Source organism: Prosopis cineraria, unplaced genomic scaffold, assembly GCF_029017545.1.
Source record: "Prosopis cineraria cultivar Desert tree isolate PC_DT_omini unplaced genomic scaffold, ASM2901754v1 PC8, whole genome shotgun sequence".
Taxonomy (NCBI): domain Eukaryota; kingdom Viridiplantae; phylum Streptophyta; class Magnoliopsida; order Fabales; family Fabaceae; genus Prosopis; species Prosopis cineraria.
In genome coordinates, this window is record NW_026555339.1 from 28,458,034 (window position 1) to 28,527,701 (window position 69,668).

The window sequence follows — 69,668 nt, forward strand, 5'->3', positions numbered from 1 at the left end:
TGACCAAATCAATCTAAGTGAAAAATAATATAGGATATTGGATCAAAAGCAAATTGAAACAAGATATTTTCCTTGATAGATGTAGAAAGAAATATATTCTTGAGTACTAAAAAGGGTTAAGGTTCATGGCACCTTATATTAATAAGCGGGGTATTGTTTCCTTTAAATCATTTTTTGAGGAGTAAAAAATCTCTTCCATTAGTCATCTATTAAGTTTGTCATTTTCTACTGACATGGCATGTGCGTGAGGCTAACTTAAAGTCATGTTAAAATAAAATTTAATAAATAATATCAAAAAATTAAATATTTTAAATATTTAATAATTTAAATATTATTAATTATAAATATTCATCCAAAATTTATAAATTACTTTTTAAATATTACCAACTCAAACTAATTTTTTAAAAATTTATAGATGACTTGTAAATTGTGTGTGAAAATTTGTAAATAATAATAATAATTATTATAAATAATTAAATTACAGAAAATGATCTTATAAGAAAATTAATATTGAACAAGTTCCTTAAATTTCTTAGGCCATTCTCTTTAAAATTTTTTTAGTCATCTAACAGTCTTCTTCCAAAATATCATCCAAATTTAATATTTTGCAACTTTTGTATTAAAAATGGAAAGAATAAACCTCCAAATTAATAGATAAAATTAATATTGTCTCATTAAATTTGTAACTTATTTTTTCAATTTTAAAATTTGGACCATATTACATTATATGAAAATACTAATCAAGAATTTAAGGGACTTGCTTTGCGTTTTAAAACTTGTTGGGACTTTACTTGAATAAAATGATTTCTTAAGTGTTATTTATTGTGATGAGTACGAGTTGCTCTAAATATACTATGATTAATATATTTTTAGCCTAGTTGGAAAGTTGAGAAAGTGAGACTTCAATTCTAAATATCCATTAATTTGACAATTAGATAAATAAAAAAAATTACAAAGAATGATCTAGAAAACTTAAGATACTTAATCAATATTAATTTTCTTATATAATCATTTTCTATAATTTATATGTAAATATTATTATTATTATTTACAAATCTTCAAGTACAATTAGCAAGTTATCGATAAATTTCTGTAAAACTAGTTTGAGCTATTAATATTTTAAAAATAATTTATAAATATTAGATGAATATTTATACAATATAACACTTAAATTCTTAAATATTAAATTATTTAATATTTTAATAATATCTATTAGATTTTATTTAACAAGACTTCAAGATGGCAAGTGTAATGCTCTTCTCCTAGACATTACTAACTTATGCACACTACATAGTGGTAATTAGAGTCCTTTACTCTAAATTTCCATAATCAAAATTTAAAAATAAAAAAATTAATGTAGAAAATCAAGATCCCAAGAATTTTATTTAAACACACCAAAAATCATTCAAGACTATGTATTTATGTACAACAAAAGCATTTAAAAAAGTATAAATACTATATGTTGAAAAATAGGGAAAAATAGTTATTTCTGCCCAAAATGGTTGACAAAACATTCTCACACATATGACCATCCTAGTTTATCCATCCTCTATACTCCCTTGACTGAATTTGTAGGCAACCCTGACCATTTCCTGAAAGATTTAGTCCCTGCCCAACCTTACGCAAGTGAACCTACTAGGCTAAGGTGTTCTATCCTAGTTCAAGACTAAGAATTACCCTTTCACACGCGCTAAGGGTATTGTTGACTCCTATTCGCATCCTCACAAACACTAGGAAGTTGCCAGATTGTTTGAATTTTTCATGGTATAGTCCCTTAATATGTTGCACTATGAGTCTCCTAATGTCAGCTAATCCATATAGATTATTTATGCTTATTCCTCTTTAATGTGGTAAACTCCCATCATTTTAGTGCAAGTGATGAGAATACAAGCTTGTCCAAATTTTCACACATATATGTACTAATAAATTACTTCTAAATTCATTTTTTGAAACTAAATTCATTTTTAATACAAACTATGCAAGTTCACAGCTCATGACAATGATTAAAATCGCACACACATCATATACAATTTACGCATAAACATTTAAACTAACTGACAGACAGAATAAATTATCTAGTTACCTTAACCTTTTTGCTACTAGAAAGGATTACTTATGGTATTCTTCACACAACTAGCTTCCTCTTGCTCAATTCCACACATCAATCACCTCAATCTACACAATTTAGCACTAGAAGTCAATTATTAATTAACTTGACCAAAAGTACTAATTAACACATTTAATAACAATTAACTACCTAATCCCTTTCACTTGACAATCTTAGGTCCTAACTATTATTCATAAGTCTCTTACACTCCTATTAGCTTCTTTGCAACTCACACAAACATTTCCACCCTTTCAAACATCACAATTCAGCTTAAATTAGGTTTATAGCTTCAAAGCTCAACTGTTAACCTTTAAACTAGTTGCAAAATTTTAGTTTATTATCCAAGAACCTTTTTAATACTAAAGGGTAAGAAATCAACCCTTTAAAACTCCTTGATCTAATTTATCCCTACCCCAAACCAAAAGAAATTAGAGTAGAATAGGAGCTTAGGGATGCACGACACTTACACGACAAGCAACTAGTTGAAACTATCACCCAGTACTCTATAAAGCCTTGCCCTAGTAGAGCTAACTCTCTCTCCCTTTCTATCTCTTGTTTATTCCCCTTATTTCCTCTATTTTCATGGACGAACTCATTTATTATTAATTAGAATTCTGTGTCATGTGTCGTGGCGCACGCAACATATGCCGTGGCATATGGCATAGCGAGGAGAATCTCACTGATTCTCGCATGTTTCACATTGAATTGTTTTTCCTTCACTCGATCCTAATCATTAAATATCCCAACACATCAAAACATTACTCTACCATCAAAAATCTAGATTATTCAATTAACCCACTAATTATCTAATTTATCCTCAATTATCAATTACATTTTGTATTATGAATGAGGGATGTTACAACCGGGCTTCTATAAAAGAGTTCAGGGATGAATTAGTATTGAAGGAAATAGTTAGAGTCATACTTGTCAATGCTCATGGGCCCCATGCACATACCATGTCAGAAAAAAAAAATGACAAAGTTAATGGTTTACTAATGGAAGAATTTTTTTTATCCCTAAAAAAATGGTTTAAGGAAAAAATTGCCTCATTTATCAATACAAAATAAAAACACTTCTTGAAAAAAGTTCAAAGGGAAAAATAAACCTTAACCCTACTAAAAAAACTTTAAATATCTATTTATTGTGTAAACTTGAAAACATATCTGGTCATGGTTATCTAAATTATTTTTCTTATAAAAACAAATACCTTTATACTTAATTACAGAATTAAAGACCATTTTTCTCCCTGAATTTTTTTAATGAGCTTTCGATACCATGAAATCTTATTAAAATAAAATTTAATAAATATTTATTTAAATAAAATATTAAATATCTTAATATTTAATAATTTAAATATTATTACTTATAATTACTCATCCAAGATTTATAAATTATCTATTAAATATTAACAGCTCAACTAGTGTTTCATCAATTTATAGGTGATATGTAAAATAAATAATATACTATATTATAAATATTCCTCTAAAATAATGTACCTCTAAAATTTAATATTTTGATATTTTGCAACTTTATATTAAATGCGAAGGGAATGAATATTCAAATTAATGGAAAAATTAAAATTGTCTTGTTAAATTTACAACTCATTTTTTCAATTTTAAAATGGGTTATAAAGTAAATTTTCTTAAAACTTTTTCATGAGAAGCACCTAGCATCCTAAATTTTTTAGCAATGTTATCCTAAAACTTTTTAAAAAAAGTGTAATATGTTGTTGACTGTTAAATCACCTTTGATTAAGAAATTTACATGTGGCAAGTCATGTGACCCAAACTCCGTATGTCTTTTTCCTTTCATCTTTTCCTCCTCACTCTTCATCCAAATTCACCCTCCATCACCAACACCATGCTTAACCTTATATCCTCAATGGAGGAAGTATTGAGATGACCCCAATATCCAAAAGCATAACTACAAATACTAAAACAATTGGATTCAACATCTAGAAGCTTAAAAATAAAAACAGAGCCAAATACACCTAGTTATATTTTTTACCAAAGCAATAAGAACAAAGTTGAAAATTTAGGGATTTAAGGTTAACCCTAGTTCTTCCATGCAATCTAAAATTTCTAATGCTAAATTGAACTTACCTAGTCGAATAAAAAAATCAAGGAGAACCTTGGACACTTGAAAATCAATAATGAGCAAATTATATTTCTCTTGCCTCTTTTTCTCTTCTTTTCACTTTAACAGCTTCTCGGCTTTCCTTTCCTTTTCTCTCGCTTTCTGTTATCCTCTGTTCATCTATCTACTTTAACATTGGTATCAAAGTCCGATGTTCCTATAGTTGATAGTACTCACTTGATTTAGGAGCTCTATCTTCCTCTTGAGTCCATTCTTCTATTGAAGGTGTCAGTGGTTGGTGGAAATAGCTTGATGGGTATAAGTCATTTTGCAACCTTACGTGGGTAACCATTGTAGTGGCTTTTAAGTGTGATGTTTTGTTGCTACCATTAGCTAGTTGTGATGTGGTCATTAGCATGCAATGGTTGAGTAAATTGGGCATTATTAAAGGAGACTATAAGAATCTCACTATGGAATTTGATCAGTGTGGTACTTCTATAAAGTAGATAATAGTTTTTGCGCTAAAGAATAGGGTGGTTAGTGAAGTCAAAATGATGAAGTTGTTGCATTCAAGAAAGGACATGTGGGGCCTATACTTGTTCACATTTTCTTCTTCGCATTGTTATACAATAGAAGCTGGGGATACCCATTCAGTAACACAGGTCATTGATTAGTTTCTTGACTCATTTAATAGTTTCTTACAAGAACCCACCTCATTGACTTTGAAATGTCATGGAATAATCCTTAAGGATTAAGGAAGGGACTAGTTCCATAAACCTTCAACCTTATAGATATTTAGCTATATAGAAGGATGCTATAGAAAATATCATTAATGAGATGCATGAGTAGGGCATTATTTAGCATAGTAGCTTTCTGTTTGCCTCTCTGATAGTGCTAATAAATAAAAAAGATGGAAGTTGGTGCATGTGTGTCCACTATCAAGCATTAAATTGGGCCATTGAATGAGATTGCTTACAAATTATATTGATTTAGGATATATTGAATGAATTAGTAGATGCAAAGGTTTTTTTAAAGCTAGAGCTAGTTACCACTCGATAAGAATGAAAGACAAAGAGATTTACAATACCGCTTTTCAAATGCATGCCGAGCACTATGAATATCTAGTTGTGCCCTTTCATCTCATTAATGCTCCTTTGACATTCTAGGCTATTATGAACACTATTTTTAATGGGCTCTTACACAAACATATTCTTGTGTTTTTTAACGATATCTTAGTTTATAGCCTAAATTTGCAATCTCATGTAGACCATCTTCATTTTGTTTTTTTTCATTTTACAAAAGCATCAATTTTTTGTTAAGCTATCAAAATATGCATTTGCTACCTCTCAAATAGAGTATCTGTGTAATATCTTGAATTTTAATTTAAGAAGCTAGTTATTAATTAGGAGTGAATTAGTAATTCGTGGATTAATTATGGTTTTGGATGATGGATTGATGTTTTTTTGTTTTTTGGTTGGTATGTTAACGAGATCAAATGATAAAACTGTGATTCAAAACATAACACGTGAGCACCAATGAGATTTGTCTCACTGTGCCATACGCTGCAACATGTGTTTCATATACCGCGATACATGACATAGAATTTAGATAAAGCTGATGTGCTTAGCTTGTGAAATCAAAAGGGAAAAGTGAAAAAATGCACTAGGGAGTAAGGAAAAGGCTCATCTTTGCTAGGGCTTCAATTATCAAGAGTTTAGGAGTTTATTTTGACCAGTGACTTGCCAGGTAAGTTTTGTGCTACCCTGTACTACATTTCTTTCCTTATTTCTTTAAGTTTGGTTAAGAGAGAAATTTAATAAGGGAGTTTTAAGGATTTAAAATCTAAGAAAAAGGTTTAAAAAGGGGTCTAGAGTATGAAACTAAGGTTTTATGACTAGTATGGGGTTTGATAGTTAAACCTTGAGGATATAGGCTTAAATTAGCCTAAATAACTAGGTTGAGAAAAGTAGAAATTGATAAACAGGTGAGTTAGAAGGGTATATAGGTCATTTATGTATCTTAAGGGCTAATGACTATAGAGAATAAATTATGTGAACTTAAAAGGTATTAGTTGAATTCTGTCATGTGCTAAGGGATTTGGCTTAGCTAAATTAGTATCCTATATGAAATGTTGAAAACTAAGTAAGGAATGTTCATTATGTAGATTGAGCATATGAGGGTTGTTCGTGAAAGTTGGATCAGTTTGAGAAGTTTAGCGAGAAATGGTAACCCTTGGTAATAAAGGTAAAAGGTAACTGGAGTAATCATTTTATTTGTTAGCTCTAAAATGATTTACAAGTATTTTATGTAAATTATATACATTGTATTTTATGAAATGATAGAGTAGCAAAAGTTGTGAAAGAATGATGCAAGGGGTATGTGTGAGTGGTGCTTGAAATGTATGCCAAGAGATGTGAGGGTACCCTATACTAGGGTAGGGGATCATGGCCTTACTCTGTGTAAGGCTAGGAAGTCCTGAAGGTTATAAGCATAGAGCTTGCTCTACTAAGAAGGACCTAGGAATATATCCACGAGTGTACCCTAGACTAAGGTAAGGGGTCATGGCCCTACTCTATGCAAGGCTAAAAAGTCTTAATAATCCAAGCATTGAGTATGCTCCATTAGTGAGAACTCAGGATGCCATCCATATGTATGATACTTAGTCTAAGATAGTAGTTTGGTGGGCCCTATTCCATGTAAGGTTGGAAGTCCTAGTTCGAGCTTTGAACTTGCTTCGCTAGTGGGAAAAGGAATGCATGAGCATAGTGGATGATTGAATATGGTATCATGTGTATGCTTATCAATATTGTTTTATTGAAAATGATGCCACTTTACCTCTTGTTTATGATTTTACTTACTAACTGGTATTTAGGGTTTATCTAAGTTACTGGGATGTATGTCTCACTCCATTACCTTTTGTGCATAGGTGAAGAGAGCTCTAGAAGGTCGAGAAAAGAAGCCAAGGAAGAGTAGCCAAGAAATAGTGGTATAAAACTACCCTATAGTGTAATGAATGTATATAATTGTATTTAAGGATTTGGTTGCCAACTAGGATGCATATTTGTGTGATTATATTTTTTAAGAACTTGCTTGTGTATTTGGTAATGCATTTTGCTGAGTGTATCACAGTGGTGAATATGTAGGTTAGCCTAGATGCTATCCAAGCAAGTGTCCGTTATTGTGCAACTTGTTCTATTCATAATGAATGTGAATTTGGTGTGAAACTGTATATATATGTGAAAATTGACTAAATGGTGAGGCTTAGTCCCATTTGTGTGTAAGTCAAGTGAATTGTGATTCCCAACTATATGGTGAGCCTTAGCTCCATATGTGGAAATCGGATAGTTGAAATTAAACAGAATAAGTTTGTTTGTATTTATGTGGTTATGTTGTGCCTCATATAAGACTACAAGTGCATAATATGACATTAAGAGGTCAAATTGTATATATGATGTGATATATATGATATAATATGCTAACCAAGTGTGTATGATCCTTTTAGACTTGGTTCAAAGCTCAAAGTAGTCTAATGAGGCAAGGGGTGAGAATTGAACACTTAGAGTGCCAAATTTTGAAATAAAAGTAGCTTTTTACACTTGAGTGTTCAATTTGAGATTGGACTATTAGATCGTGTCCAAGCTTATCTCATTAGATATATTATGTTATAAGCTTTGTGTGGGTGCTTGAATCACTCCAATCAAATATCAAATGTGAAAATAGCATGCGGTGGAATTTTGTTTTAAAAATCTATCATGATAACATAATATAATATATGTGTCGTGGTGCATGGTATGTAAACCATAACGTATGACACAGAACCAAGTCACGTTGCTTTGTGCCACATGACACGCCGCTTGTGGTTTAAGCCATAACGTATGACATGTTTTTCAAAAAGAAAATAATTGTTGATTCTTTGAGTCATACGAATGGCATTTACACTTCCGTTAGCCCTTCTTATTGAACATATTTTCTATGCATTTTAAAAACAAATTAAGGGCTTATTTATGTTTCTTGCACTGTAATTGTATTGTGATATGTGTATAGATTAGTAAAGTCTAGACAAAATGTGGGACTTTTTAGTTTGGTATCAGTTTCCTTTGTTTTTGATCTCTTCTGCATTACATCCCCATTAGTTGGATATTTTTATACATTCATTACTCTCTTAACCTTTAATCCCTTATTTCTTTATATTTCCTAACTTTGCTCCATAGGAGGGAAGAAAGGCACATAGAGCTATAATAGCACTATAGTAGCCATGAGGGGGCATGGTAGGAATCTATGGCGCCCACGAGGTCAAGATGTGCAAAGTTTAAAGGTGCCACCAGAACAACCTCAGGGGAATGACCCAATAATGGCACGGATGCTAGAGGTGATGTATGATATTCAACAGAGTTTAGCTAGTCGTGTTGCCCTGAACCATAGTAGGGATCACGAGGAGCCAAGGCCAGAGCAAGAGATAAGGCCTGAGGACAAAGTGAGAGTGGACCTGAGCAGTAACCTAAGGGACAATTGAATAAGCCAGCAACCTCCTATGTTTTAGGGAGTAGACCAGTGACTGGTAAGGAAGATCAAGGGATTCCCATAGATCGATTCTAGAGAACCTTCTCACAATTAAATCCGCCAACCTTCAATCGAAGTATAAAGGAGGGAGATACATAGAATTGGATAGAGAGAATAGAGATTATTTTCTAGGTCACTCTATGTTTATCCAAGCAAAAGGTGGTGTTGGCCATAGTGTAGTTGATAGAAGATGCCAAGCATTAGTGGCATTCTTTAAGGCCTTTTGATACAAGCTTAGTTGGGAGCAGTTTAAGGAAAGATTCTTTAACTACCATTTCCCTGCGGCCTTTTGAGATGAGAAGGAAGCTAAATTCTATGCTTTTCAGTAGGAAGATATGGATGAGGAATCATTTATAAAGAGATTCAATCAGCTTTCTAAATTTGTGAGTTATCTACATGAGTAAGATGACAGTAAGTAGAAGGCAAAAAAGTTGATCGAGAAAATGCGACTAGAGTATAGAAGACAAATTGCCTTATTAGGTGAGGCTACTTATGAAGAAACATGTAACAGGCTCTGCATAGCTGCTAGATAAGGTTGAGAGGCAGAGTTTGAGAAGAGATAGCTTTAGTAAGTTTTCATCTCCTTTAGGTACGTCAGGAGTAATATTAAAGAAGAGCAGTTCTGGTGCTAGCAATTCTAGATTTTTAATAGGAGGATTTTTAGTAGAAGACTGCAGTCTTGAGGAGTGATTGGCTAGAGTAAAAGGACTAAGGGGCTAGGGACTCTAGGGCTCCATAACAGTCAAGTCAGATTGCTACTACCCCTATGTCTCGTCGCTCCCCTATGTGTGATATTTATGACCGAAATCATGATAGGAGATGTTGGGCTTATTATATTTATAGTGATATGGCCATTTTTTTTAAGGATTTCCTAAAGAATTGAGAAGGAGCTTTTAAGCAGCGATCAATAGTGCCAAGTCAAGTTTACACAATTTCTTGGGAGGAGGCTCAAACAGCGCCAAATTTGATCACAAGTAAAAATTCTATCTACAAGCAAGAAGTTAAGGCTTCATTTGATTCTAGAGCCACTCATTCATTCATGTTGCATGAGTGTGTGAGGAAACTAAACCTTTTATTATTAAGTTGTCTACACCATCTAGGTTATTGGATAAGACTAGTAGAGTATGTAAGGGAGTGGAGTTGTGCTTTGAGGGCAGGACTTCTATAGTAGATCTAATATTGATCCCTATGTAAGGGTTAGTTGTAATCCTTAAGATGGACTAGTTGATAGTCAACAATGCTATATTAGACTGTTTTAGAAAGATGGTGTTATTACCAGTTCATGTAACTCCTACTGTAACTTTTACAGTAGATATTAGTTAGCCAAGATAACTCTTGGTAGTACAGGCTGAAAGATTAGTTTCCAAAGCTTATGTAGTTTTCTTTATAATAGAAGGTAGTAGTGCTAGCAATGTTGGTGAAATTTGAGTTGTGAATGAGTTTCTTGAGGTATTCTTATATGAGATCTCAAGTTTGCCACCATAATGGGAAGTGGAGTTTTTCATCGATTTGGTACTTAGTACCGAGCCTATTTCAACAGCTTCATATGGAATGGCTCCTTTTGAATTGGTGGAACTTAAGAAGCAGCTTGAGGAGTTGCTAGAGAAGAGCTTTATATGCCTTAGTGTATTACCTTGGGGTTGGCCAGTCTTATTTTTAAAAGAAGAAGGATGACAGCTTGATTTTGTGTATAGACTACAGATAATTAAACAAAGTGACTATAAAGAACAAATACTTGCTTTTGAGGATTGATGATTTACTGGATTAACTGATGGCAGCTTTAGTATTTTCTAAGATAGACTTGCAATCTGGGTGTTATCAGTTAAGGGTGAACATTAAGGATGTGCTTAAGACAGCATTTCCTACTTGATATGGCCATCTTAAGTTCTTAGTGATGTCATTTGGGTTGATGAATGCACCTGCAATTTTTATAGACTATATGAACTGCATCTTCCATCCTTTCTTAGATGGATTTGTTGTCGTGTTCTTAGATGACATATTGATATATTCTAAGGATGAAGAAGAGCATGTGAAGCATTTAAGAACTATACTAAAGATTTTAAGAGATAATCATTTATATGCCAAGTTCAGTAAATGCAAATTTTTGCAGTAAGAGGTATGATTTCTTAGACACATGGTGTCAACTGAGGGAATTTCAGTGGATCCTCATAAATTGGACGCAATATTATAGCGGGAACAGTTAGGTTTAGTAATTGAAGTAAGGATTTTTTTTTTGGGTTTGGATGGTTATTATTGAAGATTTAGTCAAGGATTTTCACATATTGGTATTCCTTTAACTCGGTTAATGAGAAAGGATCAACCTTTCCTTTGGGATAATAAGTGTGAAACAACTTTCGTAAAGATTAAAGAAAAGTTAACCATGATGTCGATGTTGATTATTCTTGATCCACGGTCACCTTATGAGATTTATATGGATGCTTCTTTGAAAGGCTTAGGATGCGTGTTGATGCAGGGAGATTGAGTAGTAGCACATGCATCCAAGAAATTATGACCTCATAAGGAGAGTTATCCAAAACATGACCTGGAGTTAGCAACTGTGGTATTTGCTCTTAAGATTTGACAACATTATCTCTATAGAGTAGAATTTAATGTGCGCAATGATCGCAAGAGTTTAAAATATCTTGTGGATTAGAAAGAGCTTAACACGTGGCAGAAATGATAGATGGAATTCTTAAAGGATTACAATTTTAAATTTAAGAACCATCCAAGAAAAGCTAACGTAGTGGTCGATGCTTTGAGTTATAAATCACTACATGTGGCTGGGTTGATGATTAAAGAGTACCAGTTGTTGTATCTTTATTAAAAGTATAGCTTGAAGCATCAGATTATTATCTGAATGCAATCTACTCTACAGTGATTTCCAATGAGTTTTGGAAAGAGATACAAGAAGCATAAATGAAGGATAAGTTCTTGCTAAGTATCCGAGAGGATATAGAAGAGGTTTATACCACTCTATTATGGTTTATTGATGATAGGTTCATCTTGTATAAGAACAAAATATATATACTTGCAGATAAGAGAATTAGAAGGAGACTTTTAGAAGAAACTCATAGAAGCATATATGCGATTCATCTTAATATTACCAAGATGTCTCATGATATGAAGAAGCATTAGTGGTGGCAAGGTATGAAGCGAGATATTACCAAGTTTATGAGCCAGTGTCTCACATGTTAGAAGGCAAAGATTAAGCATAAAAAATCGACCAGTATGCTTCAACCTTTAGACATTCCCCAATAGAAGTAGGACAGCATATCAATAGACTTTATGTTTGGTTTACCAAGAACTTAATCTAGATATAATTTTGTATGGGTTGTTGTGGATCGTTTAATGAAGTTGGTGCTCTTTTTGCTAGTTAAGACCACCTATGATATAGGAAAGTATGCAGAAATGTATGTAAATAAGGTTGTGAGATTGCACGGTGCGCCAAAAAACATTGTTTTAGATTGAGACCCTACATTTACCTTACGGTTTAGGGGAGTGCTATAGGTACTGAATTAAGATTCAATATTTCCTATCATCCATAGACCGATGGACAGATTAAGCACATGAAATAGACATTAGAAGATATGCTTCGATCATGTGCCCTTAAATGGAAAGGCAATTGGGATAGCTATATGCCTTTGGCTGAATTTTCCTAAAATAACAGTTTCCATTTGAGTATTCAGATGGCACTATACGAGGCATTGTACAGGAAAAATTGTAGATCTCCTTTGTGCTGGGTTGAATTAAGTGAGAGAAGTATGATTGGTTTAGACATTGTGGATCAAACCACAAAGAATATTAGAGTTATTTAGCAAAAACTTCTTACTGTCTAGAGCGGTCAAAAGAGTTATGCTGATAGGCAACTTCGATCATTAGAATTTAAGGTCAGGGACTATGTGATTCTCAAAGTTTCTCCACTTACTAGTATTGGTAGGTCCATATGGGCTAAGAATTTGTTACCTCGTTATAGGACCATATCATATTATGAATAAAGTAGATCTTGTGGCATATCGAATTGCTTTACCTTTGCAATTATTTAGGGTATATGACGTGTTTCACATGTCACAATTGAAAATGTACCAATCGGATCTATCACATATTATTGCACCAGAGGAACTAGAGCTTCAAGAGAAGTTCACCTACTAGGTTAAGCCATATCGGATAGTAGATGTCAAGGAGAAGCACCAACATAACAAGACTATCCAATTAGTAAAAGTATTTTGGTGAGAAATGGCTCCTAGTGACATAATGTGGGAGACGAAGGAAAGGATGAGGAAGTAGTATCCCCATTAGTTTCTATGAGGTGAGTTTGTAGTTGTATTTAAATTTTGGGGACAAAATTCCCTTAAAGGAGGGGAGAATTGTAATATCCTGAATTTCAATCCAAGAAGCTAGTTGCTAATTAGGGGTAAATTAATAATTAGTGGATTGATTATGGTTTTGGATGATGGATTGATGTTTTGTGTCGTTTGGCTAGTATGTTAATAGGATTGAATGGTAGAGCTGCAATTCAAAACATAACACGCGAGCACTAGTGAGATTTGTCTTATTATGCCATGTGTTGCATGTGTTGTGGCACATGATAGAGAATTTGGATAAAGCTAACTTGCTTAGTTCATCAAATTAGAAGAGAAAAGTGAGAAAACGCACTAAGGAGTAAGGAGAAGTCTCATCTTTGCTAGGGCTTCAATTATTGAGAGTTTTAGAGTTTGCTTTGGCCCATGACTTATTGGGCAAGTTTCATGTTACCCTATACTACATTTCTATCCTAATTACTTTAAGATTGATTAGGAGAGAAATTCAATAAGGGAGTTTTAAGGATTTAAAATCTAAGGAAAAGGTTTAAAAAAGGGTCTTGAGTGTGAAACTAAGGATTTATGACTAGTCTGGAATTTGATGGTTAAACCTTAAGGATATAGGCTTAAATTAGCCTAAATCACTAGGTTGAGAAAGGTGGAAATTGATAAACAGGTGAGTTAGAAGGGTGTCTAGGTCATTTGAGTAGCCTAAGGGTAAATGATTATATAGAATGAATTATGTGAACTTAAAAGGTATTAGTTGAACTGTTTTATGTGCTAAGGGATTTGGCTTAGCCAAATTAGTATTCTATATGAAATGTTGAAAACTAAGTAAGGAATGTTCATTGTGTAGACTGAGCATTCATGGGTTGCTCGTAAAAGTTAGATTAGTTTAAGAAGTTTAACAAGAAATGGTAACCCTTAGTAATAAGGATAAAAGGTAACTAAAGTAACCCTTTTATTTGTTAACTTTTAAAATGATTTACAAGTATTTTATATAAATTCTATGCATTGTGTTTTATGTAATGATAAAGTAGCAAAAGTTAAAGAATGATGTATGGGTGTGTGTGAGTGGTGCTTGAAATGTATGCTAAGAGGTATGTACATTGTATCTGTAAGTGTACCCAAACTAGGGTAGTAGGTCATGGCCCTACTCTATATAAGGGTAGGAAGTCCTAAAGGTCTTGAGTGTAGAGCTTACTCCATCAGGAAGGACCTAGGAATATGTCCACAAGTGTACCTTAAATTAGGGTAGCGGGTCATGGCCTTGCTTTGTACAATGTTAGAAAGTCATGATAATATAAGCGTTTTGTATACTCCACTAGTGAGGACTCAAGATGCCACCCATATGTATGATACCTAGTTTGAGACAATAGTTTGGTAGACCCTATTTTATATAAGGTTGAAAGTCCTGGTTTGAGCGTTGAGCTTGCTCCACTACTGGGAACAAGGAATGCATGAGCATAGTGGATGATTGAATATGGTAGTATGTGTATGCTTACTAATACTATTTTATTGAAAATGATGCTACTTTACCTCTTGTTTATAATTTTACTTACTAACAGGTGTCTGGGATTTATCTAAGTTACTGGGACGTATGTCTCACTCTATTACCTTTTGTTCACAAGTGAAGAGAGCTCTATAAGGCTAGGAAAGGAAGCCAAGAAAGAGTATCCTTGCTTTTAGTAGTGGTATAAAACTACCCTATAGTGTAATGAATGTATATGATTGTATTTAAGGATTTGGTTGCCAACTAGGATGTATATATATGTGATTATGTTGTTTGAGAACTTGCTTGTGTATTTGGTGATGCATCTCACTGAGTGTATCACAATGGTAAATATGTAGGTATGCCTAGATGCTATCCAAGCAAGTATGCATTATTGTGTAAGTTCCATTAGTAATGAATGTGAATTTGGTGTGAAAATGTGTATATATGTGAAACTTGACTAAATGGCAAGGATTAGTCACATTTGTGTGTAAGTCAAGTGAATTGTGATTCCTGATTATATAGTGAGGCTTAACCCTATATGTGGAAGTTGGATGGTTGAAAGTGGAAAAAATGTTTTTGTATTTGTATGGTTATGTTATGTCTCATATAGGACCAAAAGTATATAATTTGGCATTAAGAGGTCAAATTGTCTATATGATATGAGATATGTGATACAATGTGCTAATAATGTGTATATAGTCCTTTTGAACTTGATTCAAGGCCCAAAGTGGTCTAATAAGGCAAGGGGTGAGAATTAAACACTTAGAGTGCTAAATTTTGAAAGAAAAGCAGCTTTTTGCACTAAGGTGTCCAATTTAAGATTGGACCATTGGATCTTGTCTAAACTTCTCTCATTAGATAGATTATGTTATAAACTTCATATAGGCACTTGAATCACTCTAATCGGATATTGAATGTAAAAATGGCGCACAGTGAAAATTCATATCGAAAATCTGCCATGATAGCAAAATTTGATATATGCACTGCGGCACATGGTATGTAAGTTACAGTGCATGACACAAAACTAAGGCATATTGCTCTGTGTCACATACTGTGGCACATAGCACTTTTTTTAAAAATAATTTTTGATTCTTTGAGTCATGGGAATGGCGTTTATGTTTTCGTTAGCCCTTCTTATTAAACACATTTTCTATGAAGTTTGAATCCTGCATTTTAAAAACAAATTAAGGGCTTATTTATGTTTCCTGTGCTGTAATTGTATCATGATATGTGTATGGATTGGTAAAAGTCTAGACGAAATAAGGGACTTTATAATCTGGGTCATGCTATTTTTGATGGCAAAGTGGCTGCTAATTCTTCAAAGCTATCAGCTATGCAAGACTAATCTATTCCTAAGTCAATCAAAGAACTATGTGGTTTTCTTGGGGCTTTCCAATTATTACTAATGTTTTATTCATTCTTACAATACCATAACTCACCTATTGACTATGTTGCTTAAGAAAGACAATTTCAAGTGGCCTACAAAGGTTGGGCAAGCTTTCATAATCTTGAAAGAAGCATTAGTGAGTGCCCTTATTTTAATTTATCCTGATATGTAAAAGCCATTCATGGTGGATATGAACTCTTTTAATGTGGGTATTGGTGTTATCTTATTACAATGGGGCCATCCAATTGCATATGTCGGCAAAATCTTTTGTAATGTTTACCTTGACATTACCATGAATTACCACACAACTATAACATATAATGGTAATTATGAACTATAAGTCTCCTATGCTTACTGTATGCAAAGAAGGATTAAATCAAATACATATTTGAAACCAATTTGAAAATAATTTGAGATCCTTAAAACCCTTCAAAAAGGTAGTTTGAATTCAAACTTAATGATATTTAGAAGCATGGAAACAAAAGAAACCAAAACACCAAAAAATAGGGTAAAAATGTCACTTTTATACACTAGCACAGATGCCACAACATATGGTCCATCTGCCATAGTATGTGGCACAGAGAGGACAACTTTAGATGCTATCATGACTGCTTTTCAAGACAACTTTGGATGTGCACCAATTTTTCATTTGATGTTCAATTGGAGTGATTTAAGCGCCCACACAAAACTTAATCAATAATCTAACTAATGGTAAAATTTGTTACAATCCAATATCGGTTGTGAAATTTGGACACCCGAATGCAAAAGTTAAATTTTCAAACCAAGATAAGGCACAAGCACTCAAATCTCAAAACTTATACCACTAACTCAACTCGAGACTTGAATCAAGTTCAATATACTAATATATGCCTAATTGAAGATTTAAAAGCATGATAGGGTCCTTGTCACAAATTCTTAAGCAAACCTTAATTGTTCTCATCATAGCCACATAACATATATATATATATATATATATATTAAATCCATACTATCACCACATATATAAAACATTCCTTGTACTTGTAATTGTATTATAGCCTTTCACCACATAAACCAACTCATATTCACTACATAGGCAATAATAAGCTAAAATACAATATAACATGTTATAATACAAGTGTAACTAATAAAATAACATGCACTCCTAGTTAGAAACTTATAATATCACAATTTAACTTTTATTACACAACTCAAGCAAAATCAGACATTACAATTTGCAAGTAGCTAGTGCACTAGTCCTTGCCTTCCCTTGCTCAAATTTAACAGCAGAACTTAGTAACCATGACGTAATAAGATAAAAATCCAAGTAACTAAAATAACCAACATTATTAATTAACATACCCAGTTACAAACAAGAATTAAAACATGCACAAAACACACACAAATATTATCACCATAATATAATGCATAATCGCTACTCATCAGATCCTCTAATACTCTTGACTAAACTAGCAAGTTATTTCATAGGGCCAAACCGCGTGTTTAAACCTAAGCTCACCATCCATGGTAAAACATCCTAACTAAGGCATCCTAAATCATTTTTGGACTACAGGTTTCCCCTATTACAAGTAATTAGGGTGCCATTGCTCTAACACCGTATTCTATGGATGCTAAGAAGTATAGTCTCTAACTTCGTGCCCTTTCGACCATTAAGGAGAGTAATTCTTCAACACCACATCCTTTCAGGTACTAAGGAGAAATGTAAGCTACACCTTGTTGGATTAGGGGGCACAGTGGAAAAATTAAAATCAAAATCTAGAAACCCAGTTGCGATCGCAGACCAATCAAATTTGTTTAAGTTAAGGTGGACAGAAGAAGTACCTTTTAAATGTTGAACTTCTCAAGCTTCCCTCAAGTGTTTAGACCTCAGGAATTGATAACACAAATTGAATCCCTCTACCAATATCTACACAAATAGCTTTCTAACACGAATAGCGTGCTAGCATTCCCAGTAACTAATATCCATCCGTATGTGCATAAGCCTTGGAAGATATGATCTTATGGCCTTAATCAGACGTTCCTTTTCTTTTATCTAGGGTATGTTTGTGGCTCTCAAAATATTTTTTCATCAAGAGTTTGTCTCTCTTAGGAAGCTCGTCCCTCTCTATACTATATAAGTTTAGGTTTTTATCTTCCCTTATGAATTTTAAAAAATAATCACAATTATTTTAAAAATAATATCTTATCAATTAATTCTTAATTAATTCATATTAGAATAAATTTAGTTTAATATTGAATATTTCTAACAGTTCAATTCAAATTATTTATTTTAATCTAGAAGAAGAGCCAACGAAATAAAATTTAATTTATCTCATAAATTAAATCTATGATATCATAACTTATTTGAATTTATCTCATAAATTTTAATTATAGAATTGATATGATATCCTCTCATATCATGCTAGTTATTAAATTTAATTTATTATATAAAATTAAATTTAAAACTAACACAGTAGTATAATGTAATGTAATATATACATAATATATATATATATATATATATTGAATATATATATACTCCCTTCATTTAAAAATGTAAGGTATTTTTAGTCTTTTGAAGTGTAATCATTGCCCTTTTTTCTAAAAGTGCCCCTATTGATGAATAACTTTATATTTATTGTAGGGTATTTAATAGGGATAAATATGAAAAGATATGGTTAGTTTAAAAGTAGGTAACTACTTTATTGGGAGGTGAGATTCAGTTAAAAATGACTTACATTTTTGAACGGAGGGAGTATAATATTATATTTTGAATTTTATATTTCACATATATATAAATATATTATATTTATCAAATAAATATTCAAATACAAATACATACATATATATATATATATATATAATTCATTCACCCTAGATAAAGTATTACATTCATTAAATTTAGACATATTTCAGATTCAATAAACTTGAACATTATAGCTTGAGTTGGACTATTCTTGTATGTGACCCTATAGGCCTATATGAAGTTGACAGTAAGTCAATAACATTATTAGCCCACAATTCACAAATGTCTCTAGCAAGACATTGCAATTACCCAATTCATATAGGGATCAATAATCCAATGTAATTTATCATATAACAGTATCACATTCCTTTTGTCACACGATATTTTGATCAAGTGTGAGACATGGAATTATTATTCTCCTTTACCTAACCATTACTTTTTCAATCTCTAAGTGGACTGACTATAATAATGAAAAAAACCCTTTCTATTGTAGTATGGCTATACATTTTCTTAGTCTTACTCATTGAGGGGCCCAGTAATATCTTTCAATTAATATGAGGGACAAATTTCATCTTAATCACTCACATTCCTTTACATGGATATTACTAAACTCAATCATAGCCTTTATAATCACTTGATTAAAGATGACTTTTAACTAGGTCAAAGTTCAGTGGTCATCAGGTAGGAACTTATGATGATCTTAGATCAAAAGGCTTAGTGATATAGTTACACATAAGATAAACTTATGACTTATACCATGCAGATTTCTCATAGCGGGTTAGTCCAGCACCTCATACCCTTTCAAGTGCCTATGACTTTGATTTATATCTCTATAATTAATTAAATTCATACTAGTCTTGCTTCATCTATAATCCCTTATGGATGACCGACTAGGTACATTTAGGGCAATCACTATAGTTTGTTTAATGATATAGTTATCATAGTAAATATACAATTAATATGGTAACAAAAGAGAAATTCATTAAATAACAATATTCATAGTATAATAATTGGTCCTAGGGCACAATTTCTAACACACCTGACATCTCGAGGTGATAGTAGTGATGCAACAAGTTGACACATGCACCATAGTACATACATCAAATTCTACTGTCAAAACAGCAATTTCTGGTATTAAATTTGGATGTACACTATTTTCGCATCTGATATCTGATTGGAGTAATTCAATCACCCATACAAATCTTGTTTCAAAATCTAACCAATAACACTGGTTTCATTTAAATCCGATATCTCATTCAAAAGTTAGACATCCAAGTGTATTTTGACCAATTTAAGTCAAAATTAACCACTTGAGCATCATCATTTGAAACCATATGCCATTAGCCATTTCTTGGGCCTTGACTACATCCAATGGGATAAATTACGCTTGATTGAATAATTATATACACAATATCACTCATATACACACATTTGGCCACCCGATTGCCCACTTCACACATTTGGGCATTACAATGATATTTCACATAGATCTACTCCATTGATCAACCTTTTCATTCATCACATATTCATTTTATCCACATACGCTTATAACCAATCTCTATCCTATAACAATAAAGTTCATCACATACACACATACATACATTCAATAGGGCAAGGACTTAAAATTTCACACATTCACATTCACAAGTTTATGCACAAATATTTGTTTGTATGGCAACTTATATACAAGTACACAACATTACAACACAAATTCATTACACCAATTCTTACAATGGGCTTTTATGAGAAATCTCTAATCTTGGCCCAAATCCTTCCCTTTCGCACCACTAATACTATAACCTGTAAAAATATAAATAACCACGAGTGAAATCAAAATCTTAGTAACCAAAGTAACTCATTAAATGCTTATTAACACATATAACCACATACAAGTAAATAAAACCAAAGCAATAGTTTATATATTAATAGTAAACATAGTTTTCCTCTTTCTAAACATTTTCACACAATCATAGTCATTAGCATGATCATCTATTGACCAATCCTTTAAAGCTCCCCGACTTGAAATTATAGGCTCTAATAGATCAATTGCATACTGACCTGAGCATACTTTTAATGGTAGAAACACTCAACCAAAGGTATTCTATCCCACTTTTGGACTATAATTTTTCCTTTACATACACTCGTGATAGGGGTGTCATTGACTCCTAAGTGCACTCTTACAAGCACTAGGGAGTTGCCAGACTACCTAGATGTCCTATGGTAACAATCCTAATATAGTACTACATTAGATGTCCCATAGTGCTAGCTTGACTATATGGATTTATTCACTCATATCTCTACACATACACATCCATATATACTTAGGGTGAATTCCCACCCCCTGTGATCATGCCTTTCACATATAAATTATCACTTGTCCACATTTTATGCACACACACATGTGTGTGTATCAATTTCATTCAAAATCTTTAACAATCAATAAAAATTTCTAAAATACTTTTAATGCTAAAGATAATGCACGTTGTAAATTCCACATTCAGAAATATCATAAACATCAAAATCATAATTCTCACATTTATTTCTACACAGTTATAATATTTAATAAACATAATCAACTATATGGTTACCTCAACCTTTCTATTTCAAAGAAAGGTTACTTGTGTTACACTCTTTTACTTCAAGTTCCTTCTTGCTATCTATACACGAAAATCTACATAGAATTGGCACTATCAATCATCACATTAACTAATAATACCAATTACTACAATTAAGCACCTAAATGCTATCACTTCCCTTACTCAAACCCATCTCCACCTTCTATACCCAATCACTACCTATCGCAAGCATGAACATACTTATCCTAAATTCTCATCTATTTTCCCTCCTTAAACTAGGTTAATTTGAGCCCACAATCTCAAAGCTTTATCGTTCAGGCTCAAACCAGTCACAAAGTCCTAGTTTAATCCCAGATAACCTTTTTATTACTATAAGGTAAGAAATTAACTCCTTAAAACTTTTAAATTTAATTTCTCAATAATTTAAACTAAAAGAAAATAGTGTAGAAATGAAGGTTAAGGAAGTACGTACCTGATAAGTAATAGGTTGAAAATGTCATCCTTGCCCCCAACATTCTATGCCCTTACAGAGCTCCCTTCTTCTTCCTCTCTTGCATGCTCTCTTTCTCTATTTCTTTCTATTTTTCATGAGCTAGACACGTTCTTATCCGCTAGATTTCTACACTATGCATTACGGCGCGTGGCACAATGAGGGAACTCATCACTATGCTCGCACGTTTCACTTTGCAATGAAATTCTTCCACTTTAATCTACCCATAAAACATCCCAAAGAGTCAAAATAACATTCCACCATCCAAAGCCCTAATCTTACATTAAATTACTAATTCACCCCTTAATTAACATTAATTCAAGAATCAAGAATTCAAGATGTTACAAACCACATGCACAATCAACTTGAAAATAACTTTTACAAGCTAATAAATAATGTAAATTATCTAGTTACCTCAATTCTTTTGTTTCTAAAAGGGTTTACCTATGGTATTAAAATCACTACAATCACACACCTTAATCTATAATAATAAGTACTATATGTTAATTTCCTACTAGCATAAGTAATATTCATTACATAAATCACCTTAAATTTTCTACTTTTCACTAACACTCTCAACAAAGGATCTAGTTTAAATCATAACTAACTCATATCATCCCCTCTAGCTTCATTCTACATCTATCATAACATATCACTCCATATCTTAACATTTCACACTTCAAAACTATATAATTTAGCTAGGGCTTGATCACCTCTCTTTCTATCTCACTTTTATCCTCAAAACCACTTGACCTTAGTCTAGAGAATATAGATTAAGCTACTAGAACCACATCCAACCCTTAGAACATGAATTCTTATCTTATGCAAAACAAGTCATCTCTCTCACTCTCTCTCTAAACTGTTGAAATTATGGATGTAAAAGTGGCAAGGAGAGAGGAAAGACTTATTGAAACATGTAATAGTCCAAAATAGCTTCTGGTATCTCAACTTGGATCAACCCTAGTTGGGCCTTCTTTTCTCTCTTCATAAGTTATAACCTAATTTAATGTGTAATACACTGTGATGCAACTTGCATATGTCACAGTGCATGGCACATAATGTACCATCACCCATTCTCCTTCAAACTTAACCCTGATATGCTCCTAACTCTTTCCTGACTTGACCTTAGAGCTACCTAAACATCCAAAACATCTATGAGTATTTCGGAAACACAATAAAGCAATTAAATCCACCTATTAACTAACTAAACCCTTAATTAATAATAAACCCAGATTAAAACCTAGGATGCTATATCTTTTACCTAAGAACTAGCTTTTATCAGTGTATGATAAAGAGCTTCTTGTAATTGTCCATGCCATTTTGAAGTGGCACCAGTACTTAAGTGTTTTGACCTTTCACTATATTAACTGATTAATGTAGCTTGAAATTTTTACTTAGACAATGACTATAAACTCCCTCCTAATACACATGAATTCTTAAACTCATGGGTCTTCAATATGAAATTAAACATAAGCCAGGTAAGGAGAATGGAGCTGCTAATACCTTGTCTTGTGTTTCTTATGGGGAGTTAATCCATCTCTCTATTTCTTCAATTTCAACTAAATTGTGGGATTGTATTAAGCTTCAATGGCAACATGACCTTGTTTTGTAAAAGTTGATTATGGAACTACAAGCCAATCCGTAGTTGCATATAAAGTATTTATGGCAGCATAGCATGTTGTTGCATAAACAACATATTGTGATTAGGCCTAGACAAGAAGAGTTTAAATTGTCCATCATTTAATTCCTACACATTGGACCCTAGGGTAGACATCCAGGAATTAAGGCTACCACACAATGAGTAAAGGCCATCTTTTATTAGAAAGGATTGACTAATGATGTTAAGTAATTTAGGAAAATGTGAGATGTACCTCTATTGTAAGTATGAAACTGTGGCATATCCTAGCCTACTCCAACCTTTGCACATGCCTCTGTAAGTTTGGCAAAGTATAACTATAGATTTAATTGAAAACTTCCCAAGTCAAAGGATAAGGACACCATATTGGTCATTATTGATCACTTGGGCAAATATGCTCACTTTATTTCTCTAACACACTCCTTCACAATAAGCTCTTTGTCCCAAATCTTTATTGATAATATTTACAAGTTACACGATACTCCTACTACTGTAATTAGTGATTGTAACCTGGTGTTTATTATAAGCAATTTTGGGCAAGAATTTCTTATACATTTGGCCATCAAATAGAGCATGACCATAACTTACCACCCTTAAATTGATAGCCAAAGTGAGGTTCCTAATTGTTGCTTAGAACACTATTTGCATTATTTCTCATGGCAACCACCTCATGATTGGGTCCACTTATTGAATGGTAGTACAATATTACTTACCATTCTGCTATGCATACCACTCCATTTGAGGTGATGCTTAGGCATCCACCTCCATTACATCTTCCTTATTTACCTCATAAGTCTTCTATTGACTTTATTGATAATTCATTTTTGGCTTGGGAGTTGCTATTGTCTTAGCTTAAGGAATATTTACAAGTTCCTATGTATCATATGAAGTATTATAATGATATGCACCATTCTGAATGTTAGTTTCAAGTTAGGGAATGGGTTTTCCTAAAGTTATTACCATATTATTAGATGATGGTTTCTCATCATTCTTCAGAAAAACTTTCTCCTAACTTTTATAGACCTTTTCAAATTGAGGCTTATATGGGATTTTTTACGTACACACTAGCCTTACCTCCTTTTGCTTGAGCACTTCCCACTTTCCATATTTCCTTGTTGAAACATTGCCCTGACTCTAATATACCAACGGTGCTATTGCTTATGGAAGTATTTGACTCTATTTCTATCAAGGTTCTATTTGTTGTTATGGATTGTAGTCTTGTTTAGAAGAATAATTCTACAATCACCCAAGTCCTTACTCATTGGGCAGACAAACTTCTTGAAGATGCTACATGGGTTACTTAGGTTGATCTGGAATGCTGCTTTCCTAAGTTTGTTCATGCTCTTCATCCTTGAGGATAAGGATGCTGCTGTAGCAAGAGTATTCTTAGGGTTCTTTTTGATTTTTTTCTCCAACATGTGATTCTGGTGCATAAGTTAGTTGTTTTTATTATATTTTCTCTTTTATTTGGAACTTGATGTTTGTTATAAGGGATTCATAATTGTAGTGACAAATTATTGAATGAGCAATTCATATTTCTCATGCCTCTTTTTCTCTTCTTTTCTGTCTAACAGCTTCTCATTTTCCTTTCCTTTTACTCTTGCTTTCAATTATCCTTTATTCATCTCTATACCTTAACAATCATCTTCCTTCAACAAGCGACAAAGAATCTAAAGACAATTCACACTCATTAGATGCTATCTAATCTAAACCCAAACAATGCAGTAAATATTTAATAATTTTGACATCTATCTCCTCTTCAATGGTTAAATCATACATGCAGGACCATATGATGTGCTTGCATTTGTAGCCAATAATTTTTTGCTTTAAAACATTTTATCTTGCCTAAATCATTCGTCTCGTAAATCTTGATGACCATGGATCCATCACCTGACATCGCTGAGAGCCAACTAACCTTCTTTTTGTGTCTATTAACAATCAATAATGATGGTGGCAAAGAAGAAGGGTTTGAATGGTACTAGGGTGAACAAAGAGAGGAAGACGAAGAGGAGAAGAAGAGAAAGTAGAAAGGTCTACTGGTGGGTCTAAATCGAGAATATGAAGAACAGGGTAAGAGAAATGGAGAACCAAAAACTTGCCATGTGTAAATATTTTGTCAAACAAAACCATTTAATAATCAACAATATTCAAGATTAACGGTAGGATGATATTGTTTTCTTTTTTAAATTTTTGAGGTGACATTGTTCTAAAAAAAGTTTAGGATACCAGACATTTTTCTTGAAAAAAGTTCCAAGACAAATTTTTCCTTTAACCCTTTTAATATTAGGAACATATTGCATTGTATAAAAATACAAATTAAGAACTTAGTGAGGGACTTATTTTGCATTTAAAATTTGTTGGGACTTTACTTGAATAAAATGATTTCTTAAGTGTTATTCCTCCTTATGAGTATGAATTACTCTACATATATTATAATTAATATATTTTTGGCTTATTTGAAAAGTTGAACAAATGACACTTAGGTTGTAATTTACCCTTCCTTCATGTATTAAAAATAGAGCAACACCACCCCTCCATTAAATATCTGTTAATTTAATTGTTAGTTGACCAAAAAAATTATATAGAACCCAACAAATTTAAGAAACTTAATTAATATTAATTTTCTTATGAGGTAATTTTTGTAATTTATTTGTAAATATTATTATTATTATTATTATTATTATTATTATTATTTACATATCTTCACACATATAATTTACATGTTTACCAATAAATTTTTGAAAAACTAGTTGAGCTGTCAATATTTAAAAGATTTTTTATAAATTTTGGATTAATATTTATAAATAATGATATATTTAAATTTAAATATTAAAACATTTAATGTTTTGACAAGATTTTATTAATATAAATATTTGTTAATTTTATTTTAATATGACTTCAGAGTACTCAGTGCTTTTGAAAAACATGGTCAAGGGAAAATTAAAATTAAGATTACAGTAATAAGTTAGATTTGATGGTCAATGGGGTCCACATGTAATAGACATAGGCAAATCATGGTGAAATTGACGGGTTCTTAAGGGAAGGATAAAATTGTTTTAAGGGAGAACATTGCTGTACTTATCAGTACATGATGCTCAATGATCCTCAAATTAGGAGAAAAAGTAGTCTTTAACCCTTAATTATAAGGCATGTGGACCAAATGTAAAACCACGTTCTTCATTCACATTCACTTTGTGGTTGATATCCAATTTTTCTGCTTATATGTGTCCACATGACGGTGGTGTCATTACCTAAAGAAGTGTGGTTTCTATTTGACTAATGGAAATTGTTGACGCAGAGAGTTAAATTCAACACAATTTAGTATATAAAAAGTCGGAGTTAGTTTAACAAGATTCATGTCTGAATAGATTTTAAAAAAAAAAAATCAACTAAAAAGTAAGACAGACCATATTTTATGAAAAGAAATTAATTGAAACTTGTTAAAAAGTTAAAAAGTAACTTTTAAAAATTAACCAAATCAGCTTTTTGATAAATGAATTTTTTGAAAATTTTACAAATGTATATTTGGTTTTTATTTTAGTAAAAAAAGTCTATTTATCAAAAATCAGCTCAGTAAAAATTAATCTGATCATGTGTCTCCCCATGCAGTGTCCAACAATCTTGTAATTCAAATCGATTCCAATTGCATCAAGTGGTCTTCAAGTTTTCGTTGAGAAACATGCCTCACCTAATTACACTTCAAAAGGGATAGATAATTTTTTTTTTCTTGATCTTTGGCATGCTCAAGTGCAAATTTAATAAATTTTTTAATTTCATCCCAATATTCTTGAGATGTACACCTAGCGGACATCCATCTCTTATCCATATTCATAATATCAATCTAGTGTTAATCATTTAGAAAGGAAATATAATTAGTGACTTAATGTGAATTAGGAGAGTTAAAGAAAGATATAACCAATACTTGAGTCACATGCTATCACACGTTATCCATATCTAATTGTAAGATCAACACTAGTATATTAGACATGATTTTATTCATGTTCCATATTTCACTTGAAAAAATCTTGACAATATAACAACTTAAAATTGTCATAGGTATAAAAAAAATTATAATTTAAAAAAATTGATTACACAATGGCATAAATATGATTTCTTTTCCTAAGCCAAAGGCCTCATTTTTCAAAACAAATACATTTGCCAATGTCACAACACTAATTTTAGATATCAAATTCACAGAAAGCAACCCATTATTTAGAACAATGGAGGAATAAAATAAAAACATCAATATTATTTAGAAAAAGCATTAACCCATTATTCAAACAACTAAATATAACAAAAAAAGTGAGAAAAAATTATTAACTCAGAGCAAGAAAAAACCCTACATTGTTCTATTAGATAAAGCAATGAACTTAACAAATAAAGAAACCAAAGCAACTATTCATGTTAATTGGGAAGAGTTTCATGAGGAAGGAGAGTAGATTTTGTGAAGGAAGAGAGAGTTCATGAAATTCGAGATGTTATAAATTTTGATTCTAGAGGCAACTAGAAAGTTTTAAAAAGTGATCATATGGTGATTATTTCAAAATAATTACTATACAATCTTGAGGTTATTTTAAAATAGAAGTTATATAGTCGCAAGGCTATATAACTATTATTTTGAAATAACTGCAATATAATCTCTAGGGTTGAAAAATTTGAAAATAATAAGTCTCTAACGGTTACTTAGCTGCTATATAGACCTAAGGACTATATAACAGTTATTTAATATAATCGCTATATAGTCTCTTAACCCCAATCCTATCTCAACTATATAACGGTTTTTCAAATAATAGTTATATAAAGGGCACCATGTATAAGTTATTTTTTAGTAGTGCCACTTATCCATAATTGGACTCGATAAAGCCTCTTGTACAAAACATGATTCCTCACTATATTTTAGAGTAACTATAAATGCTTCCTTTTTCATATGAAAACATTTATTAGGTACATTCTCTTTGTTACTGTTAAAGCTCCTACTCACATCGACATATGCTAGGATGATTGATCATGCGGCCTTTATCTTGTTTTGTACTACCTTATTTACGTGTCTCATGAAGAGGTACAATATCACTAATTTCTTTCCGATAGGGAATTCATTCTATAAGAAATGTGATGTCTCTCAATTCAATTTCAATCACAATTCTATCTTTATATTCTTTTTTGAAAAATAGTAACCTTTCAATTACTCATAATGTCTAATGATGATACATTTCTTCCTTCTTGGACTTAATTTTCATGTTTGTGGGAGTCATCATGGACATAAGATGCTGCCCCTATGGTTTAAGGATATTTAAATTATAAAGTATAGACGTGACTAACTTTAAGGGCACATCCTAGAAATCTAAACCTAAACAATTAAGCTTACTGAGGGTAATTAGTGAATTGAAGAGGTATGTGGCTAAAGGAGTCTAATGAGTGTATTTGATTTTGATTTTAGCCTTAAATATGGGTTTGAAGTGAAGTCGGGCTACCCGAGCATCAAAAGTTGAGAAAAAGTTAAGAAAGGTTCTTTGTGTCACATAACGCGGCATGGGGATTGTCTACCACGGCGCACAGAGGCACATCCATAAGGAAGGGCCTCTCTGTGCCATATGCTATGGTAGGAAACTGCGTCCTTCATGGTGCATGGCCAAAATCTTGGCTAAATTAGTGCATGTCTGTTTGAAAATTTAAAAGAGAAGAGAGGGAGGAAATGAAAGGCACAACTTTGGCTTTGCTAGGCCATAACATTAGAGACTATTAGTGATAACTTGAAGCCTTCTAACACCCAAGGTAAGTGTGTTGTACTCCTCTCTTCCCTTCTCTTCCATTTTTGTATAAAGTTAAGTTAGGATTTGAGTGTTAATGGTAATTTTCAGTCTATATGAGGTATGGGTCAAACCTATTGACTAAAATAGATACAATGAGAGTGGTTTAGAGTATTTAAACCTTACATTAATGGTTTTGTGAGTGGTTAGTTGGGGGAAGCCATTAATATCTGAAAATTGGTATTTATTGAGGCTGTTGGGAGTATTGATGATCATTAATGGTGGCTTAATGACTCATTAATAATAAGGTGGGTCATTGAAACCTAGTAAACTCATTGGGTATGATAGGTAGTGAAATTATGATTTTGGTAAAAATGGAGAATGTGGAGTATAATAGTAAAAATTATCAAAAGTGGAGTAATAATGTTATCCTTGTGGTATGATTCTAGAGTAACCTATTTGGCACCATTAAGCTAAATTGGAAGCTTTGGAAGTGGTTATATTGAGGAGTAAACCTTTGACCTCTCAAAGGTTTGAGGTAACCGGGGGAATCTAATTTGTATAGTTGTATGTTAATTAATAAATTGTTGAATAAGTTGTTTATAACTTGATTGATGTGTTGAAAACTCTGTGATGAAAATTTTAGCAACATAATGATAATTGTAAATGTGACACTATGTTGAGTTATCTAGAATGTTAATATGCATGTTATTTATATGAATCATGGTGATGATGTGAAAATATGATATGATATGATGAGAACGTGATATATGATATGTGGAGTATGTTGGAGTGAGGAAACGGTGCAAACGTGATATGAGGTTATAGATTTTTGTCACAATTGTGTAATATATGTAATATGTGTATAGCATGATCATTGGTGGGAGTTCACCTAGGGAGAGGAGTAGATTGGTAAATCCACGTGGTATTGGCAGCTTACTGTTGGAATCAAAAGCTTGCCTTGGCACTGACTGTTGGAATTAGGAGGTAGTCATTATTCCATGGTTGATTTGGACTATCCTACTTGTTCTACAAGAGACTTAAACCTAACTAGTCTCCACTAATTTATTAGAAGGCTAGATTAGGGGTACAACACCTCATGGTTGTTAATATTGGAAGAAACCGCAGTACACAAGTGAATGGGTTAACCTTGACCTATTAACTCCTCACAAGTAGAAGACTGGGTTAGTTCAAGTTATGGACATAGTCACTAGTTTCATGTCGAAGCTAACAGGAGGATATAAGGCTGGCATGATCATGCATTTAGCTCTGACCACATGGCTATTATTATTGTGGTCCAACATGTGTTAGGAGCACATAGTTGTTATTTTTGTAACTCCAAGTTGTGCATAATTGATATATACATAATGATATGTGTTTTATGCCTAGTCACATAGTTGTTAGTGTTGTAGTCATGGCTATAATTGTCGCATGTGCTTGATATATGTGAAATATTCATGTTTATTGTCATTTGTATTTATTTTTAATTGATATGCATCTGTATAGATTAGGTGGACCTTGATTACTGAGCGGTTGTACTCACCCCTCATTCTTCAATATTTTTAAGGTTTAGCTCATTGAATTCAAATCAGGAAAAATGTGCTGAGGCTTAGGATTATAGTGTAAATTAATCCTACTGTATGCCTCCTTGTGTTCACTTATGTGTATTAATGTTGTTAATTTACAAACTAGGACATGTATCATTATTTTGAGCTGCTTGCATTATTGTTGTGAAAATCTTGCATATTTTGTTCCCTCAGTGAGTGAGATGTGATTGTAAAACTTATATAAGGCTAAAATACTTGTGCAAGTAGTGTAATATGTTTTGGGATGTTTTGAAATGAATATTGATGAGTTGTGCAAAGATTTCTTCCCTCTTGTATTTTTATGAATTTAGGGGTTGAGTGGTGAATTTATGTTATATGAATATTCATATGGTTGTGATGTGTTGCACGAGTCCTAAATAGTCTATTGAGTGTGGTCTAATGGTTGGTGTAGGTTTTTGGCACATTGATTGGTGTTTGGACACCCTTGTTGTGTGTATTTGTGAAAATAGGTTTAGGTGTCTAACTTTTTATAGAAAATGAGTTTAGTTGTGAAATATGTGCCACTAGCAGGAGCTAGGAAAAAGCTCTTTGTAGACACCAAAATCACCTCAATCAGACGTTGGACGAAGATTTAAGATATGTCGAAAGTTTGTCCTTATGTTGTCATATGACAGCAAAAGTTTGCTATAAAAAATCATGCAATGCACTACAGTGCATGGTGCCTCGCGTCATGGTGCATGGCACAAATGCGGTGCACCTGCAATTAGCCATAATGCATGTGCCATTTTCTATAGTTTTCACTGTTTTAGAGTTCCTATGCAAATGCTTTATGTGTGTGTGTGTGGAGTTCCTATGCAAATGCTTTGTGTGTGTGTGTGTGTGTGTGTTGAAATCTTGGGATCCCATATATTATTATCAAGATTTGTATCCCATTTGTATAATTTGATTAAATTGATGAATACGTGAATTTTGGGAGATTGTGAAGGATTAGTAAGGGTAACCTTACTTGTCTAACTCAGAGTTTACAACTTGCTACCAAGGAGTTACACAAATTCTCCCAATACAAAATTGGTGAACCCCTCACAGCTATTATTGACTTAACCATGTCATAATGTATATAGTTTATTTTTCATTTCAAGAACTCAACTCTATTGTTGAGAGCATGGGACATTTAGTCATCTAGTTATCATTTTTCTCTTCACATAGCTAATTTGATTGATGGATTAAATAATTATTCACAACCTTGATTAGTTAACAATATTTTAATTTTACTATTCATTTGATTTTGCATACCTCATTTAGGTACTATCTAAAGCACTCAAATGCTTTAGATTTATATGAAATCAATATAGATGACCATATCGTGAATAATTATAAATAAATTATTAAACTCAATGATTGCTCTCACACTTATAATACCACATTTATTAAAATGGAAGAGTTGCAATGAATATTTTGTTTTAGTTCCCTTATTGGAAAGATTTTCCTGTTGCTTTATCAATTAGACAATTCTTCCACAAAGACATTTTCATATTAGAAATTGATCAGAGTATTTCTTATTTAGCTAGTTTTACTCATTCTTTTTTAATTTATATGTCCTAATTTAACATGTCAATTGCTCATATCAATATTAGATTTAAAACAATCAAAAAAATGATTTGCCACTAACAATATCCAAAAAACTTCCTTAAAAGAAAAATTGAACAAAAAATAAATTATTCCTTTTGTAATGTCTACAACTTTATAATAAAAGTAATAAATCCATAACATAGAAAATTAAAATAAAGTTCCGTTAGAATTTCAGTGCATAAAATACACCATTTAGAGAGTCAAGGTCTTTTTACATTGCAAAGCAAAATTCCTTGGTCTTTGCCTTGTTGCCAGTATAAAATTATTTTCTTTTAATTTGGCAATTGACAATACTATGTGAGAGAACCTCAATCCCTGCATGTGAATAGTACTAGTCACATTTAAAAATATGTAAATTATTTCAATTGATTAATACCTTACCTCATCACAATCCCTTACAAAATAACTCATTTTTTGACAGGTATAATTCCATTATGATCAGATCAGCTTTCTTCTCACTTCTTTGGCAGGTGTAACATAATTTTTTTTTTTTAGCATAAGAAATAGATTCCGTTTACAATAAAGATTATCTTTTTCAAAAATACTGAAGACAATGGATAAACTTTTCTCAACTGAACTACTACATACAAAAATATTGTTGTGAAAAGTCACACGGAATTTTGGGTAGATTGGGATTTCATGTAAAACAAGGGGTTTTATTTTTGGGGATAACAAAAATATTTGTATAGCTACAAATTACAATTATAATTTAGGAAAAATGACAGAAAAATTCATTTAAATTATATAAATAACAGATTGGTCTCATGAAATGACATAATTTCCCTGGAGTTCCAATAGATATTTCTATCATTAGAGAATTATAGGAAATGATTATTTTTCCCTTTATTTATATTAAAAAAATTTGCAACTTTTCATTCATAACTTTTGTTTTTATATTTATAACTTTTATTTTTAAATTCACAACAATTCAATAGTCATTTACAACTCTGCATCTGCAAGTCTTGATATATACATCAGGTGTTAAAAATTTACAACTTTTCATTTACAATTTTTTTTCCTATATTAATAACTTTTATTTTTAAATTTAAAATAATTCAATAGTCATTCACAACTTTGCATATGCAGGTCCTGATATATATCAAGTGTTGAAAATTCGTAACTTTTCATTCACAACTTTTATCCTATATTAATAACTTTTGTTTCTAAATTCATAATAATTCAATAGTCATTCGCAACTTCAGAGATTTTTGTTTTATTTGAAAATAATTTGGTTATTTTTCTAATTTTCTAATGATAAAAAAAAATCTCATAGGACTTCAGAAAAATTAATCATTTTATGAGATCAATCTATCATTTATATAATTTAAATAAATTTTTCTATCATTTTTTCTATAATTTATTCCCATAGGACAAGTCAACAACATTACTTGTCCATTATATAATTATTTATTCATCCTAATGTCCAATTCTTCTCGTCTCGAGTCAACTAATCTCTCCCTCTTCATCATATGTAAAAAATATTGAATAATTTTATTCATGATAAAGATAAAATTAAACATTTATGAAGTATATAGTTTTAGCAGTCCATGTGAACATTTAAAAAAATAATTTTAAAAAGGCTATCTCATCTCATGTGATTAGTGGAATATGAGTAATTTTTATCTAGAAAAGAGAAGTTTATATAAATAATATTAAATAATTATATTTAATATAATAAATTCATAATTACTTGTAACATTAAGAATATTGTATTTTAAAAATATAATATATTTAAATTAAAAATTATTTTATAAATATTCTTATTTAAAAAAAATAAATATTGTCGAAAATCTTCAAAAATTAAATTAAACAAAGACTTTTCGACTTTCTAGTGAAGAAGGAGAAAAGAAAATGTGAAAATGGGAGAGAAACAATATCTGTAGGGCCCACGTGACGACACCCACTCGTTCTTGATGCAAAAGCCGTGTATTCTGAGGATTCCATGAACGGTTATATAGCTATAGCTGGCTCTCTCTATATATAAAGAAGCGTGAAAGAATTGCCTCGTTCAGCTCACGCCTTGAACAGCATCTCTGTTCTAATACTGTTAGATTAATCCTCCGCTATCTCTCTCTCTCCCCTCCCTTTCTTCTCTCTTAGCTTCATCACAGACAGACACTGAATCAATTAAGAGCAGAGGAGGAAGAAGACGAGCAGTAAGATTAATTTTTCTACTACTGTTAGATCAATACTCCCCCTCTCTTCTCCCTTAGATTCATCATATACAGATACTGATTAATCAAGAGAAAAAGAGCGAGAATTTTTTCTGGAAACTACTCTTAGATTAATATTCAACCGATGACATCAGGCAGATACTGAATCAATTAAGAGCAGAGCGAGATTAATTAATTGTTGTCGGAAGCATGCATACAAGGAACCACTGGGGAGGATCGTTCGAGATAAGCAACGACATTAATGGAGGAGGATCTGGAGGATTGTACAATTCGGCGTCGACGGAGCAGTATGAGGCGACTGCGATGGAGTGGGAAGACAAAGGAGCGGCGTCGCGGAGGCACCATGTTCATCATCAGGAACTGGATGAGATGCAGCAGAGTTGGCTGTTAGGGCCGGAGGATCCGAAGAAGAAGAAGAAGGAGTATGTGGATTTAGGATGCATCGTGTGCAAAAGGAAGCTTTTGAAATGGAGCGTTGCTTCGATTCTGATCGCCTTCATTGTAATCGGTCTTCCGATCATCATCGCTAAGTCGTTGCCCGAACACAAGGCGAAACCTGCACCGCCCGATAATTACACTCTTGCCCTCAACAAGGCGCTTCTCTTCTTCGACGCTCAAAAATGTAAGTCGTCTTTCCCTCCTTCAACTCTCTCTCTCTCTCTCTCTCCATTTTCAATTTAATTTTTTATTTGTTGAATTATATAAATATCTAGTAAAATTTAACTAAAATGTCTTTAATTTTATTTTTTCATTAAATAATATTGTTATAAATATTAATTTATATAGTGTATTATGTATTATATTGTACAAATTCAGTTCAAATTAATTAAAAAAATATTAATCTGTAAAATGATTTTAATTTTTCTCACTTTTGAATTAGGTTCTTATAATTTATTTTATTCTAATCAAACTTTCAAAATTTGATTGATTAGATATCCTAATTCTTAAGGGATAAATTCCTTAAATTCTTTTAAATGAAATTAAGGACTTTTATATTTTTATTAAAATTTTATATAATTTTTCATTAAAAATCAATAAAAATTAAAAATTATAATAAATGAAATTTTATTTTTGATTTTTTAAGAAATTATTAAATCAATATTTCTATAAGTATAAAATTATTTTTATTTTGAAAAAGTTAATCATTCATTATTAATTTTAAATTTTAGCGACTAAAATATTTAATTAATCAAAATATAAGTTCTTGATTAAAATAAAATAAATTATAGAACCTAATTTAAAATTGATGAAAATAAGAAGGACCTGCAAATTAATTTTTTTAATTAAAAGCTCATAATATACTTAAAATAATAACTCGATTATTATCTAAAATTTAAAAGTGGTAATAAAAATATCATTTTAAATTTATAGCTGATATTTTAATGAAAATTTACATTAAAAGTACTATTTATATCAATTTTCTAGTTTGAATGGAGATCATGTTGTATATTTGTCTAAGCACACACATTTATACAATTTTAAAAGACTCACCTATATGTGTTGAAAATTTGGCTTTAACCATTATATGAGGCGTTAGATTTACACCTCATAACATGATACACGGGTTGATTTTATTTTTTTTAATATGGGATCGCTGATTCGCTGTGTGAAGAAAGAACTTACTTAAAAGTAAAGATGTCAAAAGTAAAATTCATATTCTTTAATATAAAGTAAGAGCGTTCACAAAACAAAATGGGATCAAGATACTTCTATCCCGTGTCCCATCCTAAAAAATGAACAAAATTGAATTTTTGTCATATATCTTGTCCTATTTTATTTGGAATTGGGATGGGATTGAAACATTTTGATAAAGTGAACAACATAAGAGAAAGATATGAATAGCAATACTTATTAAAAATATTAAATCATATAATTTGTTAAGTTTAAAACTAAAATAACTTTAAGTATATAAATTACAATGATTTAAAATTTATTATTGAATTACATCAGTTACGACTATAAATGTATAACTTAAAATCAAATATATATTAAACATAACATGTTAGTAATTATAAGTAACCTCCGGCTATAAGAGCAATAGCAAAAACTGTAAAGTGACAAGAAAAAAAATGTGTTTATTTTAACTCAATGTGACTATGTCACGTCTGATGTGGGACTTGATATTGCAAAAATACATCAATTATACGAATAAATTAAACCAGTTAAAACTGACGGCAATTTAAAACTTCTTAATTGATAGACACAACCAATTTAAAACTCTCACAATTTTTATGTCAATGATAAGACATAGTCTTAGTCATAAGAGTTTTTTTTTTGGTGAATTTAGTCATTAGAATTTAATTAAGAGATCAGATGTCGTGTAGTATTATCAAGTCATGTATTATAAATATACAGCTGTATTTAGGATGCCATTTGACTTGCATTTAACGCGATGTTATGCATAAATATATAGCTGTGTCCAAGTAAGATCTGACCAGCCAAAGTACTATATGAATTGTTATATATATATATATATATATATATTGATTTTCCTCATCACAAATGTGAGTCAATTTTTTATAGCAACGAGAAAAAATTTTAAAGTTCATGTCAAAATTATGAATTTTTTACTTTTAAAAAACACATGTTCTCTAAAATAAAAACTATTCAATGCCTTAGTGTAACTAAAATTTTATTATCATATCATTCATGAATTTTAATTTCATATTTTAAAAATTGTTTTTAATAATTTTTTAAAAACATTAAAATTTTTTTAATAATTTCAATATAATTTTTAAAAAAATCATTGCAACAAACATTTAATTATATACAAGCATATCGTCACCATGATTTTGTATTTAAATATTCTTGATGGGTTCTAGCCAAAAAAAATTTTGTTGAAGTTTATACTTAAATTATTATTATTCAATTTTTCCTTTCAGTTCATATAGCCACAATCATTTGACTCGCTCTATTTTTTTTTTTAAGTGAAGGGAAAAAATTAACTATGAGAGATGTTTTTTACTCTTGAAATCATTCCAATTGTTCCACGTCATTATCAAAACTCGCTTCCACTTAATTTTTTTAGAATTTATTTCAAAAGTCCACCAATGGTTGTTGACGATTAATTTGACATATTCAAATACACATAAAAATGAATGTTAATGCGCGTGATGACTCTATACTTTACTTTTTATAATATGTTGCTGGCTGAATCCGCCCAGCTACACGGTAATCTAGACTTTGAAAATTTGAAATTGATTGGTTGTCTTATTTGAAAAGTAACTATATATTGTCAAAGTAAATAGAAATTAATACTATAGGGTTTAAGCTTTATGAGAACACGAAAGCATATATAATTGTTAATATTACCATTCAATTTTCTCTGTCTTTATTAAGAAAAATAATTTATTAATTAAAATTTTTACAATCAAAAGTTTAAAAATTTTGAAATTTAAACATAGTTTTGGATTCTCAAGGGAATGTGAAATGATTTTTTGTAGAGAAAATAATACAATTTCATTTTTTGACAACCAAATTTTTCATTCACCTTAGCTACATATGAATTCAATTCAATTCTTTTTTTTTTTTAATTATTCTACAACCTAACACCGTTAGTAGTGTATCATTCATTAATTAGTAACAATATCTCCTGTGCGTAACACACGTTTATTAAAATATTAGGAAAATGTATAGATATGATGTCGAGGACAATACATTATTGGATCGAATCATGTGAAATATTCTGTTCAAAATCATCTTCTATCTTCCTATGAAATCTTCTTGAAAATCATATTCTATTTATGGAGATGAGCTTGATCCATCTACCTACAATCATATATATAGTCATTAAATCAAATTGATGGGTTAGATTATGTCATCTATTTGTCAAGGTATCCAACTAGAATCAAATCATTTTAAAACTTTCATTGAGCTGCTCGAGTCCGAAATAAATTTTGCACATATGTCTAAGCCATTTTTGATCCTTAGAGAGATGCTGTCCAGAATAGCTAATCGTCTAAATGACAGGGATATATATAAAGATGAAATATAGGTTGAGGTCTATATATAATTTAAACCTTTCTTAGTGACTAAAAATAATTATTGTGAGGCTAATAATTTTTTTCCAAATTGAGAGGCCAATAATTTTAATTTTGGTGCATTTAATGAATGAATGACTGAAGCTGGGAGATTACCAAAGGGCCATAAAATACCATGGAGGAGGAGTTCAGGGCTGGATGACGGGAGCGACGTTCCAGAGTTGAAAGGAGGACTAGTGGGAGGATACTATGATGCTGGGGACAACATCAAGTTCCACTTTCCGATGGCTTTCACAATGACGATGCTGAGTTGGAGTGTGATTGAGTATCACCACAAATACGAAGCCATTAATGAATACTCTCATACACGTGATCTCGTCAAGTGGGGTGTCGATTACCTCCTCTCAACCTTCAATTCTTCTGCCCCCAGAATTGACAGGATCGCTGCCCAGGTATTAATTCTTTCGTATACATACATATATTTATAAAGAAAAAGACAGAGAATCTGTCTGTCAGTAGAGAAAATGGCAGGTCTGAGCTACACTCATTTTTGATGATTAATTAATACTGGTTTCTGAGAATGAGTCCTTTCCTTCCATTTCTACCCTGGAATTTCACCTAAAGTGTACTTCTTGGACCACAATATAAGATATTTTCTAGATCACCATTTCATCAAAAATATAAGGCATTGGGTGAATTATATATGTATGTATGTATGTATGTATTTTCAATTACGTTCAAGTAATTGAGGGTGTTTTGGACAAGTCTACTATAATATTTATTCCACCCAATAAATGATTGGAAATATGTAAAAGTTTTTGGAAAATCAAGTTTTCAACTAGTTTTTTTAAAAATATAAATTAGTTAACAATGAGGTCTGGAGAGAGTCGTTCCAAAAAATTTAATTTCCATTATCCCAGCTGTTCAACACTCAAATCCTTGAAGGACAAGTTCCCTGAGCTGTACATTAATATTTTGGATTTGCATTCTTTTTTGTTAGAAATCTGTTTCTGTTTTCCCTCTTTGAAATATAATCTGTTGGATCGATGAAATGAGTTGAAAAGACGCCAGATTTAACGGATAACATATATAATATACTGCGTAGCTACTGTGGCGTAAACTCTTCTCTCCCAGCCATTAATTGAATCAAAAAGCAATTGAACTATATATTTTGAACATAATCAAATTAAGGATAGCATGGTTTTGGAAGATCTATTTCTTATTGTTATATTACGAGCACAAATTTAAAAGGAGAGACTATATATCCCAAAAGACTAGCATCTTTGATGGAAGATGGGGAGAATTCTTCACACTTATAAATCGCACCCTACTTACTATGAGAGCTTCAATGTGAGATTTATGATAATGCCACTTAATGAAAGCATTAATTGGTCCAAAGGAATAATCCATTCCAAAATATTAATCTGTTGTGGAAGAACTTCTCATGCTTATAAACCTATCTCTATTTGCAAGCTGATGGGTCTCATGATATATTAGTTATTATTCTCTTTATGTTCCCAGAAAGGGTTTAGATTCATATTTATCCTACCCCGCAATATTTTATGCTGTATTTCAGGTTGGTGGAGCCGACGTAAATGGAACAACACCTGACGATCACTACTGCTGGCAGAGACCAGAAGACATGGACTATCCACGTCCAACCCAAATGATAACTGCCGGCCCCGAACTGGCTGGCGAAATGGCGGCAGCATTAGCAGCAGCATCGATAGTGTTCCAGGACAACACTTCCTACTCTCAAACCCTCGTCAAGAACGCTGAGAAACTCTACGTCTTTGCCCGAGACAACGGCAAGAGATCCTCGTACAGTCGTGGGAATCCCAAAATAGAACAATTTTACAACTCTTCAGGCTACTTTGACGAGTACATGTGGAGTGGTGCATGGATGTTCTATGCCACTGGAAATTCTTCGTATCTTACTTTGGCAACACATCCTTCGGTGGCCAAGAATTCAAAGGCACTGTATATGATTCGAGATTTGATTGTTCCGAGCTGGGACAACAAGTTACCTGCAGCCATGTTGTTGTTGACGAGGCTAAGGATGTTTCTGAATCCTGGGTATCCTTACGAGCAAATGTTGGGCATGTACCACAATATCACTGGTCTTACCATGTGCTCTTATCTTCATCAGTTCAACATCTTCAACTTTACTAAAGGTAAGAATCCAGTTCAATCTTATATTTTTATCATAACATGTAATCAGTTGTCAAACTTAATCGACATGCATGCTACAATCATCGTTTGAAATTAAGGAATAATTTGCATTTTATTAATTGAAATAAACTGGAGTATATTACTTGAATAATTTATAGTAGGTTGGAACATTTAATTGAAATAAACTGGAGTATATTACTTGAATAATTTATAGTAGGTTGGAACATTTAATTTGACTATTTCAGTTTTTGAGTCAGTGATTCATCATAAATAAATGATTTTATAAATGACTAGACTAGACTAGAAACTCGTTTTGAAACCTTGGTCTCTTTTGCTCTCGAATTGTCCACGTGGCTTGTTGTTTGTTTCCTCTTCACCATCTGAGATTTTTACAAGCATAGATCCTTGCATATTTCTATACTGATTTGTTAATCATTCAATCTATGTTTCGGATCCTCTCTTTTTCCCTTAATTTTCATAATTTTAGCAATATATTTATTTTGCTATTATGTTAATTACTTCTGAGAGTTAATATGATGTTGAGACCTGTTGCAGGAGGATTAATCCAGTTGAACCATGGACAACCACAATCTCTTCAATATGCTGCAAATGCTGCTTTCTTGGCTTCATTATTTGCAGATTACAATGAAGCCGCTAGAGTGCCTGGATGGAACTGTGGCTCTGCTTTCTTTCCAAACAGAGTTCTGAAGGATTATGCTGCCTCTCAGGTAATGTGTTATATATTCCATATACTACTATTACAGTAAATTATTTAGGGAAAATAACAATAAAATCCTTTTAAATTATATAAATGACATTTTGGTCCCTCAAAATACCATGATGTCTCTAAAGTCCCTAGAAATATTTCTGTCATTAAGAAATTAATATAAATGACTAAATTGCCCTTAATTCAAATATCAATTGTTATTCACAAGTTTTGTTCTAAAATTTATAATTTTTCTTCTTAAAATAGCTAGAATTTAATAACAATTCACAAGTTTACATTTAAAATTCTAATATTTCATAAGTGTTGTAAATATTAATTGTTATTCACAAGTTTTGTTATGAGATTTACAACTTTTTTTTAAATCATAAGAATTCAACAGCAATTTACAAATTTAAATTAAGGGCAATTTGATCATTTATATTAATTTCTTAATAACAGAAAAGTCTCTAGAAACTTTAAGAAAATTATGGCATTTCGAGGGATCAAAATATTATTTACATAATTCAAAGGCATTTTATTATCATTTTCCCAATTATTTACATCTCTTGTGCTTTTTATTTTTAAAACTCATACTCCCTCCATTTAAAAATGTAAGGCATTTTTAACCAAATTTCACTTCCCAATAAAGTAGTTACTTGTCTTTAAACTAGCACTATCTTTTCATATTTATCCTTATTTAATAGGATTTTTCACTCTAAAATAAATATAAAGTAATTTATTTATTAGGATAGTTATTAGAAAAATAAAAAAAATTAAACCTTGAAACACTAAAAATATCTTATATTTTGTAATATTTAATTCTTTAAAAAATGTCTTATAATTTTGAACGGAGAGAGTATCTGTGTGTGTGTGTCTCCCCCTTAGAAACCGGAAAAATTAAAAACAAGAACAACTCCAATGACTACTCTTGATTTTTCTTGAGTTATTCCAACCTTTCTTTTATTTTAAAAACTATCCACAATCAACCCTTTAAAACAAAAAAAAAAAATACTGTAATTAGGTAGATATCTCTCATTTATTTTTAAGAAAATTTTGTGTATTTTATAAATAGAGAAGAAGTTTGCATGATTTCAACAAAAAATTAAAAAAATTATTTGAAATTTATTCTTGTTTTGGTAAGAAGCTAAATTTAAATAGATTTTAAAAAATTGAAAGAATGTATAGTTTGAGGAAAATTTTAAAGAAAGGCAGTGGTCTTAATAAATATATAAATTAAAGCCTAGAGCATAATCCTTGTAATTTCCAATTTTATGAATTAGAAACACTATTATTTTATATATTAACAATTTTTTAATAATACGATATATAAGCTGCCACCTTCCTTCAATTCTAAATATGAATTTTGTTTTTAGATCCCCAGCTAGAATAATATAAAATTAAGTCATGCCTGTATCATTAAATAGTTAAATAATTATTTTTTTATAATTATCCCTACTAATTATCATGTAATTGTTTACTTTGAGAATCAACAAGTAAAGAGAGAGAAACTTTAAATATCCCTGCTAATTAACTTTAACTATTTTTAAAATATGTATGAGATAGATAATTGTGACTTATATTTACGACTAGAGCTAGTATTACCATTGTAACAAGATATTGTAACCTCATGTTTTGAACATTATATATTTGACTTGAGCCCTACCGTTCATATTGTGAAATATTGCAATATGCCAAAAATTATAAGACGACATATCTACTATGCTTGTAATTATTAAGACATTTGAAACTTGCAGATTGATTACATCCTGGGAAAAAATCCCATAAAGATGAGCTACGTGGTGGGGTTCGGACAGAAATTCCCAAAACATGTGCATCACAGAGGAGCATCCATACCAAACGACCATAAGCGTTATTCATGCTCAGGGGGATGGAAGTGGCGTGACACTTCACACGCCAATCCAAACACCATCACCGGAGCCATGGTCGGAGGACCTGATAAGTTTGACCGATTTCGCGATGTGAGGAAGAATTATAGCTACACTGAACCCACTCTTGCCGGAAACGCTGGCCTTGTGGCTGCTTTGGCTTCCCTAACAGTCACCAACGCAAGTGATAACGGTGTTGACAAGAACACCATGTTCTCCGGTGTTCCACCGCTTGGACCACCAAGTCCGCCCCCGCCGGCACCATGGAGACCTTGAGATTGAAACTCAAATTGAGCGTTCAAAATTGTTTTTGGTTTTACGATTACTTTGGGCATGAGACAATGTGTTCTTTTCTACTCAATCTTTTCATATTCATATCTATGATTGAGTTATGAGTGTATCATATATATACCAGGGTAATAAAATTATTGTTTTTCCTTCCGCTTGTATAATTTGCCTCTGAGTCAAATGTTTATTTTAAAAAAAAATGAAATTTGATTGAGGATGCATAATTAAAAGAAAATTTGAGAACTCATAACACACACACACACACATTCAAGAGGGGAGTAATTTTTTTTTTTATTTTTGGGTAGAAAGAAGGGAGTAATTTTATTATTAACTTGTGGCTTTTTTGGGGTTTGCAGCTTTAGCCCATTGATATGGTTTCCAAAATAAAAACATAAAGATGGTATTTGCGCTAGCACAATTCTTTAGGAATTAGACCACAAAATTACCCACTTTAGAAATACAGCAACTACACCAGAATCATGCCCAGAAGTACATGGATAAGAAATAAATGATCCGAATCTTTGATGACTAGTATTTCAAGAGAGAAAGATTGACGAAGAGATCAAAATCCTCATTAGAATATATAATTGTTGGCGAGGAAAGAGGAAACAAAGAGGGCGAGACCTGGGTTTTCGGTGATTAAGGAAGACGATGACTAGAGGAATTGGCATCTTGTAACGCACCTTATTTCACTTGTGACACCATTTTTTAACTCTACTGTAGTAATTAAAGAATCAAACCAAAATTGAAGGTTACATAGTGGAGAAATTTAAATAGTTAAATATACTAACCATAGTAGAAAAAGAATAAAGGGTTAGAGGGCAAAAATGCTTCAAAAGTTTTCCAAACAAAACACTGGGTACCCTTAAGTTTCATAAGAAGCAATGTTCCCTTGAAGGTCTTGAAAATAGAGCAATCAACGGTGGAGCCAGGATTTTGAGTCAAGGGGTGCAGGACAATGTAATCTAAAAATTAACAATTAAAAATAATATTGAAATTTTTTAAAATTAATTACATTAGGCAAAAAATATAATAACATAAGTAAAATTATACATATTTTTATTTGGAAAAAATATATTGAGATTTTTTTGCCAAAAATATGTTGACAAAGTTGATATTGAATTTAAATTTGGACCCCTAAATATTTTTTATAGAATATACAGAGTTCAAAATAGTAAAGATATGGGGTGCAAGGTTGTAAATTTCTTCTATTATATATGTAATTTTTTCCATGTAACGGGGTGCGTTTGCCCCCTCTCACATCAACCTAGCTCTGCCATTGGGAGCAATGTTGTCCTAGAACTTTTAAAAATAGTGCAATTTTACTTTGCCATCAAAATTAACCGTTTGTTCTTTCTTATTTGCCACGTGGTAGACACATGGCATTTAAAAAGAAAAAACACTTGCAGCCTTCCACTTCATTGCAAAAAGTTATGTTTTAAAGGTGTTTCATTTAAGGTGTTTGTAAGAAATGCCTCAAAAGGCGTAAATTGAGGCATTTTCTAACCAAAACGCCCCCTTAAAGAGGCATTTATATTGAAACACCTTTATATGGGGAAGTTTCAATAAAAAAACACCCCCAAGGTTACTAGGGTGTTTCTGTACAAACACCCCCATGAGGGGGCATTTTAAGGACATTTGCAATTACAAATGCCTTAGGGGGCGTTTGTACAGTTACCAAATGCCACCTTAAGGGGTGTTCTTATCTAGACAAACGCACCCTGTAGCCCTATATAAAAGGCATGCAAACGAAATTTTTCATTTGCTCGCCTTCTCCTCTCGCCCAAGGTTGTCTACCTCCCTAAAATATTTTTTGATTTTTGTTTCATAAATTTTTATTCATTATTTGATTTATGATTATATTTATAAAAAATTTACAGGTTACTGAAATATTCTTCTCTTGATGTTTTTGAAGAAAGCTTGTGAGTCCAGGTTAGTAAAATTTTTATGATTAAATTTATTTTTTTTAGCCATTTTGTTAGTTATCTTAATTTGATTATGTACTTGCTCATAATAAAAATTTTGTTAATGCATGTGTATTTTTTATTTTGATGATATTCAATTCTGTTAATTTTAATTGGTTTTAGTTAAATGTTAATATTGAATTAAATTTAGGTAAAAATTTAAGTTATAAATCTTAAATTTTTAATGTGTAGAATTTATTGTTGTTAGGATATAAATCTTATAAAATTTAAATTTTTTTCAGTGATGGATAGATCATGGATTAATATGCCTCGAACTTCTAAAACATATCTAAATGGATTGGAAACACTGTTAGATTTTGCATTATCACATGGAGATGGAGTTGAACTCATTCTTTGTCCATGTCCAAAGTATAATTTAAAAAAAAATGGCATAAGAAAAATGATGTCCAAGAGCACTTGGTGTTAAAATAATTCCCTCGAGGGTACACATTTTGGGCAATGTATGGAGAGACACATGATAGAGTAGATAAATGTGTAGATATCTTAGCAACAGCAGAAGGAAGAATTGAAATGTTCTCTCCAGTGCAACAAGAAAATCCCATCATTAATATAATTCATGATGCATTTGGGGTGCCATAAGAAACAATTTCTCAAGAAGTAGATGTGCTGATTCATTATTTTTGAATCAAATGGATGAAGAGACTAGAAATTTTTATGAATTTTTAAGAAAGGGAGAGCAACCTTTGTTTGATAGGTCTGAAAAATACACAAAGCTTTCTTTTTTGGTGAAATTATATTACATCAAGTGCTTGTGTGGAATTAGTAATAAAGCAATGTCCATGATTTTTGAATTATTAGCATATGCATTTGAAAATGCTAAAATTCCAAAATCATTCTATGAAGCAAAGAAAATGATAAATAAATTAGGATTGAACTATAAAAAAATTGATGCATGTCCAAGTGATTGTATGTTATATTGGGATCCTGATGAAGACATTAAAGTGTGTAAAAAGTGCAACACTTTCAGATGGAAGTTGAAGAAGGGGAAGAAAGGAAAGAAAAAAGCTACAAAAATTTTGAGATATTTTCCATTGAAACTATGCTTACAGAGGTTGTATATGTCATCGAAGACATCCAAACACATGAGATGGCATTATGACAAAAAAATGATGATTATATGTTATGACATCCAACGGATTCTGAGGCTGGGAAGCATTTCAACAAATTGTATCCAGAATTTGTAGCAGACCCAAAAAATGTTAGGATAGCTTTGGCTATGAAGGTTTTAATCTATTTGGGACATTGAGTATAAGTTATAGTACCTGGCTGGTACTTCTCATACCATATAATCTTCTACCATGGATGTGTATGAAACAAAGTTTTTTCATCTTATCAATGATTATTCCTAAGAAAAGAGTACCTGGTAATCATTGATGTTTACTTACAACCATTAATTCAAGAATTGTTAGATATCTGGAACATTGGTGTTAATACTTATGATTCATACTTGAAGGAAGTTTTTAATTTGCATGTGGCTTTGATGTAGACTATTAGTGATTTTCCAGGCTTAGGGACATTATCTGGTTAGAATGTACATACAAGATTAGCTTGCCCATCTTGTAACTTTGATTCAATTTCTCATAGGCTTCCTCACAGTTGAAAATGGTGTTTTATAGTGCATCGTCGATTTTTGGATCATAAACACAAATTTAGGGTAGCCTAAGCTAAATTTGATGGAAGCCATGAGCGTAGAGATCCTCTTGTTCTTTTAAATGGGCATGGATATTTTGAGACAAGTTGATAATATTAATAATGTCTTTGGAAAAGATAGTGTGACAAGAACATCAAGCAAAAGGTCTCAAGGTACATCTGGTGGAGACATACAACAATAGTGTAAGAAGAGCATCTTGTTTAATCTATCATATTAGGCAAACAATTTGTTGCATCACAATTTAGATGTAATGCATATTGAAAAAAAAATGTATGTGACAATGTAATCTTTACACTGTTGAATGAGAAAGTCAAAAGATCATTTTCAAGCAAGGAAGGATTTACAAGAAATGGGCATTCATTCAGAATTATGGCCAGATAACAATGGTAAATTTAATCCGGTTTCATTTAAACTATCAAAAGCAAAAAAGTATATGTTTTTGAAAATTTTGAAGAATATAATTGTGCCTAATGGATATGCTAGTAACATTTCTAGATGTATTGATGTTGCCCAACAAAAGATTGGAGGATTGAAAAGTCATGATTCTTATATGCTAATGCAACAATTGTTTCCTTTAGCATTGAAAAATACATTGCCAATAGAAGTGTTTGCTGTTTTGATTGACTTGTCTTCTTTCTTCAAGAAGGTTTGTAATAAATCATTAGTTATGGATGAGCTTGATCAACTTCAACAAAAAGTCGTGTTAATGCTTTGTCACATGGAAATGATGTTTCCACCATCGTTCTTCATAGTGATAGTGCATTTGATTGTACACTTGGTTGGTGAAGCAAAGCTTGGGGGTTCTATACAATATCAATGGATGTATCCTATCGAGAGATTTTTAGGTAAGTTAAAATCTTATGTAACAGATAAAGCTTGGCCAGAAGGATCCATTATTGAAGGTTATCTAGCTGATGAAATTCTTACTTTTTGCTCGAGATATTTTGATGACATTAAGATAGTATTCAATCATCCTCAATGAGTTGATTGTCATGCTATTGACACACATGTGAATACTATGTTTCCACCTATTGGAAAAGTAGTTAGAGGATTTGAGTTTTCATGCTAACTAGTGAACATAAAGATGATGAGCCATACATTCTCACATCACAGGCACAACAAGTTTTTTATGTGCAAGAAGTTTCAAATCCTAATTGGAGTATGGTTGTGCACTTAAAACCTCGAGATTTGCTTGACATAGGGGGTGAAGAAGTTGATTTCAATTATGATATTGAGTCTTTCAAACCAATATCTTTGAAAATAATATTTCCTAATAATTTAAACTTATCAAGGTGTCATCTTTTTTTATTTTATTATAAATACTAGTTTCTTCCATTTCTTTATATTTAAAATAATTTACTTTTTTTGTGGGATCCCAAAAGATGAGGAAAGGCCAGAATAGTAAATCTGCTAAAGGCAAGTTAATCATACAAGGAGATAATTTTTGCATTGACCTAAATGGAATTGATTATCAAAGTGCTAGGATAAATTTAGACCGTATGCCTAATTGGGATCAATTATTAAATTCAATACAGTCTCCACCAGAGGTAGATGAAAACAATGGTTCAGGGCAGGAGGGAGGTGGTGATCAAGAGCAAGAGACGGATGGTATAAATTTAGATACTATACCAAATGAAGAGTATGCAAAACAATAGCATCAAAGCCATACTCAACGACAGGGTTGGCATGTTCTTGTTCAAGGTATCTTTCTTGAACGAGGTAATATTGACTTTTAATATTTTAAATGAATTTTATTTATTACTCATGCTTAATATTTATGCATTTGTTTTTTTTAGCTCAATTTGGAAATATTAAAATCCATCATTTGTATGTGAAGGATGTTTGGTCATTGCTGGAGATAGAAAAAGTTATGATTGAGAAAAATGAATATCGATAGCCGATAATGAATCCAGTGGACTTTTAGGATTTTTTATTGCATACATTGCAAAAAATCCCAAGTTGTGTCCTATTAGATTTAATAATTGGAACAAGTTTCCTCAACAAAAGAAGGATGACATTTTTGACACCATGATTAAGGTTATCAATTTCATTGTATGAATACTCATATTGCTTTACAATAATGTGATAGTAATAATAATTAAATATTTTTTATATAGTCTCGTTTTACACTGATAGATGAGGACAAGAAATGGTGCTTAAAAAAGATAAGCCATCACTGGAGGCAAGGAAGGCTAGACCTTTAGAATTTGTATTAAGATGGCACAAAGATAAGAAAAGAATTGCTATAAGAGATGGTTGCTCTCCAAAACACATCCTGATTGAGGATTGGAAAAAAATTGTGGATTATCGTATGAAACCCGATACTCAAGTAATACAACTCATTATCTCAATTATTAATTTTTTAAACATTTTAAACATAATTATTTGTTAAAATTTATATGACCTTGCAAAGAAGTGCAAGAAGAGTAGATTGCATCAAGTTATTTTCCATATAACAGGTTCAAAAACCAATGCTAGGAAAAAGAAGGAGCTGCTTAGTTATATTTATATGAATTCATACAAATTCATAATAAATAACATGTTTAATTTGAAATAATAAACTCAATTTTTATATTCATAGGAAATAACTAGTGAGAAACAGTTAAATTGTATAGATCTATTTGTGGCAATCCATGCTCGTGAGGATAGCACTATACTTATGGCTACCCAAGCTAAAATAGTAAGTGTGGTGAAAATTTAACTATTATAACAATTTCATCTCCATCACCAAATTACTAAATTTTAAATGTTAATAAATTATAAGATCAAATGCATGAGAAGCAATCACAGGTAGGGTCGTGCGATGAACAAGAAGCAGACAAAATGTCATATGAAATTTTTACACAAGTGATGGGCCTGGAATGTTATGGACATGTTTGTGGTTTAGGTATAGGCCCTAACCCCTTCTATGATGACCGAACTACTTTTTGCTTTTTGAAGGGAAAATTTAGTGGAGGATATGCCCAGAATGCAAGGATGGCACAGTTGGAATAGGAGAATATGACTAAAAAAGAAATAATTGCCACCTTGTAGCAGAAGGCAGATTGGATGTAAAGTAACATTGAAGAGCTATATGAGTTCATGAGGAGGAACAAAGGTGGTCAATCATCAAATCCACCCCCTAGTGATCATGGACAATGACTGTCCTAAGCTGCTATTAAGATCATGTTTGTACAATTTGAATATTTTACAACTAAAATTTATGACTCTTGTTATGATAGATTTGGTTAATGTGTTTATTAAAAACTTATGTATTTTTGTTATGTGTGGTTAATGTTATGGTGGACTTGTTTTCATATATGTGTACTCATATTAATATGTTTTAATTTATATACTATATTTAAATAATTTAGAATAAAATAAATAAAAGTAATTAACAAAAATATCAAAGCAAATTAAGAAATGCATTTTGTTGGAGCTATTTTTTTTTAAAAGTTTTTTTAGGGTTTTTTTTTTTTGCAAAAAATGCCTCCTCTGAGGGTGTTTATCTACAAATTCCCCCTTTTGGAGGCATTTTTAATAAACAAGAACCCCCACAAGGGGATATGCATCTATACACTTGCAAAAGAGGCATTTCAAATGCCTCCTGTGGGGGCATTTGTGACACGATTTTGCTTATATATGCATTGCTCTCTTTCTGTAACATCTCTATTGCTCTCATCTTTCTCTTCTCCACCCAAAAGTACTTTGGGGTTGCTAAATATCTCGTAGAACCCTTCTCTACAAATTATCAGTATCATCATGCGACAATAGCATCTTCATCTTCATGTTCTTAATTATAATTTTATTATCGACAATAGCTTCTCTAGAAGTATTTTATTATTAGTATCACTGTTTTTTATTTTTTGTTAGCAAAATATTTTATTACTTATAAAAAAATTAAAAAAACTTATGACATTGAAAAAGAGTTAAAAGATTTTGATTAAAACTTAAATTCAAATATTAAAATTAAACATTAAATTTATATGCTGAAAATTGTAAACATAAAATTAAGAAAATTTTGAAGAACTTTTATTTAGAACTAGTTAAGGAACGGGTTCATCAGTAAGGCTTCGAAAGTGGGATTTGTGACACAACAAAAGCCTCTAGAGGAGGTGTTTTCTATAGGGGCATTTTTTATATGTGAACGGGTGTGGGGGCGTTTATGTCAAATTTCGTGTACAAACGCCTCGATGGGAGGCATTTTAACAAATGCCCCTAGTAAGGGCGTTTGTACTATAAATGCCTTCCTCGGAGGCATTTGTGAAGAACAACACCCTTAATTATACCTCACCTCTGTATTTACTTTAGCAGCGTTTCTTAGTAAAAACACCCCATAAGGAGGCGTTTGTTTGGTTTTCCAGCATTTAATAAAAATGCCACCAAAGTGGTGGTAGCACCTATTTTGTTGGTGTTTTTAGAAAATGCCAGAAATACCTTTAAAGGCATTTTAAAATGCCTATAAAGTAGAAAAAAAGCCCTAAAAGAAACATTTTTTTATAGTGCTTCCTCAATCGTCCTCTGGCACTTCTCCTTCCTCACTCTCCTCCGCTCCTTCTTCTTCCTTCCTCAAGCCTTCTTCTTCTATTAGAAAAGATTACTTGGCCATGTAGAGATCTCCCATATAGACTTGCTGAGTGCCATTGCTATGGAATCCAAGTCTAGCACGTTCTATTTTCTAACAAGTTTCTAAGTTTCCCCAAGATTTCCCCTCTGCTCCTCTCTCTCACCTTTCTTGCTTGTCTCGTGTCTTCGATGATGGCTTTGATGAAATAACAGGCCCTCTCTGCCGAGTCCCCCTGGATTGTTTGGTGTGCCTGAGTGAGTTCACTCACTAAGACTTACTTTGATTGCTTCCTAAATGTAACCATGTTTTTCACCATCACTGTATCGATACTTGGTTAGCCTTTCTTGTGACTTGTCCTATTTTGACCTTAACCACTTCTTTGTGGTACGGCCCAAACTCAATTTTGACAAGTGGGTTTTTGAGCAATAGCTTTGAATGCTATTCTTAGTGGTGGTGTTTGTGCTTGACCTCGCTGCTATTGCTCTAGCCATTGCTACTAAACAAAGGACAAGTACAATAGAGTTCGTCTCCTAGCTTTCCCTCTCTTTCTTTCTTCTTCTTCAATCTATTGGTTCTTGTAAATTGCTTTTGATTTCTGCTTTTAGGGTTTAGTTGATTTGATTGTGGAATTACATTTGTGATTCAAGATGCCTGATGGGGGAATCTGGGATTTGGGGGTTTTTTATTTCCTTTTTCTAAGACTAGGTGAGAAATTCTTGGAAACTCAAAGGATATATAAGTTATGTCTAGTAACAATGGTTCTTGTTTAAATCTATTTAGGTTAAATATGAAACGTCACTCAAATAGGTCACGAGGCTAGTTAGGCTGAGCAATTGAAATGTTAAGTCTAATATAAACTGAAGAGGCTGGCCCTGAAGCTCAATAGAGTCCACAACACAAACATGCCAAAATCCCAACAGCTTCAAATATCAGACCGTTGGCACTACGACACGATCCTAAGTGATGCCCAAATCCACGCCCAAGTAGTTTGGTGAAATAGGCTGTTAGAGACCGTGCCATAATTTTCACGGGATTCTTGATTTTTCAGTAGAACGTGTGAAATGCCAAAGAAAAGGCTTCTGCTATCAGACACTATAAATAGAAAGAAGGAAAAAATAAAGAACCCAGTCAACACTTGATCAAGACTCGCATAATTTACATTTATTAGCTCTTTTCAGTTCTTAGTTTTTAGTTTGTAATTTTCAAACACTTCAATACAATTACACACTTGCTCTACCAAAGTCTACTATCTTTATACATCCGAGCAAACTATGGTAAGGGAACTCGGGACTCTTTCATTATCTATTAAGACCCAACGTCTCTAGCACGCCTGGTATTTATTGTTTAACCATGAACAATTTGTGGCACGCCTAATGGGACCTGTGTAATAAAGATGGAAAGAACACAAAAAGACCGAAGGAATGATGAAACAGGTGCTGGTTCTCATAAACCAGAAGGGATCTCTGCGCACGTAGGATCAAAACACTTATCGCTCGATGCTGGAGCAACTAATCATTGTGAGCACGTAGTGCCGGTGACAATAAGTAGCAGCAACATAAGCCCTGGCTCCAAGTCAGGAAGTAGCCAACCCAACCCACTGATCATATCCAACGGACCTGTGGCAGAAGTGCTATGGGGAATTCCAAACCGAATGGATAAATAGCTATAAGAGAACTAAAGGTTCTTTATAGTATCCCTAGAAACATCAGAACACAAGGAGAAGGAACATCACCAGATCATGATGTAGGTTTTGCAGGGAGGCATGAAGAATATAGCTGCATCATTAAAAGGCACCCATCTGGAAGTAGGCTCAAGTATAGGGCTGCTTGGGGACAGTAAGCTGGAGTTAATATAGGTGCTGGCCATCAGGGCCGTACACTTGTGAGAGACATCCCTAACCACCAAGTGTTTGCACACACTCATCCATTAATTAACCGTTCATATTATCTATAGGATCCTGGCACGAGTGCCCAGGGGGCACAGTGGTGATCCCAGAACATACGGTCGAGCCTCAGAACCAACTAATAAATAGGGAGGCTTTGAGGGACGCCATTCAAGATATATATAGACTGAGGCTGAAGCCAATCGGCCACCCCACCTTCTATAGACTGTATTTGAAGTATATAGACAGGGACAACCTATACCCTCAAGGGTATAGGATCCCTAACTTCACATTGTTCTCACGAGACACAGTCAACCCTGGAGCACATTAGGAGATTCACAATCCAGTGTGGTGAAATTACTAATTATGAGAACTTCACTAACTTAAATCTGAGGTTGTTTCTAAATACTCTCATGAGCCCAGCATTCATATGGTATACGTCGCTACCTCATAACTCAATCATCAGTTGGATAGAGATGGAGCAGAAGTGCCACATTTAGTTTTATAAAGTAGAACCAGAAGTTAGTATAGCAAAACTTTACAAGCTCACATAGCGAGCTGGAGAAATAGTAGACCAATACTTGGTGAGGTTTAAATGTCTGAGGAGCAGGTACCACGTGCCACTTCTAGAAACTAAATTTATCAAGTTGGCACAGGCAAGATTGGATATAGAGCTCCTGAAGAAATTTCAGGGGATGGAATTTCAAGATTTCTATGAACTCACGGCTAAGGTGTGGGGTTATAAGGAGTTGCTCAAGGAAGAGGACCATCACCGATGGACTATAGCTGGGACTTATTTTGGGGACCTAGATGTAGCAATGGTAGAACTGAAGAATGCTGGTAACTACATATGCCTAGCTCTGGTTAGGAAGGCCAGAGAATTGCCTAAAAGACTGAATACAGACTAATACACCTTCAATACTACCAAAACAGAGGAAATTTTTGATTTCCTCCTCAAGGAAAACTTCATCTCCCTGCCTATGGATCATAAGATTCCTTCGAAGGAAGAACAGAGGGGAAGGAATACTGTAAGTATTATCACTTGTAGAGCCACAGTACTAAGGCGTGCTAAGGATTCAAGAACGTTGCCCAAGACTGGATCAATAAGGGAGTTCTAAAATTTCCTAAGAAAGAATCCATGGTAGTAGACGAGGACCCGTTTCCTCTATTTGCTACGATCAACATGGTAGAAATAACCTCTGGAAAACAACGGCTCAAGAAAGGTGATAGTAAGTAGAAGGATAGGAGACCTTGGAGTGTCTGGAACAGGGGTAAAGTAACTCAGAGAGATGCTAAGATGGTATGGGATCGCCTGGGGAAGCCTACAGGCTGGTCTAATAAGAATAGGTCTTTTAAATGGGACATAGGCCTGGAGGGGCAGAACATAAAAAGCCCAAACAGCTTAAAAGTAGTTTAGGACTATTTAGGGGAAACCCAAAAAGGAGACAGTCATCAGAAAAGGAAGAAAAATGGCAAACGACCCTCAAGAGGGGATGTTGGCCCGAGAGGATTAGTGACGACAGAACCAGATGGGTCCAAAGTAGTTTGGGACCGCTTAAGGGAACCATCTGGCAAATTTGACTTCTTTGTAAAGTATTTAGCACCCTTTGGATCAGGCGAACCATTCACAGGGACACCAACAAGCTGGAATATAGGCCCCGACGGCTTACCGTTACCACCGTTAACGCCACCTGGTCATAGCACAAAGCTTCCTTCAAAACTAAAAGCCACTTAAGGTTTGGGCAGGTTCGTTATGCCACCTACCAACGTGCCACTTCTGAAATGGAGAGTTGTGAGGCACAAGAAATTCCCAGTTGCCATAACAAGGACCCAAAAGCAATGTCTTCAATGAAAACGGGCTACACAGAAGTACCTCAAACAATAGAAAATCGACATACAAGAAAGCCCCAATATTCAATAGGAGGCTAGCTAGTTCAGAAGGAAGTCCACAGAGGATCAGGATGAAGGAAACGAGGCCAAAAGTCAAAAGAATAGGACCATTCACATTGGATAGATACCACTCAACCTCTGTTGCGTAGTCTCGTTAATACTACCTTCTCAATTCCGATCCACTATCAGTAATACCCAGGGCTAACAAAAATTGAATTCCTTGAGGTTGATACAGATGAGCCCGTATCAGTACTGTCCAATGGAACTAAGAGAAGAAGAAAGGTATAAACTTATCAGCACCCAGGCACAAAAAGAAGGAATTGCAGAGCCCATTTGCCAAGTCACTTTGCAAGCAATAGAAAGGAAACCTAAGCAGGCTATCCTGGAGAAACCCAACGCAAAGATGACTCAGCACCTGAAGCTTTTATACATTAGGGCATACTTCGATGGGAGGCCAATGGCTAGTGTCCTCGTGGATAATGGCTCGGTAGTGAACATTATGCCAGCTCGCATGATGATCAAGATAGCACGAGAGGAGCATGACCCGATGTTGACTGAGGTATCAGTAGTAGGGTTCACTGGGATCGCTTTTAAGGTTCTTAGCGTACTATCATTAGAGGTTAATGTTGGGACAAAGTCATCACTAATGGCCTTTTTTGTAATCAGTACTACAGCGCAATACCAAGCCCTCCTGGAACAGGATTAGATTCATGCCAATGAATGTGTACCCTCTTCACTGCACTACATGCTTCTGCTGTGGAAAAGGGAGAAAGTAAAACTGGTCTGGGCTGAAAACAAGCCATTCACAGCAACTACTGACTTCATGAATGCAAGGTATTACGACATTGACGTGGGCCCGTTCACATCCTGAAAGACTCAAGGAATCCTCTCATGTAGAACAACAACAGACACTTTAGTGCCTCTAACTTTACATAGGTGTGAGCCCATCATAGAACTAATTGATGACTAAAATAAATGAAGGAAAGGCCGTAGCAGTCACAGCCATCCAGAAGTTATGGTTGTACAATCTACAAGAGAAATTAGAACTCTACGGACCTGAAGTCTATAGGACTGAAGTCGTATACGAAGATGAGACACAAAAGACAGCACAACTGCACAAGCTAGACCCTGCACCTCTAAAATTTGAAGACATCCCAGAGGTCCAGGATCCACTAGAAGAAGTAAACCTTGAATCACTAGAAGAGCCGAGAATCACATTCATTAGCTCACTATTAAATAAAGAACAGAAGGATGCCATCAAGCTAACATTGTTGGAATTCAAGGACTGCTTTGCATGGGACTATGATGAAATACCATGGTTGGCTAGGCAACTAGTCGAACACAGGCTTCCTATAAAGCCAAACTATAGACCGTTTACATCTGGCCCTGCAAGTATACTCAATGGCTCTCAAACATAGTCCCAGTAATCAAGAAGAATGGGAAATTGTGAGTTTGTGTAAATTTTTGAAACATAAACACGGCCATACCCAAAGATGTGTATGCAATGCCTATTATAGACAGATTGATAGATGTTGGGGCCGAAAATGCTTTACAAGACCGCTTTAAGTGTCCGAGCTCTATTGGAACTTTTAAATAGGTAGTTATGCCTTTCAGACTAAAGAATGCTAGGGCCATCTATTAGCGAGCTATGAATGCCATCTTTCACAATATGATAGGAAAGCATCTAGAAGTATACATAGATGACATAATGATAAAATCTAAAAGGGCACGTGATCATATTAAACATTTGAGGACGAGTTTCCTTCGAATGAGGAAAGTCAGCCTTAAGCTAAATCCACTAAAGTGTGCTTTCATTGTAACTATAGGTAACTTCCTTGGATTCCTGGTTTATAAAAGGGGAATTGAAGTAGATCGAAACAAAGCACTGGCCATCTTGGAGGTAAAGGCACTGAGTAACAAAAAAGATCTTCAAAGGTTCCTGGGGTAAGTCAATAACCTCAGACGTTTTATCCCAAACCTTATAAGGAAGATGAAGGAGTTTTCTAAACTCTTAAAACTTAAAGATGCCGAGGAATTCACCTGAACCAAACATTATCAAGCAGCCTTTGACAAAATTAAAGAATACTTAACGAAAGCTCTGGTCTTAGCATCCCCAAGGGAGAACACCCTATTTTTGTTGTATCTAGCTTCTACTGCCACGTCCGTAAGTTGTATGTTAGCCCAAAATATTGATAGGGGATGTGAGCAGGTGGTTTATTATTTAAGTAGGTGTTCAACTCCCATTGAGACCTGATACTCAACTGTGGAAATAGCGTGTTTGGCGCTATATTATACTTGTACTAAGTTAAGGCATTGTATAATAAACACAGTTGTATATGTGGTTTCTCATTTTGATCTGATCAAATACACGCTTAATCGGCCAATTATGATAGCCCGTATAAGGAAAATGGAGTTTGGCCTTGACAAGATTTTCTTTAATATTTTTGTCCCAAAAATCGATAAAAGGCCAAGCATTAGCAGACTTCCTGGCTGATCATCCCTTAGCCAAACTCCTTGAAGATGAACAAGAATTATCGGTGTTCTTAGTAGACCCAGGGCCTTGGGTGCTTAAGTTCAATGGATCGAGCACTGAACAGGCATCTGGGGCTGGTATAGTGATAACCTCTCCTACGGGGATCAAAACAATATTATGTCTTCAATTAAATTTTGATGTACTAACAACCAGGCGAAATATGAAGCATTGCTCACAGGGCTTGAGATTCTTTAAGAAATGAAGGCCCATGATGTGATCATAAAGGAGGATTCTCAGTTAATCATCAAATAGTTAACTGGCAAGTACAAATGCACGAGCCCAACTCTAGTGATGTATTATGCTGGGGCTTCCCAGATTCTAGAGGAGTTTGAAATAGTAACGTTAATCCACATTCCTCGAGCTCAAAACTGGGAAGCCAATAAACTGGCTCAAATAGCATCAGGGCTAAGGTTATCACCTAAACTCACTAGAAAGATAATTGTGGTGGAGCAGAAAGAACACCCCTCGGTCATTCAGTGTGGTTTGACAGTACAATGCAGTACGGTTTCGTAAAGGTTAGCCCCAAATTGGAGAGATGAGTTTAAAAGTTATCTTCAAGATCCTAGTCAACATTACCCTTATAAAACAAGGATACGTGCTCAATACTTTATTTTAATTGGAGACAAGTTATACAAGAAGGGCCCCGATGGGTTGTTACTTAAATGTTTGGCCTTCACTGATTATATGGAGGTCTTAAGATAGGTATATGAGGGAGTCTGTGGGGCTCATCAGTCGGGGCCAAAGATGCAATAGCTAGTGCATAGGCATGATATAATTGGCTATCAATGACAAAAGACTGTATCGAATACACTAGGAGATGTAGGAAGTCTTAGACTCACGGGCCAACCCAACAAGTGACAGCATCAAACATGTATTCGATTATCAAACCATGGCCTTTTTGAGGATGGGCCATGGATATAATAGGAAAAATCTATTCGGCCTCATCCAAGGGCCACTCATTCATCTTAGTGGCTACAGATTATTTCACTAAGTGGGTTGAGGCCATCCCTATGAAGAAAGTAGAACAGGGTGATGTTATTAACTTCGTACGGGAATAAGTTATGTTTCATTTTGGGATTCCTCAAATGATTACAGCAAACCAGGGGACAATGTTCACCAAAAGTGAATTCAAGGCCTTTATTGAGGAAATCGGGATTAAGTTATTAACATCCTCACCATATTATCCTTAGGAAAACAGACAAGCCAAAGCTTCCAACAAGATCATCCTCAGAATTCTAAAGAAAACAATTGAAAGGAATCCTCGAGAATGGCACGAACGATTGGCTTTGACATTATGGGCATACCGGACATCTAAAAGAAAGGCTACAAGCATGAGCCCATATGTGTTAACATATGGTCACGAGGCCATTTTGCCTATGGAAATAGCAATTCCCTCTTTACATGTTGTGAGTAGTCTAAGAAGGCCGTCTGATGACTATAACGAAGCCATAATAAATGAGCTAATCCAGTTAGATGATATTCACTTACAAGCACTCGATCATATGATCGTCTAGAAGAAAGAAGTTTCAAGAATATACAATAAGAAGATAAGATGGAAACATTTTCAGGCGGGCGAGATCATATGGAAATTTATGTTATTACCTGGTTTTAAAGACCGGACACTTGGTAAGTTTTTACTTAATTGGGAAGGACTGTTCAAGATAGATGAAGTACTTAAAGGGAACACGTACATATTAGCTAGCGTCGTCAAAATTCCACACAAACAGGCTATAAACAGCAAACATTTGAAGAAATATTGGCCGTCATTAAAATAGGAAAGTGATAAAGGACCCAAGGCCTAGAATGGCCTCTGGGCATACAAAATGCGCACAATAAGGAAAAATGTTTGTTCTTTATTATCATTGAATCGTGTTACAAAGAATAAAGAATAAACATGTGTATTTATATGTAAGCACACTATTTACAAAGGTTGCACATAAGCTCCCACATTGACCGAGCTGATTCCAGATTCGCAAAAAGGGTCAGATAACGTGTGAGGACCATTTCAAACTCAAGCATAGCTTAAAGCTTAGTGTCCAAGAAGGTCCGCCTCATCCAGTACCTTGGTAGCAACCTCCAGCTCGAGTTTTGTTGGACTGTCCTCAGCATCAGCCTTCGCTAACTCTTCTTTAGCTCCTGCAAGATGGCGCCTCAAGTCTGCCAGCTTAGCCCATAATGCCCAAAGATTATCAACACGAGGGGAAATTTCCTAGACTCGATCAGTAGCAGCAGTCATCTGAGTCTTGGTGGCCAAGTTTTCATCCCTCACTGCCTAGTTATTCTTTAAATATTCAGACAAGAAGGGGAGTTCTTTGCGGCATTGGCTGACAATGCCATAACATGCTGGGACTTGAACTCTTAAGAGTGTTAACTCGAACATAGAGACTGCCTTCACCATAGCCTCGAAAGCCTGGATCATTTCCTTAAAATTTTATTCAGGGATGAGGAAGAGATCGCGGCTGAGTTGGAACTAGACGACTCTTCAAGCGTCTAATATAACGTCCATCTCAGGGATGCAAATGTGAGAGAAAAGAGCATCTGTAGGTACTGCCTCCAGTGCAACCAGCTGAAGAAAATAAAGTAACATTAGCAAAAGACCAAAACAAAGCTAACAGGAGTGGAAATGAAAGCAAAAAAGACTATACCTAAATTGGGTCCATGAGAGCTTTGTCTTCACTCATGGAAGAAGGAAGAGTGCATGCAGACCATGCCACCAAGCACAGAGCTTTCTCTACACAGTCCGTCAAAGTGAAGGAACCCACTTGACCTTGCATTGAGCTACCTTGAACAAAAACCAAAGTGGTCAGAGCATCACTCATGGGCTTCGCCTGCAGCCCCTCAAAGCTCCTACCCTCTTGGATATTTAAGTAGGAGGAAAGATTAGACTGAGGGAGGGAGACCATCTGGGGGCTTGCAGTAGCAACATGGTCCTGGATACTAAGCTCCAGCCTATCACTTAAGGCAATAGTAGCTTCCCCTTGATCAAGAACAGCCCTAATACCTTCCAGATTTCCTAGGATTGTAGGAGATAGGGCAGCTCCCTGACCTTTATCACATTCTGCTACCTCTTGAGCAACTTCAACTGGGTCCATAGGTGTGGGCTCGGGAGTAGTAGCAGCTTGGAAAAGGACTATTTAGAAATCAGGGTGCTGGGTCTCTTTATCCCCTTATCGAATCAAACTCACTCTGCCATCATCAGAGTCTACTGAGAGGATCATTGTCTATTGGTGCTTATGTGTGCCTCTCCTTTTGAGGTGTAAGGCCAATTTGGAGGGGGTGGAAGCAGGTTAGTCAAGTGACGAGGGCATTGTCTTCATTTTCCTCTTCGCCTCAAGAGAGGGGGATGGAGCCCACTTCCTTTTTTCTGGAATGTCTCCTTGGTCAGGATAACTGGAAGAGCTTTTCTTGGCCCTAGACTTTTTAGAGACTGAGAGAATAGAAAGTTGGGAGGAAATCATCTTGCTCTATCCCTTGGACCACGGTCCATATGGAAGGGGTTGTTGAGGTCTTAGGGGTTACAAGAGCATTAATGTTACCCCTCATAAAGGTCACTAGCGTATGGGATTATGTCTAATCACAACCTACACAAAACAAAGTAGGTTAAGTCTAAGGAAACAAGATGAAAAAAAGATAAAACTAAGACAGATACGGAGGAAATACTTACTGGTATGTCTCTTTATTATGCGCCTAAAGTGCTGAGGCCACAATTTGTTAAAACGGAGGCAGGCATCTCTATCTACAAGTTTCACCTTACACTGCCTCTGGGTAGTAAGTGAAACGGTTATCTGATCGATAGTCTCTTTGTCCAGCAGCTCCACGCTGATTTGGGGGGACAAGCCTCGAGGTATACACTAGCTCAGTTTGAACTAGCTCGCCACCAGTTAAGGATGATAAGACTCCAAGTATACTCTTAGAGACTTGGAGGAAGAGCTAGTGTACGGTAGCCACATCTTTCGGGGAGTGGTGGCTAAAAGAAAGACCTTGTCTTGGAGAAGGTTAGCAAGCTTGTTCTTCTTCTCTACCATATACTTATACCAAGTGGGAAGGCAGTGGTCAGGGAAGTTGAAAGCTTTTAAGGTCCTCTTCAAGGACCAGCTTTGTTGACAGAAGAACTCGAAGAAGTTTTTCAACTCTACCAATGGATGACCACCCAAGAGACAAGTAAAAGGGTAGTTGGTGCGGGAATCATCCAGGAAGGGCTCCCGCCGAAGGTTAGGGAAGTAGGCTATCATCCACAACTTTAAAAACTAGACGGGCTTACTAAAGTTGCTGAAGGGCTTCTTGGTCAGTGACTCCCTTATGCTGTCATAGAGACGACATAAAAACATGGTCCCCAAGGCTATTTGATTGCCATAAAGCAAGGACTAGGTGATCCAGAGATGCAGCTACATGGGCTTCCCTCCCTCTAAGGCTAGGATCCATTGGCTGAGTAGGATCTAGATGAAGACTAGGTGATCCATGGTAGTGACGGGCTCGAAGGCTGGTTTCTCAAGAAACAGCTCTATAATCTTTGTATAGGAGCCCATGGCCCTAATCTTGCTCTCCAAGTCAGCAGGAAGGGCAGTGTAGGAGTCGTGCTTTCCAGGAATTACATAGAAGTTCTCTTCCCCAGTGATGGGCAACCTCAGGAACATGAAGATGGCCCATAGCATGAGGGACATCAGGCTTAGCTCGAAGATGAAAGCATTGCAGTCCGAAGCCTAAAAATTGAAAAGGGCCATCAGAAGGTCTACAGGGATGTCAACATCAGCCAGAGACAGTTAAATCAGGTCATAAAGACTTATCTCCTACCACTGAGGCGCATGGTCTGAACATCAGCACAAGGAGACCGGGGCTAGTTCCTGAGTTTTCTGTAAGATGACTCAGGGAAGGGTAAGGTTATCTCGGCCAAGACCAGATTGTGAAGAGAGGTCAATGGCCATGGATTCGGTTATGTGAGAGCAGTGACATCGGATAGGTCAGGAGAAATTGTTAGATACCCGACGTTGCTTTTGTTGGAGATTTGGAAACTCCAAGGTGAAGTTTTTGATAGAAAGGGTGCACAGTTAGAGCACTTTTTAATAAAATAGAAGGGCTAAACACAAAAAGGAAGAAACTTACCAGAAAGCTATTGAATCGTGGAATGACGAACCCTCCTAAAAAGAAATGAGCGATTATTAGAATAGGAAACTAGTTTGAAGGAAAAAGGGGTTTTCCAAACCACGAAATGCATACCATTACGAGCCCGCCTAGTTGGTTTACTGGTTTTCGGATAGTCGCCAAAGAATCCAGTAAACTACCAGTGGAAGTAAAAGAAGGTACGATGGCAGAAGACACAGGCGAAGCCATTTGAGAGTTAGGGTAGGAGAAATGTTAGCAAACTAAAGACTTGAAGTTCAAGAAATGACAAGGAAAGTAAGAGAAGTGACCAAAATTTAGAAACCAGTTTATATTGATAGAGGGTGCTTAGAAATGAAGTGACGTTTTGATTTCTTTAAACGTGCCACGTGGCTTGTGTTATCAGCCATTGGCATGCTGAGGGCATTGTTTGGGCTAAATATGAAATATTGCTTAAATAGGTCATAAGGCTAGTTGGGCTAAGCAATGGAAACGTCAGGCCCAATATAAACTAAAGAGGTCGGCCCCAAAGCTTAATAGAGTCCACAACACAAACATATCGAAATCTCGACAGCTTCAAATATCAGACCGTTGGCACGGTGACACGATCCTAAGTGATATTGAAATCCACGCCCAAATAGTTTGGTGAAACAGGCTGTTAGAGACCGTGCCATAATTTTCACAGGATTCATGATTCTTTAGTAGAACGTGCAAAATCCCAAAGAAAAGGCTTCTGCTATCAGAAACTGTAAATAGAAAGAAGGAAAAAATAAAGAACCCAGTTAATACTCGATCAAGACTCGCATAATTTACATTTATTAGCTCTTTTCAGTTCTTAGTTTTTAGTCTATAATTTTCAAACACTTCAATAAAATTACACACTTGTTCTACCAAAGCCTACTATCTTTGTACATCCGAGCGAACTATGGTAAGGAAACTCAGGACCCTTTTGTTATCTATTGAGACCCAACGTCTCTGGCACGTTTGGTATTTATTGTTCAACCACGAACAGAATCCAAATGCACATACAGGTTCAGGTATTGGAGGTTAATGAGATGGATTATTGTTGTATAAAGACTCAGGTCTAATAATGTCTGATTAATCCTTTGTCTTCTTCTTCTTGATTCATATTGTGAATCTTATATAGTGATCCATCTCTTTGTCCTCCTAAAATGAATCTCCTTGTCTTTTATCATTTTGAAAATATGAGAATACAAGGTATCTAAAGCAATTTCATCTTCCTCCTTTTTCCTTGGGAAAAGTGCCTTATGGCTTGCCACATCAATGATTTCAATGGTTTGTTAGTCAAATGTTAGTCAAACATTAGAAAAGGGTGACACTGTTCTATTTTCAATACTTTTGGGGCGACATTGTTCCTTATGAAATGTAAAGGTACCTAGTTGTGAAGAAGTCAAAATCTTCACGAGGTTAAAATATTCTAGAAACTTCCGGAATGATCCAGGACAATCAAGAAGGCACCGGAGTCTTCTGGGATACGCTGGTATAACCTCAAAAGACCTAGATATCTCTATAATAGTATAGAGAGCACTTGAGGTATCTAGAATATTCTAGGGATATCCTTCTCTTGTACATTCTAGAGTTCTCCTTATAAACATCAAGATATTTCTAGTAGATGTTTCTAGAGATGAGATGTACACCATAGGATCAAATCAATCCCAACCGTCCATTAAGGAGGTGGGAATTTTCTAGAGAAAGGAGGAGGCCTATAAATACCCCCTCACCCCTCATTTGTAGCAACTCAAGAGCAAAGTAATAAAGCTCCCAAGTTCATTCACTCAAGCTCTACTCTCTACTTGTGCAACTAGTCTTCTTAAGTCTCTTTGCCTTCTTTGAGGGTTCGGCTGACTTAGCCACAATCAAGAGGGTGATCAAGCTAAGGCCGGCACGGTTTAAGTAAGGGGAAGTTCCAAGGCCGTGACAACGTGGTATCAAAGCCAAGGTTCGAGGGAGTTGTGGTTTGGGTAGATACTCATAGGTAAGGATGTCGGGTATGACTGAGGAGACTCTTGCTCATGATGAGGAGAGGGGAAGGGAATCCCAACCTCCACACCAAGGTAGCAAGAAGGCACAAAGCACTAGTAAGGTACGTGCAGAAGACCTTACTATACTCTCCATAAAAATTGATGCTTTAGAGAAAGCTATGGAAGAGATGGTGGATAGAGTAGAGAAAGTTGAGGATGACATAAGTATGTTAGAGAACCACACTCTCAAAGAACTTGAAGGGGTGAAGAGTAGTGTGGATGTCTTGCAAAACTTTAAGGATCAACGGGAGGATGCTGTGAAATCCTTAGAGGTAAAGGTGATGGAGGCTATCACCATGATCTAATAGCAACTCAACACTCTCAAGACTTCCTTAGAGGCAAAAGGAAGGAATCTACTATTAGATGGAAATAGTGGAATCAAGAAAGTAAGGATAGATCTTCCCAAACTAAAAGAATTTAAAGGTGTACGGGATGCCCAAGAAGTTGAGAACTTCTTATGGCAAATGGATCGCTATGCCGACACCTTGGGGATAACAGATGATCAAATCAAGGTAAGTACTACTGCTTACTTCCTTACTGATAATGCAATGTTATTATGGTAAAGGAAGCATGCAGACATTGAGAAGGGGCTTTGCACCATCAATACTTGGGAAGACTTTAACAAGGAATTGAAGAAGCAATTCTATCCGGAGAAGGTGGTCTATGTAGCCCGTAAGAAGTTAAGAGAGCTTAAACATAAGACCACTATCTCGGACTATGTGCAGGAATTCACCTCTTTAACTCTTTAGATTCCAAATTTGAGTAGTGAAGAGGGTTTCTTCTACTTCATTGATGGTCTTCAAAATTGGGCCAAGCATGAGTTGACTTGTTAAGACCATCGATGAAGCCATAGTGGTTGTCGAAAGTCTCTTAGAATTTCAAAGGGAAAGAGGTGAGTCTCCTAAGAATAGATTTCCTAACCCTAACCTTGAGAATGGTGGGGGAGGAAATGGTAAAGGGACAAACCTTGAAGGGAAGGTGACGAACAAAGGAGACACTAGGAAGGGATCCCAAACAAAGCAGAAGGAGAAGAGGGAACTTAGCTGCTTTGTATGTTAAGGCCCCTATAGGATGAAGGATTGCCCGAAGTTGGGCTCATTATCTGCTTTGGTGCAAAGGCAGGAGGCGTAAGAGGAAGAGGAAAATCCTAGGATAGGATCAATACAACTCCTTAACACTTCTAAAGCCCAACCAATGCATGTGAAGGCTAAGCTAAATGGGAAGCCTGTCAGTATCATGGTGGATACTGGGGCCAACCACAACTTCATTTCTCCAAAAGAGGCCAAGAGGGTAGGTCTTAAAGTTGAAAAGGGAGGAGGTTTATTGAAGGTCTCCGATTCTCCTTCTCAACCCTTAGTTGGCATTGCTTGAGGGGTCAAGCTAGGTATTGGGGATTGGCATGGAAAGGTGGATTTCTCAGTTGCTCGTATAGATGACAACAAGGTAGTACTTGGTTTAGAGTTCATGCGAAAGGTAAAAGCTTTTATCATGCCATATCATAATGTATTTTGCATCCTCGAGGGAGGAGTTGCTCGCACGGTACCCACTTTAAGCGGTAGATTTTCACGATTATCAACGATGCGAGTACTGAAGGAGGATAGCATGCCAAGAAGGCCAAGTATAATCTCATCTCATAGGGAGATGAATCATAAGAGAACCAAGAAGAAGGATCCTTGGAAGAGGAATTCTCAGTACATGAATCAAGTCAGTGACGAGGGCGTCACTGGATCAAGTAGGGGAGAATGTGACGAAGTCAAAATCTTCACGAGGTTAAAATATTCTAAAAGCTTCTGAAATGATCCAGGACAATCAAGAAGGCACTGAAGTCTTCTGGGATACGCTGGTATAACCTTGAAAGACCTAGATATCTCTAGAATAGTATAGAGAGCACTTGAGGTATCTAGATTATTCTAAGGATATCCTTCTCTTGTACATTTTAGAGTTCTCCTTATAAACATCAAGATATTTCTAGTAGATGTTTCTAGAGATGAGATGTACACAATAAGATCAAATTAATCCCAACCGTCCATTAAAGAGGTGAGAATTTTCTAGAGAAAGGGGGAGGCCTATAAATACCCCCTTATCCCTCATTTGTAGCAACTCAAGAGCAAAGTAATAAGGCTCTCAAGTTCATTCACTCAAGCTCTACTCTCTACTTGTGCAACTAGTCTTCTTAAGTCTCTTTGCCTACTTTGAGGGTTCGGCTGACTTAGCCACGATCAAGAGGGTGATCAAGCTAAGGCCGACACGGTTTAAGGAAGGGGAAGTTCCAAGGCCATGACATAGTGCTCTATTTTGAAAACTTCCATGGCATTTTTGCCCTTTAACCCAAGAATAAACCAAGCAATTAAAGTTTACTATGATTGAAAGGGAAAAGACTTGCTCCTTTAGTTGCTAAAAAGGAAGAGAATGGAATGGATTAAAAAATAAAGATAAAAAATAAATCGATCAAAACATGGAGGGAAAATGAGTCAATCATGTTCATGAAGTGATAAGGGTAATTTAATTTATGAGATTAAGAATCATGATTCATGAGTTTTGAGAAAGAATTGTCACTACTACAAAATATATATATATATATATATATATTTTATTACCCCCAATTCACATCACTTTCTATAAATAGGATGTAGAAAATCAATGTTGTGACAATTTTATAAATAAACGGTGGTTCTGAAAATATTTACACACCAATTTATTGACAAAACGACAGTTATTAGGTAAACATGACTTTTTTTAATAATTCCATGTCATTTTAATAAAATAGACGTGGATTAATTAAATAAAATTATATTTTTCTTTACTATGTAAAATATACCACGTCATTTATTATATATATAAATGACGTGGTTTATTACTTCCACTTCTATACTAGTTAAAGCGAGTTGGAATTAATATTTACTTATTAAATAATTTAGTTATTATGTTAATTTATCCATGTTGCCTATTAAGAGCAATGTGGTTTTGATGCTTTGTTAATCCACATCGCTTATATATAAAAAGCCATGTGGATTATCATTTTAATTAGGTTAATCCACGTCCTATGTTTATGTAAAGCAATGTGGTTTATTTTATATTTTGAATTTGAATTTAAATATGATGTCCTTATCTGAGAGGGTCTGTTTTCACTTTTCATTTTCCCCCTGTTTCGGCACCCCTTTCCCTCTCTTCACCAAAATTGCAGTCTCCTCTCTTCTCACTTGTGCTCCAACGTCAAAGTCTTCTCTGACGAGCTCGTCTCCTCTCTTCTCACTCGTGCTCCACGTCGTGTCTTCTCTAGCGAGCTACTCTTCTCTCTTCTCACATTTCCAGACAAGACCCACTCCGTGTCTTCTCCACACTGGTGCTTGACGCCTTTCTCTCAACTTCTGACGAGACCCACTCCCCCCTCCCAACTCCTCTCCTCTCCTCTCCACTCTAGACGAGACCCATCGTTTGGGTTCAACTTTTCTGAGCTTGGTCACTCCAGGGACCTTTGAAGCTGTTTGGGTTCTTCCACCTTGTAAGTTCTTCCCCTATTTTCATTTGTGTCGTTCTGCTACCCACGTTAGTGCTTGAACTGTGGAAATGTTGCTCTTCTGTTCTCCATTATTGTTCTCTGTGTCATCTGTTCTCTGCATGGTTGTTATAGGTTTGTTTTAATTTTTTTCAATTTAATTTGTGTTTGAATTTGGTCTGTGATGGTTTGAATATTGATGCCTTTGAATTTGGAAATATTTATAGATTGAGTTTAAATTGTTTTTGTACTAGTTTTTGCTTGAATGGTGAGCAATGGGCTATTATTCTTTGATTTTTTTTTTTGTTTGTTTGATTAACTTCTATAACTTGTATTCATTTGATGTGTTATTAGGATCCTGAGGATGTATGCTGAGGACTACCCTTATCTGCCATAGTTATATGAATTTTTTAAAGTAACGACAAAGCCAACCAAGTTGATCATGCCTAAAGGAATTGTGAGTGTAGATAAGTCATATCCCTTTCCAATTAATAAAAAAGACATTTTGAAATTTCTATTAATGAGGGAGCCGGATAAATCAATAAGCATAAGGTTTGAAAAGAGTGTTGTAATTCTTACATTTATGACATGTAATATTGGGTTTCATATATCATACTTACCGTGAGGGGAGGGTAATTTTAGTTTAATTTTATTCTTATTCCTTTAATTCATTCTATTCATATTCTTTTCAGCAACCAAACGGCTCTTTAAATATATAAGACTTAAAATACCTATAAGAAATGCTTAGATAGACCAATTCAACATGAAAGCTCCTTGTTTTTCTTAATTCCAATACTGCTTTTACTCTCTGATCTACTAAACGAGATCTAATACGTTGTGAATCTCTTTATTATTATGCTAAACGGGATTATAACGAGTTTATTAATTAAACCATTTCTATATGTATGGACTCCACAAAAGATAAAGGGGTTGGAAATTATATAATATTACATAGAAATTGACGTGTGCATTTTATACTTTAGCATGTGTGCGTGCAGGCGTGAGCTAATATTAAACAATGATCTGATATATTATTTTGATTGGTTTAGGCTCAATATCTAAAAAAT

The 69,668-nt window shown here is 34.0% G+C and overlaps 1 protein-coding gene across 2 annotated transcripts; it reads left to right on the forward strand.

The window, feature by feature from the left end:
- The first annotated feature begins 34,271 nt into the window (after positions 1 to 34,271).
- LOC129317082 (endoglucanase 12) lies at positions 34,272 to 43,645 on the forward strand. Of its 2 annotated transcripts, XM_054961420.1 has the most exons (6): positions 34,272 to 34,429; positions 34,582 to 35,069; positions 38,572 to 38,879; positions 40,004 to 40,601; positions 41,155 to 41,327; positions 43,060 to 43,645. In XM_054961420.1, the coding sequence occupies exons 2-6, from the start codon at positions 34,637 to 34,639 to the stop codon at positions 43,465 to 43,467; spliced, it is 1,920 nt and encodes a 639-aa protein (XP_054817395.1). In that variant the 5' UTR covers positions 34,272 to 34,429; positions 34,582 to 34,636; the 3' UTR covers positions 43,468 to 43,645. The 2 variants fall into 2 exon arrangements, with proteins under 2 accessions (XP_054817395.1, XP_054817394.1); XM_054961419.1 differs by having other exon boundaries at positions 34,272 to 35,069.
- Positions 43,646 to 69,668: the final 26,023 nt, after the last annotated feature.

Coding starts and splice junctions, on each gene's coding strand:
- LOC129317082 (XM_054961419.1), top strand. CDS start 34,637: ATGCATACAAGGAACCACTGGGGAGGATCGTTCGAGATAAGCAACGAC. Junction 38,880..40,003: donor TTGACAGGATCGCTGCCCAG/GTATTAATTCTT, acceptor GCTGTATTTCAG/GTTGGTGGAGCCGACGTAAA. Junction 40,602..41,154: donor CATCTTCAACTTTACTAAAG/GTAAGAATCCAG, acceptor GACCTGTTGCAG/GAGGATTAATCCAGTTGAAC.